We start from the raw sequence: 70,349 nt of genomic DNA on the forward strand, positions 1-70,349 counted from the left end.
AGGAAGGTCCCTGGTGTCATGGAACTCTAAGAAACAAACTTCCGTTGCCCTATCCACCGCTGAGGCCGAGTACGTTGCCGCAGGACAATGCTGCACGCAACTACTTTGGATGAGGCAAACCCTCAGGGACTTTGGCTACAATCTGAGCAAAGTCCCACTCCTATGTGATAATGAGAGTGCTATCCGCATGGCGGATAATCCTGTTGAGCACAGCCGCACAAAGCACATAGACATCCGGCATCACTTTTTGAGAGACCACCAGCAAAAGGGAGATATCGAAGTGTTTCATGTTAGCACCGAGAACCAGCTAGCCGATATCTTTACCAAGCCTTTAGATGAGAAGACCTTTTGCAGGCTGCGTAGTGAGCTAAATGTCCTAGATTCGTGGAACTTGGATTGATTTATAGCATACATGTGTTTATGCCTTTGATTATGTTCCTTATGCATTTTGCTGCTTATTTATGGTGCTCAAGTTGTACAAGCACTCTCCGGACCTCACAAGTCTGTTGCAAAGTGATGCACATATTTAGGGGGGAGATGTGTTACAACTTGACCCTTTGAGACTAACCATGTGCTTGAGTTTGCTTGATTTAGTCTCGAAGGAGGATTGAAAGGGAAAAGGTGGATTTGGACCATGCAAGACTTCCACTGCACTCCGATGAGAGGGTAACTTATTTCAAGTTTATCTTTATGATCTTATTGCCTTTTACTCTTAGTTGAAGATTTTGGTGAGGCAATGGGATTAAAGGGCCAAAATTGATCCCGTTTTGGTGCTTGATGCCAAAGGGGGAGAAAATAAGGCCAAAGCAATAAATGGATCAGCTACCACTTGTGAATTTTGAAAATAATAGAGTTAGAGTTTTTGTTTGTCAAAATACTCTTAATTGCTCTTATTGTCAAAAGCCGGCTTCTTGTGGGGAGAAGTGTTGATTATGGGAAAAAGGGGAGTTTTTGAAATCTTGAATCAATTTCTCTTGGAATGACTCTCTTTATGTCTTAACAATTATGTTTGACTTAGAGATAGAAATTTGAGTTTGATTTGCAAAAACAAACCAAGTGGTGGCAAAGAGTGATCCATATATGCCAAATATGATTCAAAACAACCTTGAGTCTTCATTTGCATTGATATTGCACTTGTTCTAGTTGCTTTATGTTGTGTTGGCATAAATCACCAAAAAGGGGGAGATTGAAACGGAAATGTGCCCTTGGGCCATTTCTAAGTATTTTGGTGATTGAGTGCCAACGCAAGTGCTTTTGTGTTAATCTATGCAAAGTGGTTGACAAAGTGCAAATCAAGTCAAAAGGTATGTTTCTCAGACTTAGTACATTGTTTTGAAGACTAATGTATGGTGTCTAAGTGCTGGAAACAGGAGAAAACAAATTGGAGAGAGATAGCTTTGTTTCAGCCAAAGCCAGCTCTGTCTGGGTGCACCGGACTGTCCGGTGGTGCACCGGACAGTGTCCGGTGCGCCAGAATGGCTCAGGTGAACTTGCTGCTCTCGGGAAGAAAATAACGGCGTACGGCTATAATTCACCGGATTGTCCGGTGTGCACCAGACAGTGTCCGGTGAGCCAACGGTCGGCCGCGCGATCCGCGCGAGACACGTGGCCGAGCCAACGGTCGGGAGGGGGCACCGGACTGTCCGGTGTGCACCGGACTGTGTCCGGTGCGCCAACGGCTCCCAGGCGCCAACGGTCGGCTTCGCCAAATAAGGAAGGAGATCCGCACCGGACTGTGTCCGGTGGTGCACCGGACTGTCCGGTGCGCCAGGCGACAGAAGGCAAGAATTGCCTTCCCGGATTGCTCTCAACGGCTCCTAGCTGCCTTGGGGCTATATAAGGGACCCCTAGGCGCATGAAGGAGTATACCAAGAATTCCTTGAGCACTCTTGATCACTCACACTCCATTCTTGCGCACTTGTTCAACATTCTAGTGATTTAAGCTCCGTTCTAGTGTGCTAGTCTTTTGAGCTTAAGTCTGGGTCTTGTGTGTGCGTATTTGCTGTGATCTTTGTGTCTTGTGTGAGTTGCTAATCCCTCCCTTACTCCGTGCTTCTTTGTGAACTTCAAGTGTAAGGGCGAGAGACTCCAAGTTGTGGAGATTCCTCGCGAACGGGATTAAGAAAAGCAAAGCAAAACATCGTGGTATTCAAGTGGGTCTTTGGACCGCTTGAGAGGGGTTGATTGCAACCCTCGTCCGTTGGGACGCCACAACGTGGAGTAGGCAAGCGTTGGTCTTGGCCGAACCACGAGATAAACCACTGTGCCATCTTTGTGATTGATCTCTTGTGGTTATTGTGTTTTGTTGAGACTCCTCTCTAGCCACTTGGCGATTATTGTGCTAACACTTAACCAAGTTTTTGTGGCTTAAGTTTCAAGTTTCGCAGGATCACCTATTCACCCCCCCTCTAGGTGCTCTCAAGGCGGCGTTGTCTTCTTGTCAGGTCGGTCAGTGGAGCGGCGAAGTGACTGCGGTCACTTCGGCTCTGTCGACTGAAGAGCGCGCGTCAGGATAAGGTGTCAGATGATCCTTGCATTAAATGCTCCTGCGATACGGTCGGTCGGCGTGGCGATCTGGCCAAGGTTGCTTCTCGGCGAAGACTGGGCCTCGGGCGAGCCGAAGGTGTGTCCGTTGCTTGAGGGGGCCCTCGGGCGAGACGTGAATCCTCCGGGGTCGACTGCCCTTGCCCGAGGCTAGGCTCGGGCGAGGCGAGATCGTGTCCCTTGAGTGAACCGAGCCTTGACCTAAATCGCGCCCATCAGGCCTTTGCAGCTTTGTGCTGATGGGGGTTACCAGCTGAGATTAGGAATCTTGGGGGTACCCCTAATTATGGTCCCCGACACCCTGCTACGAGCATTGATCAGCAATAGTGCCGGTAGCGTAAGCCACCAAATACTAGATGTAGAGGGACGTTATGTCCGAACTAGTATAGATCTTGCGCCCACTACGTACACTGTCTGGAGCTCAGAACACGCACACAAATTTACTTGTCAGAGCAAGGTTCGAAACACCGACAATCCGTGCAGTACGCACCTATATCCGTCTACCCTGACAAGTAGAGGTTCTTACCTCTTGGCGTATCCGTGGGTAAATAAATAATTCCATACTCGCATTTATATTAGGTAAAACATGTCCAGTAATCGGGTTTCTAGTATCCATTTTGTCACTCTTTCTGAGGATCCTAAAGGTCCGATTGGCCTCGATGTCCCGAGGGCCACAGGGTCCCGAACGTATATAGGGCCTTTGGCCACCCAACGACCATATGGGAACTCGGATGTCCTAATAAAACCTATCCACTATGCGTCTCAAGTGGCCCTAGCCTCCCAACAGCCACAACCCTCCTTCGAATGTCCAATGGACATGAGGGCAAGGCGTTCTCAGGCATATTGAGAACTACATGGGCCATGGACGACATGTTAAAAGACACAGGCTCCTTGAGGTTGTGTGTAATAGATTGAGCATATGATTATGCAAAATACTATTTTGCGTTATAGATTAAACTGTTTGTAGAGTGTTGTTTAAAATAATAGGTAAAAATATGAAATGTGATAGATGAGCTACTGGAGATAGCACGGCGTTTCGAAAAGCCATGGGCCCTCGAACGTCCAAGAACCACTCCCACCAAATATTTCGAGAGTAATAGGGCTTTGGGGTGTCCCAAGGAGGCAAAAGGACCATAGCATTCGACCTTCTTTAATATGTTTTTTGATTATTTTTATTTAATTAAATTAAATATACTTGTATAAATCTAAAATTAGGTCTTCTTGTTTACTATATGGACATTAAGATAATTTTTATAAACAAAGAGTTCGAGAAGAATATCTCTATGAATTGGTCAGATAAGGTTGTAGCAAACAATAAAAATGCATGCTGTGTAAACTATTAAAGGATTTGTAAGATATAAAACAATCACCTAAGCAATGGCACTAAAGATTCGGCCAAACTTTAACATCTGCCGAATATGTGAATTTTTTTGTTTCAAACTTTATAACACGCTCATAAAAGATCAAGATATCGATATTTATGGAAAGAACTAGAGTAAAATCCTTCTTATACATATTTTCATTATTAACAAAAAAAACTTTCCTAAAAAATTTAAATTAGGTCTTATTTTCAGGCCTTTTGGCTTTTTCCCATAGGATCGTCACAAGTCTCTACTATATTGAAGCACCATTTTTTTCTGGTTTCATGGTTTTCACTGTCGTTGTGCCCCTCATTTAAATTATAAAAATGCTAAAATTATGAACAAATGAGGATTCAAAACATGGTTATTGACTTTAAATCCACATTGACACTCAACTAGCCAATAAAACACATTTGTATTTGTGTTTTATATTCTATACTTAAGTGTACGAGTACTTTGCTAGTAAGACTTATATTATCAACTAGTACAATGCATGTGTGTTGCGACGACACACAATCATATTCGACATTTATAAAAAAATAATATCAAAGTAAATGTATGATTCACATATTAGATATTAAACATATAAGAACAAATATTAAATTTTAACTTAGCCAAAAGACCGAAAACATATGAGTTAAAAAGACTAGTGAGGTGATAATATGCGAGAGCGCTATGTTGTGTGTAGCTTCTTATCATGTTGAGCTTAAATGATTTCTCATAACATATTTATAGTATAACATGATATTAATAGCCGAAGAACGAGGAAAAGGAAGAGATCTACACGCACCATACATGAAACATGTGCTTTTAAAGGAGTAGAGAAATACTCCCTCTCTCCCAAAATACAGTTCTTTCAAGCTATTTTTTTCCACCGTATTCGAATGAATGATAATAAATATAGACATACATACAAACTATACTCATATGTTAATTAATGAATATATATTTAGTTTAAAATAAATTATATTTAGAGGCGAAGTGAGTATAAAAAACTATTATTAAGTTTTATTAACTCTTAACGTACTTACTAACCATGATCATAACACCCGCGTGTTACATCAAATGGTTTCCAACGTAACAAATTCACGTTAGGAATGTCCTTGTACAAATAAATTAAATAAAACGATTGAAAAAAAGGAAAATACGGATAGTTAGACACATCTACACACTGCTGCTTAGATACGATTCTTATCTGCCGCATGCTAATATTCGCACTAGTTCTAGAGAACACGCAAAGCCATATTCAAATTCGCTAACAAAATTTAAAAAAAAAACGAATATACTTTGAGTCTTTGACCACCGTTCACGTTCACCTCGATCGTTTATCCCTTGAACATGCCAAATTTGCGGCAGACGCGCACCCAAAACCCCACAAACACCATTGGCCTTCGCCTTCGCCCATCCTTTCCTACTCCAATCTCCACAGACCACAGTCCACACCCTCCGGGCGCCGGCCTCCACATCTCCATTCTTGTCCCGGAACCATGTCGATGCTTCTCTCGCGAAGGTTCTCCTGCGCCCTCGCCCGCGCCCGCGCCCCGTCGCTCGTACGGGGCCGGCCCCTTCCTCCCTGCGCCGCCCGCACCACCCCTCCGGCTCCCAGCTCCCCGCCCCGCCGCCTCATGTCGTCCTCCTCCGCCGGGTGGCAGCACTCCTCGCACCGCCCCCCGCCGCCGCCGCCTCCTCCTCATCCCGGTGCTGACAAGGTATTGGGTCACATGCTTATATTATTGACAATTTTGCCCCTTGGATGGCCTAAGGCTGAATGCCTGAATCGCTATTTGAACTTTTTATTCATATTTAAATACCGGCAACGACTGCTGTGTAAGCAGCAGTGTTTTCTGATCGTCCGATTAATCGCGATTAATCGGCGATTAATCGACTGATCGTCATCACGCATCCGATAAGGAGTACCGACGCGATCAGGGCGATCAGAAACCTGATCGTCCGATTAGTCGACGACTAATCGCGATTAGTCGTCCGACTAGATCGCGGACGATCAGTTTGGCCTGCTTCGTTTTTCACTGTTCGTTACTTCATTTCGGCCCACTCACTGCCACTACAGCCCAGCGCCCCAGCCCACTGCAGCAGTACAGCCCAAGCCCACTCAGTCACTCACTGTCACATGAAAGATGAAAGCGAGCAGAGGCCAGGCCACGCACGCAGGCAGCACGGTCCCATTTCTTTCGTGCTACTTTTTCATTTTGGTTCTTTATATAACATGTATAATGTGTGGCTGTGGCATGGTAAGAGAGCAGGCTACATTGAGCCAATGAGCCTTGTCAGTTTAGTAGCATAACAGTAGCAGACTATTTTATTTCTAGGGTCTTTGCCTTTAAGCCTATACCCATTATTTCTAGTGTTTAGCTGAAGTGCTGAACTGCTGAATCTGAATGCTGAATGCTGAATTTCTGATGTCTGGACCTCTGGTCGGTTTTCCCAGCCCTGGACGATCAGGAGCTCTGATCAACCGATCAGAAGCCGATTAATCGGACTGATCGTTCGATTAATCGCTCTAATCGTTCTGATCGGTCCTCTGGCGATCAGAAGCTGATCGCCGATCTGAAAACATTGGTAAGCAGTCCTTAGCTGCAAAGAAGCTTCCTGATCCAGCCAAAGATGTAACTGTGGTTTGTTAAGGGTTTTTAAATGAAGTTACACAAGCATGTGGTAGAAGGGTTTTAGTGTTAAATGTGACATATGGTTGAATAATGATCTAACGGATGGAAAAGCTCGCTTGCACATAAGGTTTGCTTGCACAACCGTCGTAGTGTTAAATACCTCCTCTAAAAGATTGTTCCATCTGTGTCACCTCTAAATACACATAGTTATCAGATAATTAAACTTAAAAAGGTTAATTCGCAGTTAAAAGACTAATTAGTATTCCCTCCGTTCTTTTTTATTTGTCGCGTTTTAGTTCAAAAATGAACTAGCCGACGATAAATATTCGAGAACGGAGGTAGTAAAAGAGAAGATATTAGATCTCGAGGGGGAGGAGCCCCTCTCCCCCATGCAGAGGTCCCCCGAGGAGGAGGCGTTGGACGCCCTCAGGGCCTTGTCGTACACGCCAAAGGGGTCAGGGGGCACGGGGTGTGCCATTGGAATGGGTCTAAGTGCCTTCCGTCCTGTCTGTGCCACTGCAGGACCAGCTGTTCAGGGGGCTGGAGGCGGCGCTGGGCACCGCGTTCAGCTCCGAGCCGCTGGCGCCGCCACCGCAGCCTATGATCCTCGTCATCAGCGGGCCCAGCGGTGTCGGCAAGGACGCCGTCATCAAGGTGACACATCATCGGTCATCACAATCCCTAATCCCACTTACCTTTGCTGCAGGACATTGGTTTCTGATTGGCTTCACAATGCCGGGTGTGGGTTGTTCTGCAGAGGCTGCAGGAGGAGAGGGAAGGGATCCATTTCGTTGTCACCGCGACAAGCAGGGCGATGAGGCCAGGTGAAGTTGAAGGGAAAGACTATTACTTTGTCAGTAAGGAGGAATTTCTGACGATGATTGAGAGGGAGGAGTTGCTCGAGTATGCTCTTGTTTATGGGGAGTACAAGGGGATCCCCAAACAGCAGGTATTCTATCATGGTTATATCATTACCTATTTGCGTCAGAACAGTTTCTTACCTGCAGATTGGTGTGCATACACATGCTGGATAAGTTAAAATTTCAGAAAAAGCAATACCTAACAGTTAACGATTACCATATGCACTAACAATGGTTTACTTATGCGCTTACGATGTTATATGACTATTCAGCAGGAACAACTCAGTCTGCTGTAGTGCTGTATCATCGGGGAAAAAATGTGTTATGGCCTTGTGGGTATGAGTGGTGTGACTGGAATTTGGCCAATGGGATTTCAGGCCTTGTTGGAGTATAAGTGAATTGCCCACCTCTCCTTATTAAATTAAGCTTTGGTGTTGAACTGATCGGTACATGCAACTCAGAGTTCGAATCCTGGTTAGCTTAATTAAGTAAAAATAATTATTGCTTGCTCCTATTTCATGTTTGAGTCCTGAGGGAGCATACACGTGAGGGGGACTGTTGGAATATAAGTGAATTGTCTATCCCTCCCCATTAGTTTAAGCTTTTGGTTTGAACTGATTGGTGCATGCAACTCAATACTAAGTGATGTAAAGTACCATAGAAGTTACAAATCCAGTGGAGGAAACCATCATATCACTACTGTTTTTTTTTACTCCAAAAATTTATGCGCATGAATTTGTACTGTCGACCTAATGCCTGGTTAAAATGCAACTTATATAACACAATAAGTAAAGATCATAAACATTGCCTGGTCAAAACTTGTTCAATTATCTGGTTGGTGTGTTGCCTTTATATACAGGGATATTTCAGAGTTGTCTACATTAAAATCTTCCTATGGCTTACCAAGCTCATCTCATAAAAAGCCAAGAAAAGGGCACACTCCACTTATATGTGAAGCAGGGCAGGGTAGTTCAAACCATTCATGTCACAAATATCACTTCAGTAGCATATGTTTGCAAATGCGAGCTGCCATATTTGCTACATATTTCAAATCGAGTTATGGGGTACAGTAGGGAATACGAATACCATACCATGAGTTGAGCATGCTGGTGACTAGTGCATGTGTGTTGTGTTTTAATCTGCTGTTTGATTTTTTTTCCCACTATAAACTGCTCATTTGAACCTTCTCTACGATGCTTGATTGAAGGTCAAAGGAAAAGTGAATGAATTTTGAAGGATGAAATCCTATAGAAAATTTTCCTATGTAACCTTTTGGAACAAAGGATTGATGTCCTACAATTCCTATAAAATTCCTATGGAATGGACCATTGTTGTGAAATTTTGTAGGATTTCTAGCATGAGGTCCAACCTCTTGAAAAATTCCTATAAAATTGCAAGTGACATGCAACTTTATTCCTACATTTTTACTATCCCTATGTTTTACCTTTCCTGTAATCCAAAGGAGGCCAGTATTGCTTTAGTTCTATTAGTTTCTGCAAAAATATTGCTTACTGGCTTCTATTTTCACTCTCTAGCATTCTGTAGTGTTGTGTGTCGTTTACTCAGTTTCAGTTACATTAACTTGATTGAAAGAACCTGCTAACGTGTATCTACACTAATTTCATAGGACTCCCTATAAATGAAATGAAAATTCTGTATTCTGGGTTAAAAAACACAATGGACCGAATGCAGTCCACCTACATAGTAGAGCGTAAGAAATTATATCTGTATTTTGGGGTAAAATTCTAGACATGTCTGAAGAAGTGGACCTTTTTGCGTGAAAACTGAAGACGTGGTTTACCTACATAAAGCTCTCAATACATGTTCCTTTTTTTCATCTAGATTCGTGACTACATGGCTAAAGGCTGTGACATTGTTCTGAGAGTGGACATTCAAGGAGCAGCGACGTTAAGACAGATACTTGGTGAATCTGCGGTTTTCATATTTTTAGTTGCTGAGAGTGAAGAGGCACTTGTTAAAAGGCTAATCCACCGTAAAACAGAAACATCAGATATGCTTCTTGTCAGAGTCGCAACAGCCAGGGAGGAGGTGAAACACATGAAGAATTTCGACTATGTGGTTGTAAACGCTCAAGGGAAACTTGAGGAGGCTGTTAAACAAGTGGAATCTATCATTGATGCTGAGAAGTCTAAAATTCACAAGCGGCATGTCAATATCTAAGCCAAGGATCATGTGATTTATGCCTATTGTCTTCATCTCTATAAAGGAAAATTATCTGTCCAAGTCTACTGAAGCGTGATGAAATGACTCAGGTTTCAGTAGCCAGAAAGTTCAATGGATTGCTGAGTTACAAGAATATGGCATGTTCTGTTTAAGAAATTTCCCTCACCACAACCGGGCCAGCACAATCTCTGGGATATATACACGACTCTCTTGTTGTTATTTGTCTCTTTTTTCCCCTTTGATTTTTTAGCTCTGCCTGGAGGAATCTGGAAGGCTGTACCAAACTAGTTCTGGGTGAATCTTAAGTGATGTTCTATCCTTCTCAATTTCGTACTGACCAGTGTTGCTGGGCATGCACAAGCAATCGGTGCCCCCAAATAGCAAAATTGCCAGTTTGGCTGCAAAATATAAATTGCATTGTTTTTTTCCAGTGGCAGAATAGATGTTACTGGAATTCTTCCTCTTGCTCAGTGTGCCCTTACTGAAGTCCATATCTGTTCTGAGCTTTTGTTCTTGTGTGCTGGTGCTTGTGATTTGCAACGTTAATATATTAAAATACTGTAGACCAATTTTGAATGTAGACAACGTTAGTTTGGAAGATGTGATTTTGGCACTATACATGATAAAGATCAAGTAGTACCTAAAAAAGTAGTACCTACCTTATCCATATGGTCACTCAAAACATTGTTTTTGTGTTGCAGACTCACTGTTTTCATAGAGTGGAGATTGACATATTGTATTGGATTTGTGGTCATATAAGGCCATGTCTAGCAGGTTATCCATAATATGGTTAAAACATTGTTTTTACTGTAGACTGCACTATTCGTAGAGTTGAGATTGAAATAAGAGATAAGATGAGAGATAGGTTGGGTGAGCTACTTGAGGTAGTCTAAAAAGAGGTCAAGTTCGAAATGATGATCAGGCGTGGACCCAGAATAAAATAGGAGCGAGGGCACCCTTAAAAAACGAGCACCAAAACATAAGAGCGATGCCATCTAAATTGGGTCGAGCAGGGAATTTATAGTGAAAATCTAGACACTACCATATGCAACACATAAATGAGCGGGGGCTTGGGCCCTCACCACTATGTAGATTCACTCTGATGATGATATACATGATAGGCCAGGGGTAGCACCAATTAAAGAAAAGTTTGTCCAATATAGATTGAGATGGTTTCAACATGTCTAAAGATATCTCTAAAGGGAGGCCACTATAGTGGAATACTAAGACTCTAAGAGGTGTTTGGTATAGCTTTAGAGCAAAACTCTAAGACCAGCCAAACATCTTCTAAAGTTGAGTTTACAACGTTTTGGAGTTTTGAGAGATGTAGATCATTTTTTAGAGTATCTCTTTTGCTGCTCTAAAATCCTTAACAAGTAACCTATAAATGGAGTTTAAATGTATTTACCTATCACTAAAATCCTTAATAAGTAACATAGACACGGAGCTTAGGGGGGGTGTTTTAATGCACTAGAGCTAATATTTAGTTGGCTAAAAAAATGCTAGTATAATTAGCTAGCTAACAAATAACTAGCTAAATATTAACTAATTTACTAAAAAAAAGCTAATAGTTGCTAGGGTGTTTGGATGTCTCCAACTAATATTAGCCACTAACTATTAGCTTTAGTGTATTCAAACACCTCCTAAATTTGTTTGTCACTGTTATTGAAGTGTTATTGGAGTTTGAAGCGCGGGTGAGGACAAGTAAAATGAGGACTCAACCTCTTCATACCCTAAATACACGATTTTTCTCTCCTTTACAAGTCTATAAATAATGTATCCGTCTGAAAACGATATATAGTGTACGCGATCACATTCAGTCTGTAGTAGATTTAAATGTGCATTCGCGTTCATTTTCTATTCGAGATAGTCTAAGATTGTCTGCAACAGTCTATCTAAAGTTTACCCATAAACACTGTTTTATACTCTGTAGACTGCACAAGCGTATTTAAGATCAGTTTTGTGGCCTTTTCACGATACACATAATTCCCACGATACAAACAGGACCGACAAGTTCCGCGTGCGGTAGCGGTAGAGATGGCAATAGGTAAAAAATCGTTAGGTATTACTTGTCCAAACTCATACATATAAAGAAAAAATATACCCGCTAAAAAATATATTCCCATGACGGATATAAATTTTTGTCCAAACCTATGCTTATGCGGGTTTCGGTTACCCAACGAGTTTCCCATATCCACTAACATCAACATAAAAAATAATTCATCATGTAAATGAGAGTCAATACATTAATAAGCCAGAATAAAAGGAACAAGTGATAACTAATTTTAGCTTAAACATTGTTACAAGAAATTTATTTCAATTAGAACATATTCAATTAATAATATTATGAGACATATTTATAAGAAATATCGATTTTAAGGCATGTTAACGTTAACCCATGGGTTTGCGGGTATAGTCAGTGGAAGAACAAACTCATACTCACGTACCCGTTGGATTTTCATTTGAACCCATTAACAAATCCATGAATAGAGAAATTGACCTAAGGGCCCGTTTGTTTCAGCTTATAGATTATATAATCTGGATTATAATCTAAATTATATAATCTAGATATATTATAATCTACATGTAGTTGTTTGGTAGTTTAGATTATACAAATGTAGATTATTCACAAAGACAACAATACCCTTATTTGTTTATTTGAGATGAAAAAAGAAGGATGACATATATTGTAATTTCTATTTACATAATCATGGGTAGTGGGTCTTTTGCCAAAATAATCTCAAATAAGCTACTCTTGAGAAGATTATGAGATTATCATAATTTAGAGTTTAGATTATATAATCTTAACCTATAATCTAGGTGTTTGTTTACCTACTAGATTATTTACGCTGGATTATATAATCTAGAGAGATTATAATCTAAAACAAACAGGGCCTAAAACTACATTCTAATAGAGCAAAAAGTTTCGAATAACAGGTACCTATTACGATCTCTAGGTAAGGGCGCACCAGGTCCGGTTTCCCCAGAGGCTGCGTATAAACCCAATAGACGGGCCCGGCACCACAAATCGCACAGCACTAGCGTGACAAAGGAAGGAATGATAACGCGGCACGGGCCCAATCTGATCCAACCCAACAACGCTGCCGGGCCCGGTGCCAGTTGCGGCTGGTTTACGCGCAGGTGCAGCGTGCCACTTTTTTCGCCGTCCTCCGCTTTTGCGCTGCCACTCTTCTGCCGCTCGGCTTGGCCGCGCCCGTCTGCCGCTTTCCTTTCTATTGAGAACTACGTTACCACGGATCACCAGATCCGCTCCCTTCCCTCCCGTCAGCAGTAGAGACGCAAGAAGCTGTAGAGTACCCGTCTCCCTTCCCATAAGCACGACAGAGTAAACACACGAGACACAGGATATAGGGTTGGGCCTCTGGCCTCTTTCTCTTCTCTGTTCCATATGAGGGGTACAGGTTCTATATATAGAGACGTGATTGCCCTTAGGGCATATTCGGTATTTGCCCACATAACCCTTTATTAGGGTTTCTCAACACTCCCCCTTGGGCGAATACCGCGACCAACACATGCCTCATTAAAACTCCCAAAAAACCCAGTGGGAAAATATGGAGAAAGAGCGCATGGTGACGCATATTACATTTGCACTTTGTTGCCTCGTTAAAAACCTCATGTGAGAAACTTCAGAAAAACTCACTAAGGAAAAAAGAGTACAACAGCTGTCATCAGGACAGATTTCGATCTTCTGGATTTGGATTCCATCGAATCTTCTAAAATGAATAACTTTTGAAATGTGCTCCCCCTGATCTTTGCAAAATTGTCTCAACATAACAAAACACCTTCTTCTGGAAGTATATGTATAAAGAGACTTAGCAAACGAATTGCATACTATTGCAATGATTATATCAGGAATTTCACCTCTACTCACTTCTAGGATATAAGAGGTAAGTGCACGTATCAATATAAATAAGTCACTTTGATTGATGGTGTTCGATCGACTGGATCTTTATATTTGATAGAAACTTCCATAAAGGCTCACATATTGATCACCAAGCTGACGCCTTCAGGGTAGAATATGACATTTATTGTCTCACGATTGTGATCAATATAAGCATTCGCTCCCCCTGACGAAGACATCTGTCAAAGTCGTTATCCCTCATAACTCAAGCATATTCTTCAAGATATATGTCTCATTGTTCATCTAGAATAACGAGAATGGATGAGGTTGGGGTGCTATCATTTTCTATCTTACACCACAATTTATACATAGTTGTGCAAAGCAAGTAACATGTCCTTCAATAGGACTTAGGGGATAATATAGTTGCAATAGTACATATTCTAAATATGACACATCGCTCCAGGCGTTCATCCATTGCAACATCTATGATGGTATAACAAAAGTCCATCAAAAATCGTAATCCATCAGAGATTTTTCATCGATCAGATATATCGTTATAGTCTGTCATTCTAGCACAATGGGGATATTTTGCCAGTAACACCTAAGCCTTATAGGTTTCTGCCATCGGGCTTTAGAGGATACCGTAATTCCACATCTAGTGAAAATTACCATGAGTAAAACTCGTGGAATGCACATGTGCTTATTCGGTGAACTTCAAGTCCTTTGGTACCTCATCTTATTCCTTTTCGGGTCTGTATGGGTCTTTATCCCTTTATCGGGATTAACAAATTTTGGTGTTCAACTCAGACTTTATTTCTTCTAGAAAGGTTCCATCAGGGAACAGTAATCTCAACTAGTAGATATTCTCTCTACATAGGAGAGTGTTCATTCATCAGGAATGTATTATTCGGTAAGAGATTTATATGTTGCATATTTATAATTCAAAGATACGAGTCCTTCTAGGATCTCATGACGGATCTTCAGAATCCTATTAACTGCATATTTTAATTCATGCCATTTGCCAGATATATTACATAGCGGAACAGTGTTTATTCAACACGCATGTGGGATGGGTCTCTTACAAGACCACTTGAACCATCGCATTCACCACATATTATTTCAACAGTGCCCATAAATGTCCGAACTTCAAGCTCGTGACTTTCATTTTACGATTATTGGTTCAGCCTCGATTGCATTTATCAATGACCCGATAAGAGAGCTGCAAGCACTCATGCCTAGGACTTTGTTTTGGATCCCTTTGCAATCTAGAGAGGCAAGATAGGTGTCGACACATTTGTCTCCCACATTTAATAATGATCTTCGTCATTTCCCAAAAACAAAAGATTCATTGTTCCGTATTCCTAGCACAATGATATTGCGCGCATTGCTAAGAATTTCATCATCAAGATGAACCTCTTCATGAGGCAAATCACCATCAGGGTGAATTAATCAGAGGAGAGTTATCACAGACCACGTGAATCTGCAATCAGAACATATGCTTTGATTAAGGCCGATGGATCCTATCCGCAGGCGTCCCCGCAGAATAGATCAAATGCCAATAAGTCAAATGTGGATATGATATTAATCCCGGGTATATCCACATCTACATCAGGTAGAAGCATTCAAACCAATATGGTTAATCCTCAACGATTTCTGGCAAACTCCATATACACAGGAGTACACACCGAACGACAGGTTCAGTTTGGCTTGTGTGCGTTTAATAGAATATTGAGGCATTACACTATATGGGCATTCCTCCCCCTAATGCCGAGATGTTCTAAAAGCATACATATAAAATCCCCAACCACAATCATCCAGTTGTGGGCAATGTATGCTATTGTGGTGATTTATTTGGGAAATCTTACGCACATTACAGATAGGGGTTTTATGCAGTGAGCTTTGGACTTAGATTAATGTAGTGGCATGAATACTACATATTTGTCCTTCAACATGAAGGGTTAGTCTCAACATCCAGCGAGACACGCAACAACAAGTTGCTTCATGGTTACAATTCTGCAAACTTATTGTTATTACTACCAAATGCATAGTCAATCATTAAGATTTAGACCGATATGTGCAACACTATTTTATCCATAAGGGTCCTTCAGGGGCTCATGCATACCATTCGTCGTTTGGAGTCATTAGTTGACTTCAGATCAACAAGTAAAATGACCATCAGGGTCTAACACTCACAAAGACATTCACTGGTTGCATTGTGCTTTTAAGCACATAGGAAAAATGTGTGTGTTTATATTGGTAGTGAAGTGCACGACATCAGACCAATGCTGCCAAGCAAATATTTTTATATGCAGAGATGTATAGTCCAACTCGTTTTTATCACTGCCCATGGTTTACCCAATTACTCATACTGCTACGAAATTGGGTATCGATTTATGCAACTTTTTTAGGTATAATAATTTTGAGAGAGAACTTATAACAATAGTTAATTATTTGTGGTGTTGCCAGCAGGGCAAACATTTCTCCTCATATTATATACCAAATTGTTCTATATAGCATTATTTCGATCTCTTCATTGTTCAGCAAAAAGAGAAGCTTTGGAATAGAACAGACAAGGCCAAGAATTCATTTTATCTGGAAAAAAAATCACCATATAACTAGCTTTTGATGAAGTAAATGATGATAATTGCTTGGCAAGAACGAAACAATATTGGTATCTGCCTAGGATCCATCTTCAACACCAGATAGTACTGCTCTCGTACGAAGAAATCATTAGGAGTAGAGAGGATACAACAGGTCTCTACAAGATCTTCATATTTCTATCACAAATTATCATCACTAGTAGTCTAGTGGTCAAGACATATGACTCTTCTGGCTCCGAGGACCAAGAATATGTTAATGTCTAATTTAGCTTCAAGCTCTGTGGTGATGTGGGATTTCATAGTTATTTATCTACTCTTCTCACTTTTGGTAGATCGAAGGTAGATAATGGTAAGCATGCCAAAGGGTGGAATTCAGTGTAGTTCGGCTACATAAATCCCAGGTATGTGTCCATTCAGGACCGACCTTTACCATTTAGCTTACAATGTATACCAAACTTGTTAAAGGACCATCCCGAGTCAATTCAGTGACTATAAGTATTTACAATTCTGAGAGATGTATGCGACACAAGCATAGAGGTTCTAGATAGAACGAGTAAAGTGGTTCGACGGGAACACACTATGGTTTTCACATCAACATAGTGAAATTTTTCTCAAAATAACCTCTCGGTATACTCGCAACTTCGTGTTGCTTGCGGTTACATGTCCTTTTATCTCATAGTTTGCTTCATGTCATCCAGCAACAAAGAGAGCAATGTGCTAACATCTGGTTGAGCAATGTATGACTGAGATTTCTGATCTTAAATCATTTGGTAAGGTCTTTTTGCTTACTAATATAATCCCAATTTATGATATCTTCTATGCCAAAAAGGCTTTCATGCATTATGTTATATATCTTCGGGTTACTTCGGGTAAAACTTTATGCATGAGGAGAGAGGAGAGAATTAACTTATCCATGTTCTGTTGTATTTCAATTTAATTTCCCAGATTTTTTCAAGCACTATAGAGCTTGATACAGCTGTTATGGCCACTTGGCGATATATATAAATATATGATGCCACACAACACAAGCAAATAAAATATAGAGCTAAACAAAATTGTTTACGAAGGTTGCGCGTAATGTGACTTTAGGGGCTTGAACAACCCACCACAATCCACGCGGGTATAAGCTCTAGCGTATCTGGCGTCAACGCGTGAGCGGCCATCAGGGCCGCGACAACACAACAAGCCTTCGTAATAAGCGCAACAGGCACAATTATAGCTCGGTAATCGGGATACACGATAAGTCCACGCAACGTGCGCAACAGGCGCAATTGTGGCTCAATGATCACGGCAGACAGACAGTGCCTACAGGGCATGCGAAAAATACGCGACTCAGTGATGGCGGGTCGACTCAACGGAAGCTGTCCGAATGAACGAGAGTAATCACATGACGCAGCCAAGTTCGTACGACACAAATACTGTGTCGTGTTGCCAGGGCGCAGCCAATGCATAGCTGATGCCATAACTCAGCCGATTAATAACGTAGCCTGATCGGCGTGTCCGAGTACCCACTATACAATTTAATCGCTCATCGTGAGTTTAAAAGCTCAACACAATATAAATATTTAGAGCGATTTAAGAATGCATAATATAGCCTTCATATCTTTCTGCTAATTATTTACTACGGAAAATAAAAGCAGAAAAATAATACCAGATTTAATCCATAAACATAACACATCTGGTGTAAAAAAATGTTTTCATATTTAAGCATACATTTTTTTCTATTAACTATTTGTGACTAGAAATAATTAATTAAAGTATAAATCGCACACAAACCATGCTTGATTCTATTTATTATTTTTATTAGGAAAATAAGATAAAATAGCATAAAGCATGCATACAAACTAAAACATGTATAATGGAGAGATATTTTTTTTTCTTTCTCAGTCACCCGCAACCGCTTTGACAAAAAAAAACACTAGTGGCTTGCATGCCGTAATCCTCAACCCCTTTGACCAAAAAAAACGCTAGTGGCTTGCATGTGGTAATAGCACGTGCATGCCGTAACAGCCATGCAAGGAAACGTCAAAGCCCACAAGCAATCACGATCCCCTATTCTGGAGGAGGTGCCGGCATGCACGGCTCCCGGCCCTTGATTTTGGTAAGGCAACGGTGTGGCTCTAGGCCTTCAGGCGTTCTCGTGAACTGCAGCGCGGCATGTCGGCGCAAGAACTGAGACCAGTCGACCACCGAATGGTGCTCTGCTCCGACCAACAGCATGCACACGGGCTCGTAGGCGATATATGCGATGAACACTAAATTGCAGATCCACTCAAGATTTCATACCATGATTCCTGGTTCGATAAACGGGAACGAAGCCTGTCGCGTAGGACAGTTCGGCAAGGCCAAGAGACCTGCCGGCTTGACGAAGAGTTGATGCAGATCTGATTCGGTAGCAACGTCGAGGTAGAGCGTGCTGATAACGTATTGAGAACTACGTTACCACGGATCACCAGATCCGCTCCCTTCCCTCCCGTCAGCAGTAGAGACGCAAGAAGCTGTAGAGTACCCGTCTCCCTTCCCATAAGCATGACAGAGTAAACACACGAGACACAGGATATAGGGTTGGGCCTCTGGCCTCTTTCTCTTCTCTGTTCCATATGAGGGGTACAGGTTCTATATATAGAGACGTGATTGCCCTTAGGGCATATTCGGTATTTGCCCACATAACCCTTTATTAGGGTTTCTCAACACCTTCCACTTTCGTCGCCGGTTCTACGCGTGCGAAGTCACCGGGTCAACAGCAGCACCTACCCCGCGTCCCCGCCTCCTTCTACCTCCAAAACCCAAGTAGGCTTGCCCTCGCGGTCGCAGCTAGCGAACCCTAATGGAGATCGCTGAGGCCCTGCAGGCCTACACGGGCCTCACACCCGCGGCCGCCGCCACCATCCTCGCCCTCATGGTGGCCACCTACCTCCTCGTCTCCTCCCTCTTCGTCGCCCCCGCCCCCGCCCCCGCCCCACTTTCCAAGCCGCCCCAGCAGCAGCGCGAGGGGGAGAAGGCACAGGAGGAGGAGGAGGAAGAACCGATGCCTTTCGTGTATCCGGACCCCGTGGAGGTGGGCGAGCTCACGCTCGAGCAGCTCAGTGCGTATGACGGCAAGGACCCAGCCAAGCAGATCCTCATTGCCATCCGGGGCCAGGTCTACGACGTCTCCCGCGGGAGGTGAGGATTGCACTCCATTTTGCATCCCCCGATTTGTTAGATACGCTGCCCATCGAACAGAATCTGCTACTGTAACGTCATTTTGTTTCAAGCTGAAAATGTTTATAAGAATCGAATATGTAGTGCTAATTGCACAAACTAGTTATGAGGTGGCAATAGCTGATCTACGTAGTACGGTGAGATGGTCTGCATTGAAGTGAAGGTGAAGAGCTTGAGCGGTTGAGGCGCTGCGTCTAGTTAGTTGGTAGATTGTGATTTGCCAAACTAGTGACGCGGATGTTTCATTTGATCCAGACAAGGCTTTAGTTTGATATAAAAAGAACCATGAGGCCTGAGCTTATTAATTCAAATGTGGAGATGGTGCAGCCATACAACGATATTGGGTGTTACTTATACATCGTGTGCCAGAACACATGCTCAAATTGATAACTTGAAAAATGAGGTGCATATATTGTGTCAACGGTCAGTATTGTAGACTGTAGCTCTATTGTTGTTATGGAGTGACATACAGAGATGCACCAGTATCTAGGATTCTAGGTTAGATGTTTTATGTTTGGTGATAAATATGCACATGTATCTAGGTTAGATCCTTCATGTTTGATGTAAAATATTTTATCAGGTTCAGTATAGATATATTCTAAAATTAGCCAAGTTTTAAATCTGTTTCGTTAGTTTCCTTGATTGTAATACTCATAGTGGATAGATATTCCTAGCATCTCTCATGGAAGCTATCAGTTTAGAATCTAACCTAGAATGCAATGTTAGGGAGGGCAACACCTTGTTTACCTTCATTATAGAGAAATCGGAATTGTAAAACAAAAATAAGTTTTATGCTTACCTTGTCTGACTGAACTATTTCTGGTGGCTTTGTTGTCGTATAATGTTTTGATGAAATTTTCCTTTGAACTCTCATTGAAGCTTTCTTTTGGAATTACTGTGTCCAAACACCATCATATTTGGCTTACACTGCATTTCAATTCTGCTATGGTATCCCGGTGTGAAACTACCTTTCTTGTTTTCCCTCTTTATCTTCTGCAATACCAATATTTACACATCTGACTGCTCTATGCGTCTTGTTTCTTCAGTTCCATTTGTTTGCCCGTTGCTGTGTGGATGATATAATTTATCATGTGCCATCTCACCCCTTTCAGCTCCACATTTGTCTCGAAAGTAGTATTGTATTAATTTGTGGAATCATATATTACTATAAAAAAACTCGGCCGGTAGGGGAAAGCCCCACTCCACGGTATTATATTAAGAAGAAATTCAAGGTAGCCTCGCCCCCTATAGGCCAGATCTTTACTCGTGCTTAGAGCCATCTCGTGTGCACACAAACCTGGGGAACCAACGAGTGACCTTTTTTAACCTCGGTCTGAAATTCACTCCCACTGGGATTCGAACTCAGGACCTGAGGAGTGCTACTCAGCCCAGCTAAACCAACTCAGCTAGAGGTCCTTTTGCATCATATATCACTGTAGTTTGGTCACTATTGTTTATCCTGCAGCCTGCACTGAGTAGTGTATATAGCTACTGTCGGGTACCCTTGATTCCTTGCTTTGTTTAACTAGGCTGCTGTTTCAACAGGCAACAAGAATATTTGTATTTGTTGAGACTGTCTAGATTCTAGAACTGTTACTGTAGTTTTTCAAGTGGGGTGTTGCTTTGGCCCATATACTGCCAAGGAATTAGGTATATAGGACTGTGTCCTTCAAATAATATTCCACAAAATGCTTCTATTTGTATTCTAGTTCTCAGATTCGACCTTGACACTTGTGCAATGTGTTCTCACTTCTATTGATGATCATACGAAACATGCTTCATACTTAGGGGTGGTAATGGATCGTGATCCAAATAGTTCTTCACAAAATGTTAAGACTCTAAATAAATTATAGTTCAAAAATGACTAGAAATAAAGCCCGATCCTAACCCGCTTCGATCCTTAAATCTTATAGTGCAAAAATTATAGCCCATTATCAGCCTTATTCATACTTGCAGATGACATATTGAACTAAGGTCTGTTCATCACTTTATGCACAAGCAGAATGCATGCATTTTACCAGATGCTGCAATTTTCTCTGATAAGTGATAACTATCATACATAGTACATGCCGTGCCCTTGGGCTAGGCCTCTGTTGCAATAACATCTTTCATCATTACCGGATATATAAAATTTGGTTTTCCCCTCTTGTTCACAGAGTAATGATTGTGTTCCCTGATATTTTTTTCCCTCAGGCTCTTTTATGGCCCTCAGGGACCATATTCCTTGTTTGCCGGGAGGGATGCAACCCGGGCCCTGGCATTGATGTCATTTGACCCAAACGACCTCACCGGGGATCTGGACGGCCTAAGCGCCGATGAGCTGGAGGTGTTGCAAGATTGGGAGGAAAAATTCAAGGAGAGGTATCCGAGGGTGGGCCACCTTGCCTGTCAAGACGCGACAGACAGTGGTCAGACCACCGCTGGGCTTCATCACGAGGAAGGGGACGCCTAAAACTCCACTGGTTTGCCTCGTCGTCCTCTCCTCTGTTTTTTTTTTTTTACTTGCTGGATTTCACCCTGTAGATCTGATGTGCGCACTTGTGGGTGACGCAGCTGTCGTCGTCGTTTGCTGTATATGTATGTACGTGTGCGGTGTGCCTACTGACTAATGCACGCACCTGCTGTCCCATTTCTTTTGGATCTGTAGCGGCTATAAGGAAATTTTGAGCCTAAAAAAAACTGGAGGCTTTAGGAACAGCCCATGTTCGACTCTTGGTTGTATACGCGTGATTTGTGTCATGATTTGTGGCTTTGTTGTTCATCATATACAACAACGATCCTGCTGTCAGCTAAAGCAAACATATAATTTGCGGCCCGTGCATAGCTTGATTACTTTTTTGGCCCTGTCGGAGAACAGCAGCATCATGGCGTCCATTCTTTTGCCAGATTCCCTCACTTTTGCACACATGATAATGCGTCTGCGGTTGATGGTTGTTTGCGTCGGCTTCTTTCTTTCGTCCCCAGGCTCAGGCTGCGGCATTGCACACCAAGCTTTGTCTGGCCGGTTTCTCTTGTGGCTGGAGCCTTGGGGGCTCGTTGGATTCTCTTCATCCTACGGAGTACTACCAATCTTGAGCCCCGTGGTAAATGCAGTGTGGTGACCGGCACGACGCAGGGTCGGGGTCGTGGCTACCTCCTGCCTCCGGGGCTGGGAAGGGGTGGAGGCGTGGAGCAGAGCGGCAGGCAGGGGAGCGCACGTTTGCTCACATGGCGTGTCCCGGGGAGCACTGGCTTGGCAGCGGGCGGGCAGGCAGGCAGCAGCGCTATCCGCCGCCGAGTTGCGTCATGTGGCGGCAGGGCTCGGTCCAGTACAATCTGGAGCCCCCTCGCGCCACAAGCCACGCTGCGTTGCCGATGGATGATGGCACGGGCGCTACCACTCGCTCGACCGGCTCAACCACCCCTCTCGTCCTCTTCTTCACAGCTGTGTTGTGCCCTCGCGCCAGAATCCAAGGCGGTCGCGAGCCAGAGGCCTCTCCTGATTACCCAACAACCGGAGGATTATTATCACGCACCATCCGCCCGTGCCTTCCAGTGGCCGACCTACCGGAGGTACTTTCTGGGCATCCCCTCGCCTTCTGGACCCGCGAATTTTCTGGAGAACTCGCTCCTCCCTCCCAGCGCCACCAGCCTGGTAGGACCTCGCTCATTTGGCAGATCGTGTTGAATCCGGAGGGACCGGGTTCCCACTGTTGCTGCAAAACGACGTGGTAGGCGTCGGATGGATGGCATCAATGCCCGCTGCGGCGCTGCCCTGCGTCTACTCTAGGCTAGGGTATCAGGATCGGACGGTATGGCTCTGACATGGACGTCTTTGTAATAGATGCATGGATATACGCAGGTGACGACGATTCACGGACAAGAGGTATGTATAGTTTCACCGCACGCACGACGATTTACGTGGTGGTAGTATCATTGCTCTTGTATTGCTATTATTGCGGCCGGCCTTCTGCTCGTCACATATTAGCAGACATTTCTCATTTGCATCGCTAGATTCAAAGCCTGGTTGGCCACCTTCCACGGACAGCTTGATTGCCTGCGTGGTAGTTGTCGACGTAGTGCATCAGAGTGCACTCTGGGACAGCGCTGGAATGGAACCGCTATCTCCATATCGTCCGAATCGGAATAATCTACGGTCTCAGGGAAGAAGCAATAGTGCCGGCGCCACTGCCTAGCAATGAATGGTCTATACAAGAACTTCTACTCCAGCTCCGTCAATGAATGGTCTATTGTAGGAGTACGCTAAGGAGATCAGAGGACGTGATTGGCTTGGATTCCCGTCCATGATGGACTGGAGACGCGCGCCCTTCGCTGCCGGCTTTGCGAGACCGGACATGCTAGATCAGTTGTTTACGTATCTTAATGATTAAACCAATTCTTAAAACAACGGTTAAATGAACTAGGAATAGATCATATATATCAAAAAAAAATCATTATATCTGTATAGCAGATGTTGGGACCTGGTACAGTGGGGATCCAAGCAGCAATGGAGATGACAACAATACGTAACCAAGCAGCAAGGGAGATGACAACAATACGTAACACTGTTCATAAAATGTCTTATCAACCGTTTCGTCACCCCGTTCGACCGGGGTATTTATAAGCTATACCAAGGGACTTAACCTAGGTCACCTACTACATCTCTGGGATATTTTGTACAACAATTCCTTTTTGGCTGTTTATAATTCCGCGTTACAAATACTCGGTTGTGTACCTGCATCAACACAGCCGGTGCGCGCGCATAGCCCTAACTGACTAACCCTCCTTGATGCGGGGACCATTGCTGTCTCGAAGGCCTCGATGTCCCCCTTTAACACCGAACGAATGCCGAGGGAGGGGGGATCCTCGAGACATACGGTGGAGCGGTGTGTCCTCCTTGGAGCAAAGGGGTTGAAGTCCTCGAGGCCACCTGTCGGGGACCATAATTAGGGGTACCCTCAAGGCTCCTAATTCTCAGCTGATAACCCCCATCAGCATAAAGCTGTAAAGGCCTGATGAGTACGATTAAGTTAGGGATCAGTCCATTCGACGGACTCGATCACGCCTCGCCCGAGCCTAGCCTCGGACAAGGGCAGCCGACCCCGGAGGATCTCCGTCTCGCCCGAGGCCCTGACCAAATCGCCGCACCGACCGACCAAATCGCAGGAGCATTTAATGCAAAGGTGGCCTGACACCTTTATCCTGACGCGCGCCCCCAGCCGACAGAGCCGAAGTGACCGCCGTCACTTCGCCGCTCCACTGACCGGCCTGACAGAAAGACAGCGTCGCCTGCGCCGCTCCGACTGCGGTGCCACTTGACAGAGTGAGGCTGACAGGCAGTCAGGCCCGGCCGCAGGCACCATAGGAAGCTCCGCTTCGCCCGACCCAGGGCTCGGACTCGGGCTAAGCCCCGGAAGACGGCGAACTCCGCTCCGCCCGACCCAGGGCTCGGACTCGGGCTAAGCCCCGAAAGACGGCGAACTCCGCTCCGCCCGACCCAGGGCTCGGACTCGGGCTAAGCCCCGGAAGACGGCGAACTCCGCTCCGCCCGACCCAGGGCTCGGACTCGGGCTAAGCCCCGGAAGACGGCGAACTCCGCTCCGCCCGACCCAGGGCTCGGACTCGGGCTCAGCCCCAGAAGACGGCGAACTCCGCTCCGCCCGACCCAGGGCTCGGACTCGGGCTAAGCCCCGGAAGACGGCGAACTCTGCTCCGCCCGACCCAGGGCTCGGACTCGGACTAAGCCCCGGAAGACGGCGAACTCCGCTCCGCCCGACCCAGGGCTCGGACTTGGGCTCAGCCCCAGAAGACGACGAACTCCGCTCCGCCTGACCCCAGGGCTCGGACTCCGCCCTGGCCTCAGCCGACGGTCTTCGCCTCGCCCAAACCAGGGGCTCGGACTCGACCTCGGCCACGGAAGACAGACTCGACCTCAGCTTCGGAGGAGCTTCCACATCGCGCAACCTAGGGCGCAGACCAGCCACGTCAACAGGAGGCGCCATCATCACCCTACCCCGAGCTGGCTCGGGCCACGGGGAACAAGACCGGCGTCCCATCTGGCTCGCTCCGCCAGATAGGCAATGATGGCGCCCCACATACTCTGTGACGACGATGGCTCTCAGCCCCCTTACGGAAGCAAGAGGACGTCAGCAAGGACTCAACAGCTCCGACAGTTGTCCCTCCGCCAGGCTCCAGCACTCCTCCGACGGCCACGACATCACACCAGCTGGGTGCCAAGATCTCTCTGGCTGCCACGGCGGCATGTACTTAGGGCGCTAGCTCTCCTCCGCTAGACACGTAGCACTCTGCTATACCCCCCATTGTACACATGGATCCTCTCCTTACGCCTATAAAAGGAAGGACCAGGGCCCTCTTAGAGAGGGTTGGCCGCGCGGGGACGAGGACGAGACAGGCGCTCGCGTGAGGCCGCTCGCTCACTCTCCCGCGTGGACGCTTGTAACCCCCTACTGCAAGCGCACCCGACCTGGGCGCGGGACGAACACGAAGGCCGCGGGATTTCCACCTCTCTCACGCCCATCTCCGGCCACCTCACTTCCCCCCTTCGCGCTCGGCCTCGCGTCGACCCATCTGGGCTGGGGCACGCGGCGACATTCACTCGTCGGCTTAGGGACCCCCCGGTCTCGAAACGCCGACACCACCCTTGGGCTAGCAAAGTCCTTGACGGCGTCTCTATGACCTTCAACATGCTCTACATGTTCAAGTTAGTCGGTGAAGTTTGATGTCGTCGATGTATCCTAGGAAGTTTCGCTAAGGAGCAACATCCTCGACAACGCCTTCACGGCCTTCAGTGGATTCGGTAATCGAGGTCATATTCGGCCTTCTCCCCAATAGTAGCCCATAAGGACGAGGCTCAACTTGATGAGTTAATCTCGAAGACTAGAGAATGGTACGAACGATGCCCTTGATCATTGAATGAGTAGTTGGGGGGTGCGACATCTTTGCGACTGCTGATTGGTTGATTTGTTTAGGTTCTTTTTGGCTATATAAGGTGTCACTTGGTTAGGGTTGAATACACGTCGTTGCTATCTCCTGTTTTGTCTTCCTCATTCTCTCCGCTCGGTTCATGCTTTTAGATACATGCTTTGCCTCCTGTGGTTTATAGTGGTTGCAAAATCCCTCCATGATGGAGGTAACTTTGTAATAATGTCCATGCCATGAACTAATCAGGCAATGTATGTCCAAGTCGTTGGAGCTCTGCAAGAATAAGTTGTAGCTAATGGAATCGATCAATCACATCGTGGTTGTTAGACATCCTATAGTCATAATAACATTCAATGACATATAACTCATGTGTGGCATCAAAAGTATCAAACTTATGATCGATATCCTCCTAGAGCTCCTTAGCACTCTTAATGTACATGTACACATCACATAGCTTATGAGACAACATGTTTAAGATGAAACTACTGCTATTACATTATCCTTGCTGACTTTGCCTAATCTTCAACAATTAAAAGGACCTTCACGATCCAAGACATGTTCATAGCAGTGATCCACAAATCAAGTTTCATGGACCATCTTATAAAGTTTGATCCACTAAACTTCTCAGGTTTCATCGCATCAACAAAGCTATTACCCATCTTAAAGTGTTTTTAGATTTTTGGATTGATAGATAATTCCACACTTTAAAGATTAAATTAATCCCTAAAGCAACTGCTAAATGAACTAGGGATAGCCACATATGTGAAAACTGTCATGTCCATATAACGAATTAGATATAATGTCAAGAATGACCTCGTCGTGACTTGCAACGGAGTTTGCTCCAGTTTGATCGACGAAGAGGACATGGAGTCGATAAAGTTCATAGAACATTGTAGATCAGATTAGGAAGCAACCACGCTAAGAAAAAAATGATTCACTCTAATTAACACATGCAAGTTCTTCACCAGAGAGAGGTTTCGAATATATAGTTTTTTGTTGTTGTCGTCCTAGTCAGGCTGGTATTAAGGATGGAGATGCTGGAGGTCGTACAACATTGAGAACTCTCTTGCCTAAATAGTACTACTTCTGTTGTCGAATATTTATCGTCTGCTAGTTTATTTTTTAACTAAGTCGTGACAAATAAAAAAGAATAGAGGAAGTACTAAGGATAAGGGCCTCGTGGTCGGGAATAACTTCTCAACACTTTACAATCATCGTTTATGCGATGCATAACAGCATAAGGGCCTCGTCGTCGGCAACAACATGGCATCGTCACAACCATGCATGCGATTCTTTTTTTTAAAAAAATAAGCCAAGCACTGTCCAGATCAGTTGTTGCATTGGCTCGTATTAGCACGAGTACGGACAGTTCGCGGCTAATCATACAGCCCATCCATACATACCATGAATGATTGATACACATATGTGTGTTGTAGTATACATGCATGATGTGCATCTCCCAATCATACGATACGAGTGACTGGACCACCCCTGGTACACATGTACAACTCACCGAGCTACCGCGTTATTGGCGGTTGAGTTGTTCTCGATCGGGCCCTGCGGCGTGCAAAGCTGGCCACGGGAGCACGCCGGCGGCACGACATTGCTCGTGTGCAGTTGCACGCAGCACAACGCGATGCTGCTAGTATATGTATATTACTATCATGGGCGGATAGGCCGGTTTTTTGTCCGTTTTATCTGTATATATCAGAGTATAATACGCGCGCGCGCGCACACACACACAAATGGAAAGGGTGGGTTGGCCTAGAAGTTTTCTGGTCTGTACCAGTGTTTTCACCAAAGAATTGGATTGTGCAATCTGAACCCACTTTTCTAAACAATCTAGGGCTTGTTCGGTTATTTTCAATCCATATGGATTGAAGGGGATTGATACGGATTGAGGGGGATTTTGACTTACTAGGGATTAAAACCCCCTCAATCCCTCTCAATCCATATGGATTGGGGTATAACCGAACAAGCCCCTAAGGGGAAAGATTTCTAGGTGGAGTTCTAGATTGCAGGTTTACTTTTCGTTCGGTCATCTTTTTAGGGTCGTAGGTTGGCTGCATTAGCGGCTGTTTTTTTTACCCTCACCAGTCACCGGTCACCATCTACATGATTGGTTGCCTGCATAGAGATAATCCGGCTCTCCGCGTGCTTTGACCAAGCACGAGATTCTGATTGGTTGCTTGGATACGAGGATGCTGGCCTGCATGCGGGCTAGGCCTTTTTTTTTTCACTACCAGCCCGCGTGTGAAGATGGCGCTAATAAGGATCGCTTTGGAGCCAGGCTCGCGGGAGGCCTGCGCGCCTGCGCGCGGGAGGCACCCAACCAATCAGCCGGCATAGTCTTCTTCTCGTCGCTGCACTGGGCCCGCTCCTTATTAATGAAATACGAGCCCGACATGCCTAAAAGAAACCGAGGAAGACGAAGCGTATAATTCAGCATCACACACCTCTTTTTGAAAGGAAAAAAAATACACAGAAGCTGGTGGCAGCCAAACGCTGCAGTGCACGCTGGACTGGAGTGCAGCCGTCCCGTCCCGTCCTCCTCTGGACCGCGCGCGATGCACGGCACCGGCCGCCGGCCGCACTTCCTTCATTCGCAGGACAAAGGACGAAGCACTACGCATGCCACCACACCATGTGGCGACCGAGATTTCCCCGGCGTATCGGTTTGGTAGGCTCGTTGGGTTTAGGGTTTGTTGCGGTGGAGTCGTTGAGACGTGCAGTCGTATTAGTTACTACTACCTCCTCCGGTCCTCCCTAGTACTAGCTGTTTGCAACTGAAAGCGTCTCTTATTGTTTGCGCTTTTGGTTGCTCCGCTGCTCTGCTCTAAATCAGAAATGCTTCTGCGTCCGTACCGGCTCGGAGGCTGCTGAGTGCTGACTACTGATACTGATAGAGAGTACCGTTGCACAGATTCTGGAGGCATAGGATCGGGCGAGACGAGCGGAAGAATGGAAGATTAAAGTAATCTCCTAGGAGCAGCAGGGCCAGCTGAGCTGAGACTGAGAGGGCAGAGGGAACGGTAGAAAAATACGTAACGGTATGATTAGGTAGGGGGGGCGTCCCGACCCCGACAGCGAGCCATGTGTGGGTGGAACGGTCGCTCTCCTCCCCCGCCTTTATAAGCTCCTCCGCCGAGCCTTCACTCGCCACCACCACCCTCCCTCTCTGCCTCATCACCTACTCCGCCTGCGCCTGCGAGCTGTGCTGTGCTGTGCTGTGCTGCGCAACGGGGAGATCCAATCCACAGAACAGGATGCAGTCCAAGCACCGGGTCTTCGCGGAGGACCTGCTCCTGGCGGCGGCGGCGGAGGGCGAGGACCACTTCGACCGGGTGCCCGACTCCCTGGTGCTCCTCATCTTCAACAAGCTGGCCGACGCGCGGTCGCTGGGCCGCTGCTCCGCGGTGTCGCGCCGCTTCAGCGCGCTGGTCCCGCTCGTGGACGACGCCTGCCTGCGCATCGACCGCGTCATCCCCGCCGACGCCGCCGACGCGGGGGCGCCGCGCCCGCGCGCCGCGCTCTCGCACCTCCTCAAGTCCGTGCTGCTCGCCGTGCTCAAGCCCTTCGCGCACTGCGACGCCAAGTCCGCGTCGCCGCAAAAGCACGCGCAGCAGCAGCAGCAGCACCACTCGCCCGCCCAGGTGCTCAGGAACTTCAGCAGCATCCGCAGCCTCCGGATGGAGCTCCCGGTCTCCGACGTGGGCACCGACGACGGCGTCGTGCTCAGGTGGAAGGCCGTCTTCGGCAGCACGCTGCAGAGCTGCGTCATCCTCGGCGGCACCAGGGTGGACCGCGCCGCGGCCGCGGCCGCGGGACCGCCGCACGCCCCTTCCTCCGCTCCCCCCGCGGGCGACGACGACGGCGGCAGCATCCCGGAGTCCCTGTACACCAACGGCGGCCTCAAGCTGCGCGTGGTCTGGACCATCAGCTCCCTCATCGCCGCGGCCACCAGGCACTACCTCCTCCGCGAGATCGTCAAGGAGCACCCCACCCTGGAGCGGGTGGCGCTGACGGACGCCGGCGGGCAGGGCACGCTCAGCATGGGGCGCGACCAGCTCAGGGAGTTCAGAGACAGGCCGCTCGCCGCCGCGCCCGCCGCCGCCGCCAACCGCACGCAGGTGCCCGCCTGCAACATGAAGCTGCGCTACGCGCCGCTGCTGGAGCTCTCGGACGGCACCAGGATCCACGGCGCCACGCTCGTGGTCATCAAGCCCGTCGGCGACGCCGGCGGGAAGGACCTCGACGAGCTCGGCGCCGGCGCCTTCGACGGGCCCCTGAGGGAGGCCGTGGCCGCGCTCGGCAAGCGCCGCGCCTACCTGCTCGAGATGAACGGCTTCTAGTCTGTGCGCCTCTCTGCTCCATGGCAATGGGCATTGTTAATTGGCCAATGGGCAACGGCAACTAGCTAGATTGCTCCTCCGCTCGCTTCACCTCAGCTGTCAGTCAGCTCCTGTCCTGACGATATCCTTGTGGAAAAAAAACAGTAGTATAGAATGGAGTGGGCAGCGCCAGCCGGCCAGCTTCACAGTGCATTCTGATGCTATCATGAACGGAAATGAAGCAGTCAGTCACATTTTGAATCAACTCTTGTCTGTAAAGGGCTAAAGGCTCTGAGACGACGAAACCACAGAGTTGCAGCATGGCAATTCGAAGTCTATTCATGCCTTTTTTTTGCGAAACGGGAAAATCACACGAGATTTGCCCTTATCCACTCCTGCTCGAAGGCAGCAGTGACGCTTGTTTGAGCGATCATTTTAGACCGTATCTCGCAAGAGTAACTTTTAACAATGCGTGCGCTCTTGTCCCTCCTACTGTATTGCCAAGAGTGGTAAATACATGCAGTCTCGTCGGCCTCCTCGGGTCATTTACAGATATAGATGGCCAAACAGACCGTCCGATACGGTACTGCACGTCAATATTAAACACTATTAATAATCGTGTTATTCGGTGCTAGTGTCTAACCAGCGGCTCATTACACTATAGTGTCTAATCGTGCTATATCGGCATTATACGACACTAACATCTAATAGTGTCTATGTCAGCCCAGACACTATTTCATTTTGAAAGCTCAAAAGATATAGAAGATCTTTAAGATTATACATATAGTTTTAAAACTTAAATATTTATAACATTATAAAGTGAATTCATTATGTTTAAAATCATAACAAATAACAATTTACAATCACGTGCACATATCACAATCACATCTATATACCACTAGCCGGTGTAAGTAGTGTCTAACCGTGCCGGACATTTAATCGTGTCGTGCTCGTGCCAGCCCATCGTGTCGGGGTGGCGGTCCGAGCACGACACTAGACTCGTGTCGTGCTGGCACTGTCGGGGTGGCGGCCCGAGCACGGCACTAGACTCGTGTCGTGTTGGCACTGGCACTATATGAATCGTGTCCGTGTCGTGCCGAAGCACTACGGGTCGTGTCGTGCTTAGTGCCAGCCTATTTAGCGCGACTTATTTGACCATCTATATCTACAGGTACAACGCCAACTTGCAACTAGAGCATCTCCAACAGCTTCCCAGAATTATCTCATAAATCAAGTTTTTTCGGAAAAAACACAAAAACATGTCTCCAACAGTTCCGCTAAAACGTATCCAACTTTTTCATAGCCTTTAAAACTCCCGCATTTGTAGCTACAAATGAGGGGTTTTTTGGGCTCCCTAGAAATAATATGCCGCTTTAAGGGATCTGTTGGAGAAAAGATTAAAATGTACCCCACTAATTTTTAGATGTCCCTTAAAACTGATTTTGAGGAATCATTTTCTAGAGAGCACTGGTAGATGCTCTAGCGTTAGGGATTAGGAGAAGCTTTGTGAGTCGTCCATGCTTGAATACTAGTACAGTGTAAGCCGACATCATCATCTGGGTCAGCTTTCTTAATCTATACAGCGCAAACATACTGGACATGTATTATTGTTGATCGATCGACGTACGATCCTCATGAAGATGAGGGCGACGTCAAAATGCTGGCGAGGCGGTTGGAGATGCGGCCCTATCTGGACCGTGTCTCTCGCTAATGCTGGAGACATGTGGGATTCTCGCTCCCAGCTCTACCACCGGCTACCGGCTGGGCAGCATTGAGATTGACTTATGGATAACAAGAGATTATGAAACATGCGCTGCCGAGTCTGCCTGCTTGGGTCGTTTTGAACTAGAGATTGCATGTGTTGGTAGCGGTTAGAGAGAGGGGGGGGGGGGGGGGGGGGGGGGGGGTTAGCAGCACGAACACATGTGTCTCCAGCTATTTGATTCCGTTGCTTACTGGCCTGTCTGTGCACACGCTACGCTAGCTAGGTTTTCGTCCACGGTTACCAACTTCTGCTGTTGGTCTCCGTGTCCCGTTTTCGCGTTAGGTGAAGGATGTATGGCCGGGTGGACTGTTAGTGGTAGATAGAAGAAGTTGTCTCTTGATTTAGTCGACATTATATTTTCGGTTTTCCTTGGTGTAATTGGATATATTCTAGTGTGCGTTCAGTAGGAGCGAGCTGGTGAAGGACGGCGACAAGCGAGTTCATATAAATGTAGGGTAAAAGAGAGAGAGAGAGTACACTCTTTCTTTCCTTCTTTCTTTCTTTCTTAATTAATTAATTAAAAAAAGCTGTTTCGTAGGAGTATATATACGGAGTACGTACTACTAGCACATTTCGTTTTCGTTTGGCCATTAATTAATGTGCTAACGGATGTGCTGTTTCTCGGCTGGTATGGATTAGTTTTGCAGCTGGCACACGAAAAAAAAAGAGGCGGCTCTCTTGGGAGTTGGGACGGTGGTTGGGTTAAGACTGTCCGCAACCGTTCCCCCTAAATTTTCCCCCCTAAATGTTACTATGCAGCCACGTCAGCAAGATTCCATCCCCTATATTCACTCGTCCCGCAACCGTTCCCTCTATACTTTCCCCTATATATCCCTCTACTCATTAAAAAACCATTTCCATATAACTAACTTTAACCAACTTCAATTTTGATTTTCTTTCATTATTTTGCACACGTCCGACATGTTACGCATGTATTCAGAAATCAAATTTATAAAAAATAATTACTTTACAATTACTTCCACAAAAAATATATAACAACTATTATTTTACAATACATTCGAATTTGCATATTTTCGTGATGACGTTTGATCCGTCCTGGGATACGAAATCAAATTTCGTGCAAACCAAATTGCACTAGTCTTATGCGGCAAGCCGCACTTGTCTTGCAACGAAAGCCATGTGCGGCTTTCGTCGGAAGCCACTAGCTTGCACCTGAAGCCGCATTCCTCTCCCCTATATATATGCAATCCATCTCTTCACAAATGCAACAACAAACTTTACTACATCAACAATTCAAACATTTCACAGTATGTCTCACAGCCATAGCGATGAAGACTCTTACTCGAGTGATAGTGACGACGAAACACTTATGCTTGTCAATCTTCTTGTCCTCAACATAGAGGCCAGACGCCACCTCCAACGACGGTCCCGTTTGGCTCGGCGGGTTATTCATAGAGATCATTTTCGTGGAGAAAATCTTATCCATCATCACTACTTCGCCGAGAACCCTGTGTATCCACCCCACGTCTTTCGTAGAAGGTACCCACTACTTATTATTCGAATACGGTTTAATATTTGCAATTTCATTACAAATATTCTTTATTATAAACTTAGGTTCCGCATGAGTAGGCCTCTTTTCCTGAGAATCTTGCAAGGTCTTCAACAACATGATTCGTACTTTACACAACGGGTAGACGCAACTGGTATGCCTGGTCTAGGTCCACTACAAAAAGTATGTGCGGCAATGCGGGTACTAGCATATGGGTTACCTTCAGATGCTGTAGACGAGTACATTCAAATAGGGGAGTCCACAACTAGGGAATGCCTTCATCATTTCTGTCGAGGTATCATTGCATACTTCAGTGGCTGGTATTTACGAACTCCTAACGAAGCTGACATAACACGCATCATGCACCATAGCGAATCAAGAGGTTTCCCAGGGATGTTGGGTTCTATAGATTGCATGCATTGGGAGTGGCGGAACTGTCCTACCGCATGGCGTGGTCAGTTTTGTGGCAGAAATGGACGAGCATCTATGATCCTAGAAGCTGTGGCAACCTATGACCTTTGGATTTGGCATGCTTTCTTTGGCATGCCCGGGACAAACAACGACGTGAACGTGCTCCACCGATCACCAGTTTTCGACCCCATGACATCTGGCCGAATGCCACCTGTGCATTACACAATAAATGGTAATGCATATAACTTCGGATATTACCTTGCTGATGGTATTTACCCGAACTGGCCAACATTCGTAAAAGCTATAAGGCACCCATATGAGGAAAAGAAAGTGTATTTCACACAAATGCAGGAAAGTTGTCGAAAGGATATTGAGCGTGCATTTGGAGTTCTTCAAGCTAGGTGGGCGGTGTTACGAGGTCCAGCATATGGTTGGGATCGAAATCGTTTAACTGAAATTATAACAGCTTGCATCATAATGCACAACATGATTGTTGAAGACGAAGGGCCGTTTGCAGCTAATACTGATTTTGGAGATAACACTTCAACCAGCCAAGCACCACAACTAATTGCTGAAGGAAGGGCAGAATGGGTGATTAACCACTTCGATCTTCGTCGCCAAGAAAGATCATGCTCCCTCCAAAATGATCTTGTCGAGCATTTGTGGGCTCGGCGTGGAAGCATGTAAACTTCACCAGTCGTATGCTAAAGTTTATTGAAACTTGATTCTACTATGTGTAATTTCCATTCGCAAGTCGTACGTATCGGTTGTGAAATAAAGAAGTTCGTCATTGCAAACCTGTACTTGTTCGTCCAACACAATAACATGAACACTTGTAACGATTTGTACACATCACAAGCGATTCCAAGCTCAACACGCAGCCAATATATGAAAATTAAAGCAAACATGTTCACAGCAACTGGAAATAATTATTGTCGATTACAACACCTTAGAACAAACACAACTGCACGACTGTCCTTCACGACTTATGGTTCGAACAAATAATATAATGGTCTGCCAAACAAATGTAACGTTCTCACATAACCAAATAATACAAACAGGTTCGGTAAAACAAGCTCAAGTTACTAGTAACCGAATATATCTTTCACTCGTAACCAAATATGAATTCTTGCAACTTCTGTTTTTGTTTTTGCATCATAATCCAAACTTGGGGTTGGACATCTTCTTCATTCGTTGCCTCCAGCCTTTGTAATCTTTTTTCAGCAGATTCTAGTTCTTGAAGTTTCAATTCCCTTTTTCGTATGATGACCTTTTCGGCTTCCAATTCTAACCGCTTTTTCTCCATTTCCCTGTCTTCTTCTGTGCACTTCTCTTTTTTTGCACCCTTTTCTATGGACCTCTGAATTTGTTTTCCAGTTAATTCTTGCAAACGGCTGAGGTACTCTGGAGATGAAGATGATGCAGGTTTGTTTCTCTCTGATTTACTGAAATCACGACCACGCGGCCGTTTTCCTGTCAACCCTGCTGATGAACTATCATTTTCAGTTGTCGGAGCAGACGGAGTACCTGTGGACCCAACTGGATTTGCATTCAATCCGCGGAACGATTGTCCACTACAAATGCTCTCCCATTTCGGTTCTCCCTTAAGTTGGTGCCAGCAATGCATGTACTGAAAATTTTTGTTCTCCTCGTGTGCAAATAATGTTGTCGCCTTCGAAGTCTGTACAAATTAAGGTTTCATTTTACAAATGTGTTAACATGTATATAGATTCATTTGTAAATGATTTAAAGTCGGGAAAATTTGGGTTACCTTGTCGTCATCAGTTAACCCACTTTGTTTCTCTCTAAGAACTCTTGCATAGTACCCAGCAAACTTACTTACATCTGCTCTTATCTTGTCCCATCTGCTGCTAAGCGCTCTGTTCACTCGACAAGGAAAGTTCCCCCTCTGTTCGTTGTATCTTTTTTCAATTCTAGCCCAAAGGCCCTCCCTACGTTGCCCAGTGTGCACAACAGGGTCACTGCTAATTTGCAACCAGGTTGTGCAAAGTAGAAGATCTTCAGGGCCAGTAAAGTTTTGTTCCTTAGCCTTTTTGGGTTTTTGTATAGGAGGTGCATTCTTTTCAGGACTATTGATGTCTTGAACACTATGTTCTGCATCTGAGTCCAAATTCACAGGTATGGAAGGTATAGTATTGGAACCCTGCAATGGTGTACTGGTATTTGATGGTGGAATGCAATCAGGAAATGGGTTAACTTCAGGTGGCCCAAGAGGATTCCTGACAAAATTCAAGTAATGATTCCAGTACATAGCTGATTGAGAGGCCAGAATCATGGAAGATTGGGAAGAAGTATTCCCTGTATGCATGGGTGCCCACATTGTTGTCGGACCTTGAGCAGGGTTTGGAAAATTCAGGTTTCCCACGAGGTTACAATCCATAGCACTCTGCTGCATGTAAGCCGTGGGCCACATAGGGGGTGGAGGAACAAACTGCTGGCCAATAGATGAGTTTGACATGGGCTGAGAAGAAGTCGCATTGTTTGATGGGTCCATTCTAGTAAGGGTGGACAGGGGACAGATTAAGTCAGATGGTAATAAGAGTTAAATTTGACCATAAGCATTTCAACTAATGATTTAGAAATCAAACATAAAAAGCAGTAACAATTATAATAAAAGGTTCGCATTAACGGTTACAGTACTAAACCAAACACATGAGAGTTGCAACTTAGCAAAGTTCACAGACTACAATTATTCCTTACATCGAACTAAGTACTTCTTCGGACACTGTACTGCTTAGACATAGACATACATGACATATGGGTGTTCAAAAGGATGTCATGTACCTATCAGTGCCAACATAACCCTAAAACATATTCCAGTAGCTATTACGGGTAGACCTATCTGAATCACTGAAATACCATTCGTCACTCACGTCGGGGCAGTAGAACTCCTCTTCGTCAACAGAAGGATCAGTAACTGTTGGAGGGGGTGACGGAGAGGGAGGATCAACACTGATGTCATCCCACTCGTACTTAGCTACTTCTGGAAAGGCTTGGACTTTTGCCTCTAAGGCATCCTGCTGAAGCAACTCTAGTTTATCTTTGATAGCAAACAATGTCCTAGCTAGGATTTCTTCATCATGCATGTGGTCTAATGCATGATCAACTAAACCCCCCAGGGATTTTGTGGCATCCTCTGTACAGTCGACAAGGACTTTCATCAAAGTCTTCATCTTATCTTCTTTGGAGGATGCCATTAACAAATGGGCTGCAAACATTTAATTTATGAAGTAACATGTTCAAACCCTTTTAAAAGCATATGCATTCTTGTAATGACAAAAGTTTACATATAAAATTACATACAAATTTTGTTTCAACCACAATGGTGTCATAAAAACATGCAATAACATTACAAACATGTACCAAATATAAGGGATGTAAAAACTAGAGATTCCAAATTCATAACTGATATGTACAATCACTTTCCTAAGATCTATCATATTGATGATCAAATGTAACAGATAAATTGTATCGTTACCCATATGAAAAAAATGAACATGTCCAAATGCAACATAGGATATTACTGAAGATGAGGTAACACATGTACACTTCGAATCATAAAAAAACAGACAGATGCAAACTTGGCAGTTCTACTTATCAGTAAAATATTTGTTGGCAGGTACATGGGAATGAACCTGCCAAGAACATTGTATACACATTTCAAGCTTACGAAAATAATTGCCACAGAAATATAAAGGAAACATGTAAGTGCAGAGACAAATGGTAGAGGTAATGTCCCTAGAGGAAGACAAGTTTAAGTTTGAAACATTACATATCCTGGCACAGTAAACAAGTGATTTAGTATTGTCGGTTATATTGGTGGATACTCATATAGTGCCAAAGGGTAACATTGCACATAAAAGGCACAAAAACAATGTCTCAGTTCAAATACATGAAGGACAGTCGAATCAACAGCACTGGATGGCATGGAACATAAAGTATGGTATACCAGGCCCATAAATCACCGGATGCAAAACTACCTAACTTCATACCTACAACAGTTCTGTGCTTGTGCTAAATCCTATGGGCTTGGCAACAAAAAATACGAATTTGTAACACCGCAGCAGTGGTAATGTTAATTTGTCGTCACTGAACTTTTCGTTTGAAGAGGAACAAGAACGTATACCTCTAGTAGGTATGGATCTGGGCCGCAAGACGGCGAATGAAGCACAATACGACTTCAGTTGTAAATCTATCGGAACATAAACAATGATTTGCCGTGGATTTGTAAAGCAAATTACCTTAAGAACGGGAGATTTAGTGCCCACCAAGTCGAATCGAAGGGGATGCGTCTGGATCTGATGGCGCCGTTGAGGGTCTGAGACGAAAGCCAACGGATCGGACGCGACGAACCTCGGCGGAAGCGGATGTGACCCCTCTTCGTCTTCGCTCGCGAACGTAAGTGCGTGCTCACGACGTCGACTTCGTCTTCTGCGCACCCGAGCGGGGCCGGTGCCGAGTCCACCGGCCGACGGGAGATCCGCCGCCGCGTCGCCTCCAAAAATCGCCCTTCCGTGGACGGGTGGAGACGGAGCGAGGTGGAGCGAGAACTTTCCAGTGTCTGGCGCGGGCGGCTCCTTCCGCGCGAAGAAGCCGAGGGGGCGGCTACAGTGAACCGCTGCATCTGGCGTGAGAGAGAAGAGTGTCGCGAGGAAGGGGAGAGGCGAGCGCTCACCGCTGCGCGAGGTAGGAGGAAACTGTAGCCCCTATACGGTGAACAGTATTAGCGTAGGGGAGGTGAAGAGGCAAGCGTTGCAGTCAGTCTAACGGGCCAGTCCCTTTGCGCTGATGCTTGTGTGCATCGTCCCCAGTCCTTTGGGGGTCTTTGTTTCCGTTCGTTGTTGCCGCAAGAGTACGTACGTGCCTTTTTCGAGGGCAGGGCACAGGAAAAAAAAAAGGTTTCGCTGAAGAGTGAAGGCATGAGCAATGCAGCGCACAAGATACCGGCAGCGAGGCGCACGAGCAGCAGCAGCAGCTTGCTTGCTTGTGGTCACAGGAAGTGCGTCGCTGTTGAAAAAAAGCTTTATCCAGGGGAAACGCTAACTGATTTCGTCCCCGTTTCCCAGTGCACTACTAGTAAAAATGGAAGTCCTTGAAATCCAGCGACACCGCACTACTAGCCCCTACTAGTCTAAAGAGAAATGGATGAACCCTACTCTACTCTACTCTACTATACATAACACTAGTACTACTTGTCCGTTAACCTGTCCTGGCATCAACTTCACAAACTTGTCCTCTACTAAAGGGGCAACAACATCATGTCAGCACAGGCAGGGGATATTATCAAAATGGAAGCCATCTTGTCCACTACCGGGGACAAGGCCACTGGTCCACAACCGCCATTCATGGGCCTTGTTGGATTGTTGCGCCCCTCTTAATTTTCCCCCCCTCAAACATTTAGTGTTTATTTACAGATAAAAGAGACCCCGGCCGTCTCTAACGTATCCTCTTGTTGGTGTACTACCAGAGATGCTGCTTATGTAGACACGGCACCAGAGGGCAGAGGTCGCTGTCAAGGGAAATTAAAGGGACTTTCTGTCAGCGTCCAAACCCCGGCCCAGCCCACACTCGACAGCTTCGGGCGTTCATGCGCTCGTGGGCCGGCCCAGCCAAGAGAGCCCACCACTCACATCCCAAAAGCCAGGCTGATGGGAGGAGGGGGACTCTCCCTTTTAAGCTGCCCACGGCCCCCTTGGCTAGCCGATGTGGGACTAAAGCCGGGGCGCTGACTACCAGCCCCTGACATCCCACCCCCCTTGGGAAGCCCCCCAAGGCAGACATGGGCCAAACCGGGCTCTGATACCAGATGTCAGCGTCCAACCCCCGGCCCAGCCCACACTCGACAGCTTCGGGCGTTCATGCGCTCGTGGGCCGGCCCAGCCAAGAGAGCCCACCACTCACATCCCAAAAGCCAGGCTGATGGGAGGAGGGGGACTCTCCCTTTTAAGCTGCCCACGGCCCCCTTGGCTAGCCGATGTGGGACTAAAGCCGGGGCGCTGACTACCAGCCCGCTTCCCAAGGGGGCTGGTAGTCAGCGCCCCGGCTTTAGTCCCACATCGGCTAGCCAAGGGGGCCGTGGGCAGCTTAAAAGGGAGAGTCCCCCTCCTCCCATCAGCCTGGCTTTTGGGATGTGAGTGGTGGGCTCTCTTGGCTGGGCCGGCCCACGAGCGCATGAACGCCCGAAGCTGTCGAGTGTGGGCTGAGCCGGGGGTTGGACGCTGACATCTGGTATCAGAGCCCGGTTTGGCCCATGCCTGCCTTGGGGGCTTCCCAAGGGGGGTGGGATGTCAGGGGCTGGTAGTCAGCGCCCCGGCTTTAGTCCCACATCGGCTAGCCAAGGGGGCCGTGGGCAGCTTAAAAGGGAGAGTCCCACTCCTTCCATCAGCCTGGCTTTTGGGATGTGAGTGGTGGGCTCTCTTGGCTGGGCCGACCCACGAGCGCATGAACGCCCGAAGCTGTCGAGTGTGGGCTGAGCCGGGGGTTGGACGCTGACACTTTCTTGCCTTCTCTTTTTTTACACCCACCAGTGTGCTGTATTTGTATGCTTGAGCTGGCTAGAAATTAGAAAACGTGGGAACGCGAAACACCTCCGAGGCCCTGTGTCCCATGCTTCGCCTCTGTTTTGCCACGTACCCGGATTCAGCCGTAAGAGACAGTCAAATGGCACCGGGCCATAGATTGGTTAAAAAAAAAACCCTGCTAGTGATGTCTCATTTAGTACATCGGAGTCACTGACGACGGACGGATGGAAACGGAAGTATACGCATGACGGTCTTAATGCCTTTTACGAAGCAGCACTTTCAGAGGACGGGACGTAGCAGTACGCGTACCACCACAAGCGCCGGCGATCTCGTATCTGCAGAGCCGATCGCCATTTCCTCCATCGTACGTTTATACAAGGAGGAAGCGGCCGACACGTCACTTTGCCTTTCTTCTCATTTAATACAAACTCTTGCACGGGACATACATTGAACTGATGAATAACCCCCAATTGAGACATCCGTTTGCACTGCCCGTCCGGTTCGTTGCTAGTGCTACGCCGCGGGAGCAGTCCGTTCGTTGCTGGTCGCTCTGCCGTCTGGCATCAATGATGGCCGGGCAGACCAACCAGCCTTTGGCGATATATTCCCTCTGTCCAGGCCTTCCTCGGCCGGGCACATCAGCACATTCATTCCCCCCCAATCACCACTCGCTGCGACGGAGGAGATCCTCTCCCCTTTTGCGTTGGGGCAATCGATCGCCCATCATCTGCCAGGACGCGTCGATGCATGGAGAAAAAGACCATCGGCGTCGGTCTAGAGCCCACATGGCACCTCCTTTTCGGCGCTTCGCCACCCCTGGGAGTGGCGACGTCGACGCGCCGGGAGACAAGCGCCCGCCCTGGCCGCGCGCTTGCCTCGCCAGCCTCCCCTCCCGCTGGTCTCCTTCCGACACGCCGGACCGCGCGCGCGGCAGCTGGGACGGCAACGTGGGCAGCCGCACGGCCGCTGGCGCGCGTGCACTTGCGTTGCGTGCCGGGGAAATTGTTCCGGCTCCCGGCCTCATCCAGATCCCAAGAGTTAAATGCGAGGAGACGGCGACCGACGCACAAGCAAGCGATACGCGCGGCATGGAGCAGAATCACAAATTTTAACAGCGAGTTTGAGTTGCCCATTGCAATATACTTTTGCAAAAAATAACACAAACGTTGCCTTGGCAGGCAATTCTGAATGACTACAGATGCATCACAGCGAATCAAAATCCCTCCGCTTTTGGGGGCCAGTGCAACACAAGTTCAACTCGTTTCCGCTATGGTCCTAACTGCTATATGCCGAAAACTGCGGTTACCCAAGCTTCCCGAGCTCCATTTTTTTCTTGATGGCGCGGTGACCATGGTACACGAAAGAATCTATGATGCCAGCAACCGTGAAGATACCTGCCAGAAGCACACAGCGATGGGTTAGAAATTTAGACTCTTGCTTGTTATCGATTTTACATAGCACCAAAAAACATTTCCTTTTTTTTTGGAGGAAGCTCAAAATAGTCGCAGGTACAGAGTTGTGACAGACCTCCAACAATAGCACATATGTTCGTCAGGAAGTGAAGGAGCGACGTATTTTCCTCAGTAAAATCAACCTGTCAAGGAACAGTCATACAAACCAGTGACTTTAACATAAGAGGATGACCAATACCTGTACAGATGGAGAGCTTCGCATTTTATCGAAAAGAGACCAACATGATAAGAAAACTCAAGTGTCGATTCCAAGTAATAAATGCAGTGCCTGCTCTGCGCTTTTAGAGCAACAGGTTGATTCAATATCAAAAGTTGCATGCTATCAATGGTCACAGTGGATGACTCAGGCTGGATACAAAAGGAATGCTTGCCAGCCCTTCTGACTGATACTGATACAGAATGATCACAGGGATATCGTTCATCACCTTGATTGGTGAAAATTCGTAGAAGAAATATACACCAGGTGGAGGCCTAGGATAGCCAATTGCCTCTCTGAAGTGCTCTGTCACAGAAAACTTCAAAAGAAAACAGAGAATTATTCAGACTTAGGCTTCAGAAGTAGAACTAGGCAAGAAGCTGAGGCTATTTACCTGATTTGAGTGAATCTTGCGCCCCCTGATATCTGTGTAGATTGTTGGAACAACCTGTGCAAAAGATATAATCAGCAAACTGAAGCCATGGAAATCTGTATTGATATATTTTCATGTTCATGTCACAGATTAAACATAACGAATCATATTGAAGAATATGACTAGTATTTTTTTAAAAAATTACCTTTACAAAATACTGGTACATCCCCGTTAATCCATTGGAGTTATCCTGTATCCACTCAACTCTGGAATGCTTAGAAAAATTAGGCCATGGAAAGTTATAGAGCAAAGTGCAATGCAAATTATGATCTGAAATTTAGTTCAAGTTCCAAAGAATACCCATCAAGAGGATTGACTACACCTGGGAACTCTTCCCCAAAGGACAGCTTATTTATCTTGTGGCTTATCTGTTTCCAGTGAAGTGGGGAATGGACAATTATCAGTTTACGGTTTTGAACAATACTGTAAGTGCTCCGGTAAGGATAAAGAGAATTTAATTTAGCTCTACTTGCATTGTAAGTTTCTGGTTGGAGGTTCAACAGGTCTTGCAGGAAGTTGAATGACTGGTCCAAGCTTTTCCCGGGGGCAAAGTGAAAGTTGCCAGCTACTTTATTCACATTTACAAATCCATGGATGGTACAACCTTCCCCTTGTTCATCTTTTAACCTTTGTACATAGCCCTCCCTCTTGCACTGCAAGTTTGAGTGAACTTGATTAAGCAAACATAAGAACAAAGTAAAACTAAAGAACGAAAACCTTCTACATGAATTAGTTGCATACAGCAGAAAACATTAGCAAAGTAATAGGAAGCAACATGCACAAACAAATTAAGGTGGCTTACACACTGTTTGTAGGTTTAAAATTTAAAGAAATGGACACAGGTACATGTTAAGAAAAAGGTGTCTGGTCATTAGCCAATAGGGATATGAATCATAACTCCTATTATTCAGTATCCTTGCCAATAGTACAAACATATAATGACTATGTCACCAGGACTCCAGGAGGTGGTTGCCTCACAATAATTTGTTAGATGATATAGAAACACTGCTCTTCATGAAACATGTGCCCATGCATGTTCTTGGAAAAAACGATAAAGAAACACTCACCTAGAAAGCATAATTAGTGTAAGCATAAGTCAGCTCAAGCTCTAACACAGACCTATTGAATATTTCTAATCATGGTAGAGACTATCTATTTAGCAAAAAAAAATAATGCTCCCAATGTACCAGATAACCTGACTAAGGACCTAAGGACCAATCATGCATCACAAATTCATGATAGTGGGTTAGTTAAAAGTTAAGACCCATTTGAATGTACATGATTGTGCTACATTGAAAGACAGGCCAAAAATAATAGAGCACACAAATACACAATACCTGATCAATTAATTCTACGTTGTTGACAGCCCACCCTTTCTTTCGATACGCATCACGAACTTCTTCACAGGAGTTGCAACACTGATCATCCGACTGGCGATGTTGCAGGCACAAATATTAGGACTTATTAGATATTGCAATAAAATACTTAAGGAGAAATCTACTGGTGTTTGACTGGAGTAACAGAGAAACCATGAGTAGGGCTGGTAATGGATCACGATCCAAATGTTTCTTCACGGTTCGTTTGAGCCCTTAATTAATTTTAGTTCAAAAATGAATAGAAATAGAGCCCGATCCTAATATGATCTGATCCTTACATTTTATAGTGCAAAATTTAGAGTCCGTTACCACCCTAACCATGGGACAAATATGATCAGTGTGAAAATATTGCATGTACAAGTAACATCAATGTAACAATGTCAGAAATGTATACCTCCTCAGCACCATAACAAGATCCGCAGTAAACCTCGTTGTGGTCAAGCCTACCGCCATGCTTCTGTAATGGTCTTTCAATCTATAGAAGAGAAACCAGGATGGGGAGACAAAGTTAGTTCAAGGAAGGACATCTTGCAATAGAAATATGTCTTTATTCCACATTTGACAATTAGTGAAGGAAGATGGCCGCCTCTTAATGCCACCACCAAGCTTGAAATCGACATTATACATATTGGTCCCTGTCATCTTTACATTGGTCTCCAACATGTTATATGCCCATGGAGCATCAATTTTGATCCAAGCTGGTCCTCAGTGAGATGCAGCCCTTAGGCAGTCCGTTGTGCTGCATTGAGTACCAGAACAAAGCAGATATTGCATCCAGGGGGGCTGGCACCCTCCTTATCTGGCCATTCATTTCAGTTGCTGGATCGGAGATGGAGACCAATGGCAACTGATGTTTCAGCACCCAGTAAAAACCTCAGACAAGCAACTCAATGTTTTTTGAGATGCAGAATAAACTGTCTACTCAATGGTCTATACTATTGCAGCATAAGTATTCAGTTTTATACAGCATGGCTTCCATTTTTAACTGGTGAATATTCCATCTTCTATAAGTTGCAAACCTCAATGGCCTATACTATTGTGCAGCATAAGTTTTCAGTCTTCTATAAAGCATGGCTTCCATTTTTATCTGGTGAAGGTTCCATCTTCTGTAAGTTGCAAACATAAGCTAGTAGATATTCTATAAACGAACACACAAACTAATGCAGGCACGTTTGAAAAGTCTGATGTAGATATGGGAGTTTCAGAGCTAAATATCATCACCGGTTTCCGATACATGTCCATAAAATGGGAACCATGCAGAATAGAATTATCATAAAACCATCACAGGTACTGAACAAAAGGAAAGCTCTGGTTCCCATCAGAAATTGCATTCCAACAAACAACGGTATAACGAAACCTTAGCAAATCTGTGGAATCCATCTGAGGCAGATTTCCAACAAAATCAGGTATGCATCTAACGGGTGGTAGGAGATTAACCTTTGCGCAGTAGAAAAATTTCACCTTAGCACTGTGAAGCCAACTTCCATTAGGTAATCACATGCAATGGTCCAGACAAGGATGACACCAGCCCCCCTGAGTGCCATATTATTTTTGTGTGATGGTCTGGCAGAATTATGGTTCAGGCACTCTGTTCATGCATACAAACAGTAGCTATCATCTTCTATTGGCTCCACTGTGAAATTTTTCTGAAACTGCAAGTGTATTGTAGACTGCCACATGTATTTGTGGGTTATCTTGCCTCCAAGTCTTGCACTCTATATAAACTGTCTAAGGGTAAGGGCTCAATGCAATACATCCATCCAATTATCCTTCATAGTATGAACCGTCTGGGTTCAGTTTAGATCCACCTAGCTACCGATATTCCCCCCCCCCCCCCCCCCCCCCCCCCCCCGAGATCAATCTCAGCCAGGGGAAGCACCACTGTTTAGGCGCGGTTGCATGTAAATCATCATTCCCCGTGCATCGACGCTTGTGTTACGCGCTCTTTGTTGTCCCATCTGTTTCCTGATGGTCAGGTCTTTACTACGACTTGGAGCGCTACCTATGAGCCTGAGGCCGGCGCGGCCCTTGCGCACGAAGCATTGTTTTCAAGTCGTTTGATTAATTGTCCAAGTCGGTTTGGATCAATCGCGATTAATCTGCGGTATTGTGTATCATAGGCTACCATATGTATCTGTGGGTTGTCTTGTCTCCCAAATCTTGTACTCTATATGAACTGTTAAGGGCTCAATGCAATACATCCATCCAATTATACTAATTCTATTCTCCTTCAGTAAGTTCTATGCAATGTGCATAAGCTCAGCATGAACAACCCTGATAGTCTAAAACATGACCAATAAAATACGCCCAAATGGCTATATTATAGAGTAAGAACTAAAAAACCATCACATTGGCTAAAAGCAAGTCCAATTTGGTAAACTAAACATCATTGCAAAACCAGGACAACACTCATATGCCAGTTCAAGCTAGAAGTGGAACAATATACCTTAGGGGCACCAACTCCGTCTTTTCTTGATTCAATTACATTACCAAGATGATCAATTCTTTTCTTTATTATGTCATGCCTCTGCAAAATGAATGCTTAGCCCATCAGGAAATAGTTTATGTGGTAGAGCTTTGGAAACAACTTACATGATGTAAAACAAAGCACAAAAGCGGAAAGTGGCAAAAATTGTTGCACTGACTATATCATAATGTTGCTCTCCACTAACATCCATCGTATCAACAGCAACTAGAGAACAAGGAAGGGCCGGGAACGTAACATCAAACTGCAAAAACAATTAGGTACATTAACAATCCAAAAATAAAGCAGCATCTTCACATACAGAAAAAAAAATGGCATATTCTGGACCTGGGCTTCGCCAAATTAGTAATTTGTGAATATTCTCAACTAGCTGCTTGCTTATTGTTATTTCATATTTGGTTGTGTAAACACTACAAATAGCTTGTTCACTACCTGCCAAGTTCTAACTGCCAAGAACATAACATGAAGACAATCTGAGGTCAAATCTTTGAGCAAAATAATCCAAATTTGACACAACTAATAGACCATAGACTAAGTTGAAGTGGATGAAAGATGACAAAGAACTTAAGTTTTGATAGCCTGCTTTCTAAATACGCAAGAGCTGCTAGAAAATACAAGTTAGAAGGTTTGCAATGGGGAGATAACATTGGTACTAACATTGATATGTAGTCTTTCCCCTCTCGAGGTATCAACAGTGAGCTTACTTTCCGTGGCAGAATATAGATAAAGTCCTACAGGAAAGTTATCAGAATATTAAGTTAGTATACAGTTAATGGACTATTATTCGAGATAAGGAGGCATGGAGCAATCTACATTGTGAGAGAAGTTACTTGCAGCATCTAACAACTTAATTTGTTCCTTGTGATTTTAGCATGAAAAAAGTATCCCATAGTGTGGGTAAAGGTTATCACACAAATAGCAACCATACTTGCAAAAATAAAGGGAACAGGAACCTAGCATCAAAGACAAACGCTAAAACGATGGAGCAATTCCAAAAACTAGATGGAACCTGGGGAAGTTACACAAAAAACTAACTCGTTGCAAGTGGTCACCTAAGGTTGTCTTCAGTGGACCGTGTAGAATAGGGAATTTGCACTGGGGATGAGACAGAGGAGTTGCTCACCAAAAAACAAGCTACAAAACCAACTCCTATCCAGTCTTCTGATGACACCAATTATCATACATCAACAAAACCGTCACGAGATCACACACGCTGCACAAATTAATACACGTACTGCCTACACCTCCTATATTATACCAAGCGGCTTCTGTCGTACCCGACTTCCGGTGTAGGTTAACCGGGCCGCGAATTTTAACAAATTATTACTTCCAATTCACACCATAGCATGAAAAGACGCACAATTCATTCCACCACAATCAACTCTCGTTCCGCACCGAACAAAAAAAAAGGCACCCGATGGTGCGGCGAGATCAAGCTCTTCCGCAGATATGCAAGCGAAATCGAGGGGGAAATCTGAGGTCAAGAGGGGATGATACATACGGATCTCGGAGAAGAAGAGGAGGAGGATGGCGAGGGAGGAGAGGATGGTGATGAGGCCGCCGGAGAGGGTGCGGCTGTAGAAGTCCTCGTTCACTTTCGGGTAGGCATCCAGGTTTCGCAGCTTGCTCCAGAGCTCCATCGCTTCAGCTCACCGCCGGCGAGACCGCCGGAGCCCTGCGACGAGGAGGAGATCTACGGCGTGGCCGTGGCCCGTGGGCGCCACGAGAAATGGGAAGGGTATATCTGGACTTTGTCGGAGCGAAGGGGACTAATCGGCGATTTTGTTTGGGTCTGCTATCATTGTTGGGCTGCAAGGCCCACTAGAAGGTGTAATGGCCTAATGGGACAAGAGGGAAGAATTGCTCGCATCTTAGGAATTTGAGGCGTATTATAACCAAGACTAGTGGAGTATGAACTAGTGAAAGGAAAGATCTTCATCAGATCACATGTTTTTTATATAGAATTGGAAAAGCGTAGAATGAATGTAGTGGGTTCCAAAATTAGTATGTTGTTTGGTTCAAGAAATGTAACGCAAATGGTAATAGTAATGGTGTCGGCGTTCCGAGACCGGGGGTCCCTGAGCCGACGAGTGAATGTCGCCGCGTGCCCCAGCCCAGATGGGTCGAGCGCGAGGGCGAGCGCGAAGGAGGGAAAGCGAGGCGGCCGGAGACCGGCGTGAGAGAGGTGGGAATCCCGCGGCCTTCGTGTTCGTCCCGCGCCCAGGTCGGGTGCGCTTGCAGTAGGGGGTTACAAGCGTCCACGCGGGAGAGGGAGCGAGCGGCTTCAAGCGAGCGCCTGTCTCGTCCTCGTCCCCGCGCGGCCAACCCTCTCTAAGAGGGCCCTGGTCTTTCCTTTTATAGGCGTAAGGAGAGGATCCAGATGTACAATGGGGGGTGTAGCAGAGTGCTACGTGTCTAGCGGAGGAGAGCTAGCGCCCTAAGTACATGCCGTTGTGGCAGCCGGAGAGATTTTGGCACCCAGCTGGTGTGATGTCGTGGCCGTCGGAGGAGCGATGGAGCCTGGCGGAGGGACAGCTGTCGGAGCGGTTGAGTCCTTGCTGACGTCCTCTTGCTTCCGTAAGGGGGCTGAGAGCCGCCGTCGTCACAGAGTATGCGGGGCGCCATCATTGCCTATCTGGCGGAGCGAGCCAGATGGGACGCCGGTCTTGTTCCCTGCGGCCCGAGTCAGCTCGAGGTAGGGTGATGATGGCGCCTCCTATTGACGTGGCTGGTCTGCGCCCTAGGTTGGGCGATGTGGAAGCTCCTCCGAAGCCGAGGTCGAGTCTGTCTTCCGTGGTCGAGGTCGAGTCCGAGCCCCTGGGTCGGGCGAGGCGGAGTTCGTCGTCTTCTAGGGCTGAGCCCAAGTCCGAGCTCTGGGTCGGGCGGAGCGGAGTTCGTCGTCTTCTGGGGCTGAGCCCGAGTCCGAGCCCTGGGTCGGGCGGAGCGGAGTTCGCCGTCTTCCGGGACTTAGCCCAAGTCCGAGCCCTGGGTCGAGCGGAGCGGAGTTCGTCGTCTTCTAGGGCTGAGCCCAAGTCCGAGCCCTGGGTCGGGCGGAGCGGAGTTCGTCGTCTTCTGGGGCTGAGCCCAAATCCGAGCCCTGGGTCGGGCGGAGCGGAGTTCGCCGTCTTCCGGGACTTAGCCCGAGTCCGAGCACTGGGTCGGGCGAAGCGGAGCTTCCTATGGTGCCTTCAGCAGGGCCTGACTGCCTGTCAGTCTCACTCTGTCAAGTGGCACCGCAGTCGGAGTGGCGCAGGCGGCGGTGTCCTTCTGTCAGGTCGGTCAGTGGAGCGGCGAAGTGACGGCGGTCACTTCGGCTCGGCCGGCTGGGGGGCGCGCGTCAGGATAAAGGTGTCAGGCCACCTTTGCATTAAATGCTCCTGCGATTTGGTCGGTCGGTGTGGCGATTTGGTCAGGGTTGCTTCTTGGCGAAGGCAGAGCCTCGGGCGAGCCGGAAATATGTTCGCCGCTGGAGGGGGGCCTCGGGCGAGACGGAAATCCTCCGGGGTCGGCTGCCCTTGTCCGAGGCTAGGCTCGGGCGAGGCGTGATCGAGTCCCTCGAATGGACTGATCCCTGACTTAATCGCACCCATCAGGCCTTTACAGCTTTATGCTGATGGGGGTTACCAGCTGAGAATTAGGAGCCTTGAGGGTACCCCTAATTATGGTCCCCGGCAGTAGCCCCCGAGCCTCGAAGGGAGTGTTAGCACTCGCTTGGAGGCTTTCGTCGCACTTTTTTGCAAGGGGACCAGCCTTTCTCGGTTGTATTTTGTTCCGGTGGGTGCGCGCGAGTGTACCCGCCGGGTGTAGCCCCCGAGGCCTCGGAGGAGTGGTTTCACTCCTTCGAGGTCTTAATGCCTCGCGTAATGCTTCGGCTGGTCTGGTCGTTCCCTCATGCGAGCTGGCCGTAGCCCGGGTGTACGGTCGGGTCCCAAGTTCTCGGGCTGGTATGTTGACGCTGTCAACGGTTCGGCCGGAGCCGGGTTTGCGAGAGCAGTGTAAGGGAATTAGGCTTACACCTACTTCCTAATTGATTTTGGTGGTTGAATTGCCCAACACAAATAATTGGACTAACTAGTTTGCTCTAGATTATATGTTCTATAGGTGTCAAAGGTTCATCTACAACTATACTAAATCGACTGTCCGGAATACCGTAGATTATTCCGGACAGGAGAAGCTTTTTGGAAAAACAGGCCAAGCGCGGACCGTCCGGGCCCTTGTGGCGGACCGTCCGCGACACAAGGATGACCCTCGGACAGAACCAATGCAAAAATCCGTGTCTGCACTATGGACCGTCCGGAGGATAAGCGCGAACCGTCTGAGACCTCGCTCGGACCGTCCGGCCTCAGGCGCGGACCGTCCGGTAGGCAAGGATCCAAAAAACCCAAAGGTGACGGGTTCGGAAGAATGAATTATAGCGAAGTTGCGGACCGTCCGGGGTGCTCGACCAGACCGTCCGCGACTGGGTCTGTCTGACATCTGACGACACATTAAATGCAATATAGCCGTTGATATAGCCGTTACTGCTGACCGTTGCATTTTCAGCCGTTGATCTACAGGGGTGGACCGTCCGGACCTGGCGGGCGGACCGTCCGCGCTCAGCAGAATGGAGTAACGGCTAGGAAGTGGTTGGTGGCTATAAATACAACCCCAACCACCTCCATTCAACACACCCAAGCATTCCAACCTTCAACATTCAATACAAGAGCTAGCAATCCATTCCAAGACACATTCAAAGCCTCCATCTCTCCAAGTTTCACAATTGAGTAAAGAGATCATTAGTGATTAGTGACTTGAGAGAGAAAGTGATCCGTGTGTTATTTGTCGCTCTTGTCGCTTGGTTTTTGCAATCGTGCTTTCTTTCTTGATTCTTTCTTGCGATCAAAACTCACTTGTAATTGTGGCAAGAGACACCAATCTTGTGGTGGTCCTTGTAGGAACTTTGTGTTCCAAGTGATTGAGAAAAGAAAGCTCACTCGGTCCGAGGGACCGTTTGAGAGAGGGTAAGGGTTGAAAGAGACCCGACCTTTGTGGCCTCCTCAACGGGGAGTAGGTTTGAGAGAACCGAACCTCGGTAAAACAAATCCGCGTGTCTCACTTCATTATTCGCTTGCGATTTGTTTTGCACCCTCTCTCGCGGACTCTATTATACTTCTAACGCTAACCCGGCTTGTAGTTGTGATTATTTTTAAGAATTTCAGTTTCGCCCTATTCACCCCCCCTCTAGGCGACTTTCAATTGGTATCAGAGCCCGGTGCTTCATTAGAGCCTAACCGCTCGAAGTGATGTCGGGAGATCACACCAAGAGGGAGATGGAGACCGGCGACAAGCCCACTACGAGCCAAGGGGGAACTTCATCGGAAGAGTCCCGCACCAAGAGGAAGGAGAAGAAGAAGGACTCCTCCAAACGGAAGGAGAAAAGATCTTCTTCTTCTCACCACAAAGAGAAGAAGGAAAAATCTTCTTCCCACAAGTCGCATCGGAAAGGCGACAAGCACAAGAGGATGAGGAAAGTGGTCTACTACGAGACCGACACTTCATCAACATCAACCTCCGACTCCGATGCGCCGTCCGTAACTTCTAAGCGCCAAGAGCACAAGAAGTTTAGTAAGATCCCCTTACACTATCCTCGTACATCTAGACATACTCCATTACTTTCCGTTCCATTAGGCAAACCGCCGACCTTTGATGGCGAAGACTATGCTAGGTGGAGTGATTTAATGAAATTTCATCTAACCTCACTCCACAAAAGTATATGGAATGTTGTTGAGTTTGGAGCACAGGTACCATCCATAGGGGATGAAGATTATGACACGGACGAAGTGGCCCAAATCGAGCACTTCAACTCTCAAGCTACAACCATACTCCTCGCCTCTCTAAGTAAGGAGGAATACAACAAGGTGCAAGGGTTGAAGAATGCAAAGGAGATTTGGGACCTTCTCAAGACCGCACACGAGGGTGATGAACTCACCAAGATCACCAGGCGGGAAACGATCGAGGGGGAGCTCGGTCGCTTCCGTCTTCGCCAAGGGGAGGAGCCACAAGATATGTACAACCGGCTCAAAACCTTGGTGAACCAAGTGCGCAACCTCGGGAGCAAGAAATGGGATGACCACGAGGTGGTTAAGGTTATTTTAAGATCACTTATTTTCCTTAACCCCACTCAAGTTCAATTAATTCGTGGTAATCCTAGATACACACTATTGACTCCCGAGGAAGTAATCGGGAATTTTGTGAGCTTTGAATGTATGATTAAAGGCTCAAAGAAGATCAACAAGCTTGATGAACCCTCCACGTCCGAAGCACAACCGGTGGCATTTAAGGCGACGGAGGAGAAGGAGGAGGAGTCTACGCCGAGTAGACAACCAATTGACGCCTCCAAGCTCGACAATGAGGAGATGGCTTTAATCATCAAAAGCTTTCGCCAAATCCTCAAGCAACGGAAGGGGAAGGACTACAAATCCCGTTCCAAGAAGGTTTGCTACAAATGTGGTAAGCCCGGTCACTTTATTGCTAAATGTCCATTATCAAGTGACAGTGACAGGGATAACGACAAGAAGGGCAAGAGGAGAGAAAAAAAGAGGTACCACAAGAAGAGGGGCGGCGATGCCCACGTGTGCCGCGAGTGGAACTCCGACGAGAGCTCCACCGACTCCTCCTCCTCCGACGAGGACGCCGCCAACATCGCCGTCACCAAGGGCCTCATCTTCCCCAACGTCGGCCACAAATGTCTCATGGCAAAGGACGGCAAAAAGAAGAAGGTTAAATCCAAATCCTCCACTAAATATGAGTCTTCTAGTGATGATAATGCTAGTGATGAAGAGGATAACTTGCGTACCCTTTTTGCCAACCTTAACATGGAACAAAAAGAAAAGTTAAATGAATTGATTAGTGCTATTCATGAAAAAGATGACCTTTTGGATTCCCAAGAGGATTTTCTAATTAAAGAAAACAAGAAACATGTTAAGGTTAAGAATGCTTATGCTCTAGAGGTAGAAAAATGTGACAAATTATCTAGTGAGCTAAGCACATGCCATGACACTATTGCCAACCTTAGAAATGAAAATGCTAAATTAATTGCTAAGGTTGATTCTCATGTTTGTATTGATTCAACTTCCAATCCTAGAAATGATAATGTTGATTTGCTTGCTAGGATCGATGAGTTGAATGTTTCTCTTGCTAGCCTTAGAGATGAGAATGAGAAATTGTTTGCTAAGGCTAAAGAATTAGATGCTTGCAATGTTACAATTTCCAATCTTAGAGATAACAATAATATTTTGCGTGCTAAGATTGTTGAACTTAATTCTTGCAAACCATCTACATCTACTATTGAGCATGTGTCTATTTGTGATAGATGTAGAGATATTGATATCAATGCTATTCATGATTACATGGTATTAATTAAACAACAAAATGATCATATAGCAAAATTAGATGCAAAAATTGCCGAGCATAACTTAGAAAATGAAAAGTTTAAATTTGCTAGAAGTATGCTCTATAGTGGGAGACGCCCGGGCATCAAGGATGGCATTGGCTACCAAAGGGGAGACAATGTCAAACTTAGTGCCCCTCCTAAAAGATTGTCTAATTTTGTTAAGGGCAAGGCTCCCATGCCTCAGGATAACGAGGGTTACATTTTGTACCCTGCCGGTTATCCCGATAGCAAAATTAGGAAAATTCATTCTAGGAAGTCTCACTCTGGCCCTAATCATGCTTTTATGTATAAGGGTGAGACATCTAGTTCTAGGCAACCAACCCATGCCAAGTTGCCTAAGAAGAAAACTCCTAATGCATCAAATGATCATGACATTTCATTCAAAACTTTTGATGCATCATATGTGCTTACTAACAAATCCGGCAAGGTAGTTGTCAAGTTTGTTGGGGGCAAACACAAGGGCTCCAAAACTTGTGTTTGGGTACCCAAAGTTCTTGTTTCTAATGCCAAAGGACCCAAAACCGTTTGGGTACCTAAAGTCAAGAACTAAAATTGTTTTGTAGGTTTATGCATCCGGGGGCTCAAGTTGGATCATCGACAGCGGGTGCACAAACCATATGACAGGGGAGAAGAAAATGTTCTCCTCCTATGAGAAAAACCAAGATCCCCAACGAGCTATTACATTCGGGGATGGAAATCAAGGTTTGGTCAAAGGATTGGGTAAAATTGCTATATCTCCTAACCATTCTATTTCCAATGTTTTTCTTGTAGACTCATTAGATTACAATTTGCTTTCCGTTTCTCAATTATGCAAAATGGGTTACAACTGTCTATTCACTGATGTAGGTGTCACTGTCTTTAGAAGAAGTGATGATTCAATAGCATTTAAGGGAGTGTTAGAGGGTCAGCTATACTTGGTAGATTTTGATAGAGCTGAACTCGACACTTGCTTAATTGCTAAGACTAACCTGGGTTGGCTCTGGAACCGCCGACTAGCCCATGTTGGAATGAAGAATCTTCATAAGCTTCTAAAGGGAGAACACATTTTAGGACTAACAAATGTTCATTTTGAGAAAGACAGGATTTGTAATGCATGCCAAGCCGGGAAGCAAGTTGGCACTCATCATCCACACAAGAACATCATGACTAGTGACAGGCCACTGGAACTCCTACACATGGATTTATTCGGTCCGATCGCTTACATAAGCATCGGCGGGAGTAAGTACTGTCTAGTCATTGTGGATGATTATTCTCGCTTCACTTGGGTGTTCTTTTTGCAGGAAAAATCTCATACCCAAGAGACCTTAAAGGGATTCTTGAGACGGGCTCAAAATGAGTTCGACTTAAGGATCAAGAAAATTAGAAGCGACAATGGGACGGAGTTCAAGAACTCACAAATAGAAGGCTTCCTTGAGGAGGAGGGCATCAAGCATGAGTTCTCTTCTCCCTACACGCCACAACAAAATGGTGTAGTGGAGAGGAAGAATCGAACTCTATTGGACATGGCAAGAACCATGCTTGATGAGTACAAGACACCGGATCGGTTTTGGGCCGAGGCGGTCAACACCGCTTGCTATGCCATCAACCGGTTATATCTACACCGAATCCTCAAGAAGACATCCTATGAACTCCTAACCGGTAAAAAGCCCAACATTTCATATTTTAGAGTTTTTGGTAGCAAATGCTTTATTCTTGTTAAGAGAGGTAGAAAATCTAAATTTGTTCCTAAAACTGTAGAAGGCTTTTTACTAGGATATGATTCAAACACAAGGGCATATAGAGTCTTTAACAAGTCCTCAGGACTAGTTGAAGTTTCTTGTGACGTTGTGTTTGATGAAACTAACGGCTCTCAAGTAGAGCAAGTTGATCTTGATGAGATAGGTGAAGAACAGGCTCCGTGCATCGCGCTAAGGAACATGTCCATTGGGGATGTGTGCCCTAAGGAATTCGAAGAGCCTCCAAATACACAAGATCAACCATCCTCCTCCACGCAAGCATCTCCACCAACTCAAAATGAGGACGAGGCTCAAGTTGATGAAGGAGAAGATCAAAGAGATGAGCCACCTCAAGATAACGGCAATAATCAAGGGGGAGATGCAAATGATCAAGACAAGGAGGATGAACAACCAAGGCCGCCACACCCAAGAGTCCACCAAGAATCCAACGAGATCACCCCGTCGACACCATCCTCGGCGACATTCATAAGGGGGTAACTACTAGATCTCGTGTTGCACATTTTTGTGAGCATTACTCTTTTGTTTCCTCTATTGAGCCACACAGGGTAGAGGAAGCACTCCAAGATTCGGATTGGGTGGTGGCGATGCAAGAGGAGCTCAACAACTTCACAAGGAACGAGGTATGGCATTTAGTTCCACGTCCTAACCAAAATGTTGTAGGAACCAAGTGGGTCTTCCGCAACAAGCAAGACGAGCATGGTGTGGTGACAAGGAACAAAGCTCGGCTCGTGGCCAAGGGGTATTCACAAGTTGAAGGTTTGGATTTTGGTGAAACCTATGCACCCGTAGCTAGGCTTGAGTCCATTCGCATATTATTGGCCTATGCTACTTACCATGGCTTCAAGCTTTACCAAATGGACGTGAAGAGTGCCTTCCTCAATGGACCAATCAAGGAGGAGGTCTATGTTGAGCAACCTCCCGGCTTTGAAGATAGTGAGTATCCTAATCATGTCTATAGGCTCTCTAAGGCGCTTTATGGGCTCAAGCAAGCTCCAAGAGCATGGTATGAATGCATTAGAGACTTCCTTATTGCAAATGGCTTCAAAGTCGGCAAGGCCGATCCTACTTTATTCACTAAAACTCTTGACAATGATTTGTTTGTATGCCAAATTTATGTTGATGATATCATATTTGGGTCTACTAACGAATCTACATGTGAAGAATTTAGTAGGATCATGACACAAAAATTCGAGATGTCTATGATGGGGGAGTTGAAGTATTTTCTAGGTTTCCAAGTCAAGCAACTCCAAGAGGGCACCTTCATTTGCCAAACAAAGTATACACAAGACATTTTAACCAAGTTTGGAATGAAGGATGCCAAGCCCATCAAGACACCCATGGGAACCAATGGACATCTCGACCTCGACACGGGAGGTAAGTCCGTGGATCAAAAGGTATACCGGTCGATGATTGGTTCATTGCTTTATTTATGTGCATCTCGACCGGACATTATGCTCTCCGTTTGCATGTGTGCAAGATTCCAATCCGACCCTAAGGAATCCCACCTTACGGCCGTAAAACGAATCTTGAGATATTTGGCTTATACTCCTAAGTTTGGGCTTTGGTACCCTCGGGGATCCACATTTGATTTGATTGGTTATTCGGATGCCGATTGGGCGGGGTGCAAAATCAATAGAAAGAGCACATCGGGGACTTGCCAGTTCTTGGGAAGATCCTTGGTGTCTTGGGCTTCAAAGAAGCAAAATTCAGTCGCTCTTTCTACCGCCGAAGCCGAGTACATTGCCGCAGGCCATTGTTGCGCGCAATTGCTTTGGATGAGGCAAACCCTGCGGGACTACGGTTACAAATTAACCAAAGTTCCTCTTCTATGTGATAATGAGAGTGCAATCCGCATGGCGGATAATCCCGTTGAGCATAGCCGCACTAAACACATAGCTATTCGGTATCATTTTCTTAGAGATCACCAACAAAAGGGGGATATCGAGATTTCATACATTAACACTAAAGATCAATTAGCCGATATCTTTACCAAGCCACTTGATGAACAAACTTTTACCAAACTTAGGCATGAGCTCAATATTCTTGATTCTAGGAATTTCTTTTGCTAATTTGCACACATAGCTTATAAATATACCTTTGATCATGTCATTTTTATATGCTATGACTAATGTGTTTTCAAGTATATTTCAAACCAAGTCATAGGTATATTGAAAGGGAATTGGAGTCTTCGGCGAAGACAAAAGGCTTCCACTCCACTCTACTACTCATCCTTCGCCGTCGCTCCGCATCACTCTTCATCTTTGGTATAATCTTCACTTATATGTTTTCCTTGCCAAAGGGGAGAAAGCAGCTAGAACGGGCCTATACTTCATTCCAAGTATCCGTTTTTGGCGATTCATGCCAAAGGGGGAGAAAGTATGCCCAAAGCAAAAGGACCACATCACCACCCTGATTTTTAAAATTAATGATTTTCAATTGGTAAATTTCAAATTGGTATCTCTTTATGTTCTAAAGGGGGAGCAAGTAGTATTTTCAAAACTTGATATCTCAAAACCCTCTTGAACACTAAGAGGAGGATTTCACTTAGGGGGAGTTTTGTTTAAGTCAAAGGAAAAACATTTGAAACAGGGGGAGAATTTCAAATCCTGAAAATGCTTCTCGAAATCTTATTCATCTATCTTTGACTAATTGCAAAAAGACTTTGAAAAAGATTTACAAAAGAATTTGCAAAAACAAAACGTGTGGTGCATGCGTGGTCCAAAATATTAAAAAAAACAATCCATGCAAGAATTCTTATTGGCTCAATTCCAAGCAACCTTTGCACTTACATTATGCAAACTAGTTCAAATATGCACTTTTATATTTGCTTTGGTTTGTGTTGGCATCAATCACCAAAAAGGGGGAGATTGTAAGGGAATTAGGCTTACACCTACTTCCTAATTGATTTTGGTGGTTGAATTGCCCAACACAAATAATTGGACTAACTAGTTTGCTCTAGATTATATGTTCTACAGGTGTCAAAGGTTCATCTACAACTATACTAAATCGACTGTCCGGAATACCGTAGATTATTCCGGACAGGAGAAGCTTTTTGGAAAAACAGGCCAAGCGCGGACCGTCCGGGCCCTTGTGGCGGACCGTCCGCGACACAAGGATGACCCTCGGACAGAACCAATGCAAAAATCCGTGTCTGCACTATGGACCGTCCGGAGGATAAGCGCGGACCGTCTGAGACCTCGCTCGACCGTCCGGCCTCAGGCGCGGACCGTCCGGTAGGCAAGGATCCGAAAAACCCGAAGGTGACGGGTTTGGAAGAATGAATTATAGCGAAGTTGCGGACCGTCCGGGGTGCTCGACTGGACCGTCCGCGACTGGGTCTGTCTGACATCTGACGATGCATTAAATGCAATATAGCCGTTGATATAGCCGTTACTGCTGACCGTTGCATTTTCAGCCGTTGATCTACAGGGGCGGACCGTCCGGACCTGGCGGGCGGACCGTCCGCGCTCAGCAGAATGGAGTAACGGCTAGGAAGTGGTTGGTGGCTATAAATACAACCCCAACCACCTCCATTCAACACACCCAAGCATTCCAACCTTCAACATTCAATACAAGAGCTAGCAATCCATTCCAAGACACATTCAAAGCCTCCATCTCTCCAAGTTTCACAATTGAGTAAAGAGATCATTAGTGATTAGTGACTTGAGAGAGAAAGTGATCCGTGTGTTATTTGTCGCTCTTGTCGCTTGGTTTTTGCAATCGTGCTTTATTTCTTGATTCTTTCTTGCGATCAAAACTCACTTGTAATTGTGGCAAGAGACACCAATCTTGTGGTGGTCCTTGTAGGAACTTTGTGTTCCAAGTGATTGAGAAAAGAAAGCTCACTCGGTCCGAGGGACCGTTTGAGAGAGGGTAAGGGTTGAAAGAGACCCGGCCTTTGTGGCCTCCTCAACGGGGAGTAGGTTTGAGAGAACCGAACCTCGGTAAAACAAATCCGCGTGTCTCACTTCATTATTCGCTTGCGATTTGTTTTGCACCCTCTCTCGCGGACTCTATTATACTTCTAACGCTAACCCGGCTTGTAGTTGTGATTATTTTTAAGAATTTCAGTTTCGCCCTATTCACCCCCCCTCTAGGCGACTTTCAAGCAGCCCCCGAGCCTCTGCACAGGGCGAGAGGGCGATCAGGGACAGACTCGGCTTTTTTACATACGCCCCTGCGTCGTCTTTCCACAAGGAGGAGGGGGGGGGGGGGGGAAAGCGCCATGTTGCCCTTGATGGGCGCCGAACATGGTGTCTCTGGTGAGCTGCAAGCGGGTAATCCGAGTGGACGTTCGTGCCCCGTTCGTTAGGGGTCGGCTAGGGGCCCAGAGGCACGCCCAAAAGTACCCGCGGGTGATCTGCCGGACCTGGTCCCCTGGCGACGGGGTCCGAGGGCTCGATGCCTCCCTCTGATGGGATTTCGTTACAAGATCGTTCCCACTGGTCTCAAAAATTTCCTAGGGTACCTCAGGAGCGCAGCCCGAGCCTTGGTTGTGTATCGAACGTACCCATGGTCATCCCTCGCTCTGTGTCTGAGGCGGCTGTGAACCCTTCGGGGGCCAGCCTTCGAACCCCTGATCAGTAGTGGGCGCGGAGCCCGAGTAGCCTGAGGCGGTCGTTGAACCCTTCCGAGGGGCCGGCCTTCGAACCTCTGACCAGTAGTGGGTGTAGGGCCCACGCGATCTGAGGCGGCTGTCGAACCCTTCCGGGGGGCCAGCCTTCGAACCTCTGATCAGTAGGGAGGCTCGGAGCCTGGTTCCTTCACGGGGAAGGATCCTTTTTGGGGTATCCCCTTTCCCGGTCCCTGTTGCAAGAGAGAGAAAGAGGAAAAAAAGGAAAAGGATACGAAATCGAACGACGCGGCGTACCTTTTTTGACGCGGTCATTATGGCGAAGGCGAAGCGTCGCCCGCTTCTCCTGCCAGAGGCGCCGCCTGTCCTGCCGCGGAGTCAATGCGACGGGGCGAGTGGTTGGCGGGGCGGCCGTTGCGCGTGCGCGAGCCATTCGAGGAACGGAGCACGGGCGTGTTGTCTTCACGCCGTGAGAGAGGGTTCTCTTGCTGCCCCGGGATGGGACGTGAGCTTGGCTGACGATGGGGCCGCTACTCCTGCCCGCCTGTCACCGCCATTACTGTCGGCCCATTTTTGGCCGCATTGACCGTCGTGCCAGGCTGGCGCTGCTGGGTCGCGCGCTGGGTCGCCTCGAGTTGCGGTATTGGTTCCGCAGTCGAGGAGGCGCGATGGTGGTGCAAGTGGCGGTGCAGTTGCATGCACGAAGCATTTGGCGCGCCGGTTGCATGACGCGTGGGCCTGGGCCCCCATGCCGGGCGTGTTGGGAGTCGGAGAAATGCGCCCACTTGGCGCGGTTGCATGCCGCCTGCATGGCTGCCCGCCCTTTCGCCCGCTGGTCTGGGCAAAAGTGGAGGGTTGCCTGTAACCGCTGGGCGGTTGTGCGCACCGCGCACGGCGGTTTGGCTTCTTCTGCTCTGTGCCGGTTTGCATGACGTGTGGGACCCAGCCCCCGCGCTGCAGGGGAGGACCTTGGAGTGTGTTGGAGAAGACTCAGCCCGCGACGGTTGGGGGTGCAAGTAGGGAGAGTCGCCTTTAAAAGGAGGGTGACCCCCTTTGGAAGGCGACCATGTCTTCGCGCTCCCTTATGCATCGTGTCTTTCCACCTTCCAAGCCCCCGAATGGGGGATACCCGCCGTCTTTCCGCCTCATCGTTGGAGGAACGCAACTCCGTGGGAGTTGGTACCTTTCAGCCATCGTTCGGCTTCAAGGATTTTCATCATGCAGCCCGGCTGCACCCCTCCGCCGGCGGTCACCCAAGATGGTGACCTCCAGTTTGATGGTGGGGGAAAGCGAGCCGGGCTGCGGCCTCTGCCCCTCCCTCAGCCTCAAGGATTTTCATCACCAGGGCTGGGGAGGGGAGTGTGCCGAGTTGGGGTCGGCCCCTGCGTGGGCGGTGGCCCGCTCCTTCCCTCAGTGATCAGAGGGAAGGGCGGTCGTCGTCCGTGGCGCCGGCAGCTGCAGCGTGCCTGGCTCTCGGACGCGAGTGGCTTCGGAGCCGCTCCCGGCGCCGGCGTCTGCCACGGCAGCTGGAAGAGGTTCTTCCGCCGTCGAGATAGCCAGGGCCGCCCACGGACCGACCTCCAACTCTACGGCCTTCTGCCCGTCCTTGCCTCACGAGTTTGGGCATGGGCGGGGGCCTCCTGGCAGCAGCATCCGCCCTGAGGTAATCGCTGCCGCTGTTCGGCCCCCCGGAGCAGAAGTCGTCGTCGTCGTCGCTGCTGGAGCGGGCGACGGCGCGCCGTTCGTCGGTCTTCTGTTGCTCCGCAGGCCCCCCCCCATCGAGTGGGGTTGTTCGTACCTGCGGATGTGGAACCGGAGTTTCGTTTGTAATGGCATTTTGAATGCCAGTGTTTTTGTTCATTGTGGCTGTCGAGGCCTGAACATGTATGTAATTTCGGCACGGAGCCGTGTTTTTTCCTCATTTTTGAGCACTAAGACTCGCCTGTTGGTTGTCTGAACTGCTTCACCAAGCGTGAGTCGCCCCGTGTAAAGGTGACGAGTGAGGTATCCGTATCCTGGAGGCGTAGGAGTCCCTCGGCTCGGTCGGCCTTGTTGTCCGAGGCTTCTCTAGCTTAGTTAAAGGAACCCCTCGACCGCTCTTCGATGAGCCGAGGCCAGGGGTAGCGGTGTCAGCATGAACAGAGGCAGAGTTGGCTCGAAAAGAAAACCTGGTTGGCCGGAGCCTGGCCGGGTCGTCCGTTAGCGGGACCGACGCCAGAGTTGACCAGCCGAGACCTCGGGTCGGGCTGGCGTCCTTGGAGGACAACTGGCCGAGGCCCCGGGGTGACCGGCCGAGCCGCCTTCTCGGGCCGGATCCCCGGAGAAGACCCTGGCAGCGATGGCCCGGGCGTGGCGATGACGTCGTCCTTCGGAGTGGAGATCTTCGGACCGCGTCGCCATCCGAGGCTTGGTCGGACCTCGCCGAAGGTGTCGTTGATGCCGAGGGTGCTGCTGCTCCCTTCCAGCGTCAAGACTCGAGCCTGCAGGATTGGATTGTCTTGTAGTGTGTGTTTCCTGCGGCCGCCGAGGCCAAAACACACCCTCGCCGTGTTGTAAAGCTGCGTCTATTTTCCTCCTGTTTCGAGTATCTAGACTTTTTTGTCGGTAACAGAGATGTTTGTGCGAGCGAGAGTTGCTTCTCGCGGAAGGTGATGAGTGAGGTATCCGTATCCCGGAGGCGTAGGAGTCCCTCGGCTCGGTCGGCCTTGCCGCTTACGCGCACTCTTACCCGTCCATGGGGCTCTGTCACCGACGCAGTCGAGAAGGCTCGAAGGATCGCTTCGGCAGAAGAGCTTCCGAACGTGAAGACTTGTTCGGTCCGCGGAATCACTTATCCGAACGTGAGTTACTTATCGCAGAAGGTGATGAGTGAGATATCCGTATCCCGGAGGCGTAGGAGTCCCTCGGCTCGGTCAGCCTTGGCTGCTTACGTGTACTCCATCGTTTTCAGGATCCACTTTCGAAGTAGTCAAAAAGCACGAAAGACATTCTGGCAGAAAAGATCTTTCTTCGAGGAAAATTTCGACGCAGAGGGGGTTCCCCCCCTTTTAGCCCCCGAGGGAGGGTCGGGCTTTGCCGAGGCGAGGCCGACCCTTCCTTGATGACTAAACTTTGCGTGGGTGCGAGGTATATGAACAACTTGAAAACATCTTAAGGGTAGAAGCGACGTAGCTGTTGGATGTTCCAAGCGTTGTTGTAGACCTTGCCTTGACTGTTGGCCAGCTTGTATGTTCCGGGCTTCAGAACTTTGGCGATGACGAACGGCCCCTCCCAGGGGGGCGTGAGCTTGTGCCGCCCTCGGGCGTCTTGTCACAGCCGAAGCACCAGGTCGCCCACCTGGAGGTCTCGGGACCGGACCCCTCGGGCGTGGTAGCGTCGCAGGGACTGCTGGTACCGCGCCGAGTGTAGTAAGGCCTTGTCCTGAGCCTCCTCCAGCTGGTCCAGCGAGTCTTCTCGGCTAGCTTGGTTGCTTTGGTCGCTGTAGGCCCTCGTCCTCGGGGAGCCGTATTCCAGGTCTGTGGGCAAGACGGCCTCGGCCCCGTAGACTAGGAAGAACGGCGTGAAGCCCGTGGCTCGGCTCGGCGTTGTCCTCAGGCTCCAGACCACCGAGGGGAGTTCCTTCATCCATCGCTTGCCGAACTTGTTGAGGTCGTTGTAGATCCGAGGCTTGAGCCCTTGCAGAATCATGCCGTTGACACGCTCTACTTGCCCATTTGACATGGGGTGAGCTATGGCGGCCCAGTCCACCCGGATATGGTGATCCTCGCAGAAGTCCAGGAACTTTCTGCCGGTGAACTGGGTGCCGTTGTCGGTGATAATGGAGTTCGGGACCCCGAAGCGATGGATGATGTTGGTGAAGAACGCCACCGCCTGCTCGGACCTGATGCTGTTCAGGGGTCGGACCTCGATCCACTTGGAGAATCTGTCGATGGCGACCAGCAGGTGCGTGTAGCCCCCGGGTGCCTTCTGCAAGGGGCCGACGAGGTCCAGACCCCACACAGCAAAAGGCCAGGTGACGGGTATCGTCTGCAGAGCCTGAGCGGGCAGGTGGGTCTGCCTTGCGTAGAACTGACACCCTTCGCAGGTGCAGACAACTCTAGTGGCGTCGGCCACCGCCGTCGGCCAGTAGAAGCCTTGTCGGAAAGCATTCCCGACAAGGGCTCGAGGCGCTGCGTGATGGCCGCAAGCCCCCGAGTGTATCTCTCGCAGGAGTTCCTGACCTTCGGCGATGGAGATGCATCGCTGGAGGATGCCAGAGGGGCTACGGTGGTAGAGCTCCTTCTCATCGCCCAGCAAGACGAACGACTTGGCGCGTCGCGCCAACCGCCGAGCCTCAGCTCGGTCGAGGGGTAGCTCTCCTCGGTGGAGATATTGCAGGTACGGGGTCTGCCAGTTTTGATTTGGCGTGACCCCGCTTCGCTCCTCCTCGACGCGCAGTGCCTCACCCTCGGGTGCCGAGGGTGCCTCGGGCTGAACCGAGGGTGGCTCGGGCCGGGCTGAGGGCGCCTCGGGCCGTGCCGAAGATACCTCGGACTGGGCCGAGGGTGCCTCGGGCTCGGGCGTGTCGTCGATCTTGATGGAGGGTTGATGCAGGTCTCGGGAGAAGACGTCCGGGGGAACCGTTGTTTGCCCAGAGCTATTTTAGCCAGCTCGTCCGCAGTCTCGTTGTAGCGCCGGGCGATGTGGTTGAGCTCGAGCCCGTAGAATTTGTCTTCCAGGCGCCGAACCTCATCGCAGTAGGCCTCCATCTTCGGGTCGCGGCAGTGGGAGTTCTTCATGACTTGGTCGATGACGAGCTGCGAGTCACCGCGAGCGTCGAGGCGTCGGACCCCTAGCCCGATGGCGATCCGCAACCCGTTGACCAGAGCCTCATACTCAGCCACATTGTTGGACGCCGAGAAATGGAGGCGTAGCACATAGCGTATGTGCTTCTCGAGGGGCGAGATGAAGAGTAGGCCTGCGCTGGCTCCCGTCTTCATCAACGACCCGTCGAAAAACATGGTCCAGAGCTCCGGTTGGATCGGAGCCGTCGGTAGCTGGGTGTCGACCCATTCGGCCATGAAGTCCGCCAAGACCTGGGACTTGATGGCCTTCCGAGGGGCGAACGAGATTGTCTCGCCCATGATTTCCACCGCCCACTTTGCAATCCTACCCGAGGCCTCTCGGCACTAGATGATCTCCCCCAGGGGGAAGGATGACACCACAGTTACCGGATGAGACTCGAAGTAGTGTCGCAACTTCCGCTGTGTCAGGATCACCACATACAGCAGCTTCTGAACTTGTGGGTAGCGGATCTTGGTTTCAGACAGTACCTCGATGACGAAGTAAACTGGCCTCTGAACGGGCAATGCATGCCCCTCTTCTTGCCTCTCGACCACAATCGCGGCGCTAACCACCTGAGTGGTCACGGCGACGTAGACCAAGAGGGCTTCTCCGGCAGCTGGGGGCACCAAGATAGGCGCCTTTGTGAGGAGCGCCTTCAGGTTCCCGAGGGCTTCCTCGGCCTCAGGGGTCCAAGTGAAGCACTCGGCCTTCCTCAAGAGGCGGTACAGAGGTAGACCTCTTTCGCCGAGGCGTGAGATGAAGCGGCTCAGAGCCGCGAGACATCCCATGACCCTCTGTACGCCTTTCAAGTCTTTGATGGGCCCCATGCTGGTGATGGCTGCGATCTTCTCCGGGTTGGCTTCGATGCCCCGCTCGGAGACGATGAACCCCAAGAGCATGCCTCGGGGCACCCCGAAGACACACTTCTCGGGATTGAGCTTGACGCCTTTCGCCTTGAGACATCGGAATGTCACTTCAAGGTCGGAAAGGAGGTCGGAGGCTTTCCTCGTCTTGAATACGATGTCGTCGACGTAGGCCTCGACCGTGCGGCCAATGTGTTCGCCAAACACATGGTTCATGCACCGTTGGTACGTCGCGCCCGCATTCCTCAAGCCGAACGGCATGGTGACATAGCAGTACATGCCGAAGGGCGTGATGAAAGAAGTCGCGAGCTGGTCAGACTCTTTCATCGTGATTTGATGATACCCTGAGTAGGCATCAAGGAAAGACAGGGTTTCGCACCCAGCAGTGGAATCCACGATTTGATCGATGTGAGGCAGAGGGTAGGGAACCTTCGGACATGCTTTGTTGAGACCAGTGTAGTCTACACACATCCGCCATTTCCCCCCTTTCTTTCTCACAAGCACAGGGTTGGCAAGCCATTCGGGATGGAATACCTCTTTGATGAACCCTGCCGCCATTAGCTTGTGGATCTCCTCGCCTATGGCTCTGCGCTTCTCCTCGTCGAATCGGCGCAGAGGCTGCTTGACGGGTCGGGCTCCGGCTCGGATGTCCAGCGAGTGCTCGGCGACATCCCTCGGTATGCCGGGCATGTCCGAGGGACTTCACGCGAAGACGTCGGCGTTCGCGCGGAGAAAGTCGACGAGCACTGCTTCCTATTTGGGATCGAGCCTGGAGCCGATCCGGATCTGTTTGGAGGCGTCGCCGCTGGGGTCGAGGGGGACGGACTTAACCGTCTCCGCTGGCTCAAAGCTGCCGGCATGACGCTTCACGTCTGGCACCTCCTTCGAGAGGCTCTCCAGGTCGGCGATGAGGGCCTCGGACTCGGCGAGGGCCTCAGCGTACTCCACGCACTCCACGTCGCATTCGAACGCGTGTTTGTACGTGGGGCCGACGGTGATGACCCCGTTGGGGCCCGACATCTTGAGCTTCAGGTAGGTGTAGTTGGGGACGGCCATGAACTTCACGTAGCACGGTCTTCCCAGCACCGCGTGGTAGGTTCCTCGGAACCCGACCACCTCGAACGTCAGGGTCTCCCTTCGGAAGTTGGAGGGTGTTCCGAAGCAGACGGGAAGGTCGAGTTGTCCGAGGGGCTGGACGCGCTTCCCGGGAATGATCCCATGGAAGGGCGCAGCGCCTGCTCGGATGGAGGACAGATCGACACGCAGGAGCCCGAGGGTCTCGGCGTAGATGATGTTGAGGCTGCTGCCTCCGTCCATGAGGACCTTGGTGAGCCTGACATCGCCGATGACGGGGTCGACGACGAGCGGGTATTTCCCCGGGCTCGGCACATGGTCGGGGTGATCGGCTCGGTCGAAGGTGATGGGCTTGTCGGACCAGTCTAGATAGACTGGCGCCGCCACCCTCACCGAGCAGACCTCCCGACGTTCTTGCTTGCGGTGCCGAGCCGAGGCATTCGCCGCTTGCCCACCATAGATCATGAAGCAGTCGCGGACCTCGGGGAACTCTCCTGCCTGGTGATCTTCCTTCTTATCGTCGTCGCGGGCCCTGCCACCCTCCGCGGGTGGCCCGACCCTGTGGAAGTGGCGCCAAAGCATGACGCACTCCTCAAGGGTGTGCTTGACGGGCCCCTGGCGATAGGGGCACGGCTCCTTGAGCATCTTGTCAAAGAGGTTGTCACCTCCTGGGGGTTTCCGAGGGTTCTTGTACTCGGCGGCGGCGACAAGGTCCGCGTCGGCGGCGTCGCGTTTCGCTTGCGACTTCTTCTTGCCCTTCTTCTTGGCGCCGCGCTGAGTTGACGCCTCGGGGGTATCCTCCGATGGGCGGCCCTGGGGCTGCTTGTCCTTTCGGAAGATAGCCTCGACCGCCTCCTGGCCGGAGGCGAACTTGGTGGCGATGTCCATCAGCTCGCTCGCCCTGGTGGGGGTCTTGCGACCCAGCTTGCTCACCAGGTCGCGGCAGGTGGTGCCGGCGAGGAACGCGCCGATGACATCCGAGTCGGTGATGTTGGGCAGCTCGGTGCGCTGCTTCGAGAATCGCCGGATGTAGTCCCGGAGAGACTCTCCCGACTGCTGCCGGCAGCTTCGGAGGTCCCAAGAATTCCCGGGGCGCACGTACGTGCCCTGGAAATTGCCGGCGAAAGCTTGGACTAGGTCGTCCCAGTTGGAGATCTGCCCCAGAGGCAGGTGCTCCAACCAGGCGCAAGCGGTGTCGGAGAGGAACAGGGGGAGGTTGCGGATGATGAGGTTGTCATCGTCCGTTCCACCCAGTTGGCAGGCCAGACGGTAGTCCGCGAGCCACAGTTCCGGTCTCGTTTCCCTCGAGTACTTTGTGATAGTAGTCGGGGGTCGGAACCGGGTCGGGAACGGCGCCCGTCGGATGGCCCGGCTGAAGGCCTGCGGACCGGGTGGTTCGGGCGAGGGACTCCGATCCTCCCCGCTGTCGTAGCGTCCCCCACGCCTGGGGTGGTAGCCTCGGCGCACCCTCTCGTCGAGGTGGGCCCGACGGTCGCGGTGATGGTGCTCGTTGTCGAGGCGACCCGGGGCCACAGGCGCGGTGTTGCGCGTACGCCCGGTGTAGACCGAGGCTTCCCGCATGAACCGGGAAGTCACGACATGAGGTTCCGAGGGGTACCCTTGCCTTCGGGAGGCAGAGCTCTCGGCCCGTCGGACTGCGGCGCCTTCCAGGAGATTCTTGAGCTCTCCCTGGATTCGCCGCCCCTCGGCGGTTGATGGCTCCGGCATCGCGCGGAGAAGCATCGCTGCTGCAGCCAGGTTCTGGCCGACCCCACTAGATGCGGGTGGTGGCCTGACCCTGACGTCGTCGGCGACGCGGTGCTGGAAGCCCTGGGGTAGATGACGTATTTCTCCGGCCAGAGGCTGGCCCGCCCATGCCTGCCCGACGTCCCGGCGGATCGGCTCAAGCGCTCCTGCTCCCTCGTCGAGCCTGGCCTGCACCCCGCGGATTTGCTCGAGCTGTGGGTCATGGCCCCCCGCCTGAACGGGAACCACAGCTAGCTCCCGTGGGATGTCAACGCGAGGCGCTGGCCTAGGGAGATCGCCGTCCTCCGGCATGCCGAGATGGTTGCCTTCGGAGGGACCCCTAGATCGACGTGGAAGCATTCGCGACTCGGGCCGCAGTCCTCGTCGCCGAGGCTACGGCTACCGTCGGAACAGTCGGAGAGGCAGTAGTCACATGCGGTCATGAAGTCCCGCATGGCACTGGGGTTGCCAAGTCTAGAGAAATCCCAACAGAAGCTGGGCTCGTCGTCTTCCTCGGACCCGGAGGGCCCGTAGGTCGAGACATCCGTCAGCCGGTCCCAAGGTGACCGCATACGAAACCCCAGAGGGTTTGGACTCGCCTCTACGAGAGCGCCCGCCAAAGCGAAGTCGCTAGGCGGGTTGAGGCTGAATCCAAATGACGTGGGATGGGAATCGGTCGGTACCTCTTGGTCGACGAGCGGCGATAAAGTCACGTCGGGGACTGACTGCACCGTCGTCTCAGGTACGAGGGTGACGTCCAGCAAGCTTTTCGCGAGCGTGCTGGCGTCGTCCGCTTGCTCGGGATTGGCGTGTCGCGGGGAGACGGCGCTCGTCTTCGTCTCAAGCACGAAGTCGATACCCGGTGCGCCCCCCGTTGGGGTGCCGGCGCTGTCGACTCGCTCGACAGCCGATGAGGCGCTGCCTCCTGCTTGGCCTTGGTTGCCCTGCCTTCCCCTCCGTCGGCGGGGAAGAGGGCGGGATGAGCTCGAAGGTTGTTCTTCCACCACGCGGGGAAGACGTCGTCGATTCTGCCGCCGGCGGGCGGGCTGTCGGCCGCCATTGTCGTTGTTGCGCGGCGGTGGAAGGAGTATCATGTCGTAGCTGCTGTCGAGGGACATGAACTCAAGACTCCCAAAACGGAGCACCGTCCCGGGTTGGAGAGGTTGCTGGAGACTGCCCATCTGGAGCTTGACGGGAAGCTGTTCGTCAACACGCAGCAGGCTCCTACCTGGCACGCCAACTGTCGGCGTTCCGAGACCGGGGGGTCCCTGAGCCGACGAGTGAATGTCGTCGCGTGCCCCAGCCCAGATGGGTCGAGCGCGAGGGCGAGCGCGAAGGGGGGAAAGCGAGGCGGCCGGAGACCAGCGTGAGAGAGGTGGGAATCCCGCGGCCTTCGTGTTCGTCCCGCGCCCAGGTCGGG

General features: G+C 48.3%; 5 protein-coding genes across 6 annotated transcripts; 4 read left to right on the forward strand and 1 right to left on the reverse strand.

The window, feature by feature from the left end:
• The first annotated feature begins 5,234 nt into the window (after positions 1–5,234).
• Positions 5,235–9,899, forward strand: LOC100283207 (guanylate kinase). The gene is made up of 4 exons (NM_001371900.1): positions 5,235–5,614; positions 7,052–7,183; positions 7,287–7,478; positions 9,232–9,899. Exons 1-4 carry the CDS (start codon positions 5,393–5,395, stop codon positions 9,568–9,570), a joined length of 885 nt encoding a protein of 294 aa, NP_001358829.1. The 5' UTR covers positions 5,235–5,392; the 3' UTR covers positions 9,571–9,899.
• An 8,832-nt stretch (positions 9,900–18,731) lies between these two features.
• On the forward strand, positions 18,732–22,071 carry LOC109943418 (membrane steroid-binding protein 1). Of its 2 annotated transcripts, XM_020546356.3 has the most exons (3): positions 18,734–19,200; positions 21,433–21,701; positions 21,793–22,071. In XM_020546356.3, the coding sequence occupies exons 1-2, from the start codon at positions 18,863–18,865 to the stop codon at positions 21,689–21,691; spliced, it is 597 nt and encodes a 198-aa protein (XP_020401945.1). In that variant the 5' UTR covers positions 18,734–18,862; the 3' UTR covers positions 21,692–21,701; positions 21,793–22,071. The 2 variants fall into 2 exon arrangements, with proteins under 2 accessions (XP_020401944.1, XP_020401945.1); XM_020546355.3 differs by having other exon boundaries at positions 18,732–19,200; positions 21,433–22,071.
• A 7,265-nt stretch (positions 22,072–29,336) lies between these two features.
• Positions 29,337–30,754, forward strand: LOC100193974 (uncharacterized). The gene has a single exon (NM_001367437.1). The coding sequence runs from the start codon at positions 29,427–29,429 to the stop codon at positions 30,510–30,512; it is 1,086 nt and encodes a 361-aa protein (NP_001354366.1). The 5' UTR covers positions 29,337–29,426; the 3' UTR covers positions 30,513–30,754.
• Positions 30,755–33,517: 2,763 nt separating this feature from the next.
• LOC103642818 (protein ALP1-like) lies at positions 33,518–34,973 on the forward strand. Its single transcript, XM_020547125.1, has 2 exons — positions 33,518–33,756; positions 33,832–34,973. Exons 1-2 carry the CDS (start codon positions 33,527–33,529, stop codon positions 34,862–34,864), a joined length of 1,263 nt encoding a protein of 420 aa, XP_020402714.1. The 5' UTR covers positions 33,518–33,526; the 3' UTR covers positions 34,865–34,973.
• A 6,835-nt stretch (positions 34,974–41,808) lies between these two features.
• On the reverse strand, positions 41,809–48,538 carry LOC103643067 (endoplasmic reticulum-Golgi intermediate compartment protein 3). The gene is made up of 13 exons (XM_020546357.2): positions 48,183–48,538; positions 47,339–47,412; positions 46,842–46,925; positions 46,643–46,723; positions 44,591–44,671; positions 44,158–44,250; positions 43,294–43,473; positions 43,121–43,188; positions 42,966–43,026; positions 42,782–42,835; positions 42,617–42,706; positions 42,247–42,313; positions 41,809–42,113 (listed from the first exon to the last, which is right to left on the reverse strand). Exons 1-13 carry the CDS (start codon positions 48,319–48,321, stop codon positions 42,022–42,024), a joined length of 1,164 nt encoding a protein of 387 aa, XP_020401946.1. The 5' UTR covers positions 48,322–48,538; the 3' UTR covers positions 41,809–42,021.
• Between the last annotated feature and the right edge of the window lie 21,811 nt (positions 48,539–70,349).

This window comes from Zea mays, chromosome 1 (genome assembly GCF_902167145.1).
Source record: "Zea mays cultivar B73 chromosome 1, Zm-B73-REFERENCE-NAM-5.0, whole genome shotgun sequence".
NCBI classification, from domain to species: domain Eukaryota; kingdom Viridiplantae; phylum Streptophyta; class Magnoliopsida; order Poales; family Poaceae; genus Zea; species Zea mays.

Excerpts from the sequence above, each read along its gene's own strand:
- LOC109943418 (XM_020546355.3), top strand. The coding sequence starts at position 18,863 with ATGGAGATCGCTGAGGCCCTGCAGGCCTACACGGGCCTCACACCCGCG. Across the intron at positions 19,201-21,432 it reads TACGACGTCTCCCGCGGGAG|GCTCTTTTATGGCCCTCAGG; the intron begins GTGAGGATTGCA and ends TTTTTCCCTCAG.
- LOC103642818 (XM_020547125.1), top strand. The coding sequence starts at position 33,527 with ATGTCTCACAGCCATAGCGATGAAGACTCTTACTCGAGTGATAGTGAC. Across the intron at positions 33,757-33,831 it reads CCCCACGTCTTTCGTAGAAG|GTTCCGCATGAGTAGGCCTC; the intron begins GTACCCACTACT and ends TTATAAACTTAG.
- LOC100283207 (NM_001371900.1), top strand. The coding sequence starts at position 5,393 with ATGTCGATGCTTCTCTCGCGAAGGTTCTCCTGCGCCCTCGCCCGCGCC. Across the intron at positions 5,615-7,051 it reads CTCATCCCGGTGCTGACAAG|GACCAGCTGTTCAGGGGGCT; the intron begins GTATTGGGTCAC and ends GTGCCACTGCAG. Across the intron at positions 7,184-7,286 it reads GCAAGGACGCCGTCATCAAG|AGGCTGCAGGAGGAGAGGGA; the intron begins GTGACACATCAT and ends GTTGTTCTGCAG.
- LOC100193974 (NM_001367437.1), top strand. The coding sequence starts at position 29,427 with ATGCAGTCCAAGCACCGGGTCTTCGCGGAGGACCTGCTCCTGGCGGCG.
- LOC103643067 (XM_020546357.2), bottom strand. The coding sequence starts at position 48,321 with ATGGAGCTCTGGAGCAAGCTGCGAAACCTGGATGCCTACCCGAAAGTG. Across the intron at positions 43,189-43,293 it reads TCCAACCAGAAACTTACAAT|ATAAGCCACAAGATAAATAA; the intron begins GCAAGTAGAGCT and ends CACTGGAAACAG. Across the intron at positions 42,707-42,781 it reads GCAAGATTCACTCAAATCAG|TTTTCTGTGACAGAGCACTT; the intron begins GTAAATAGCCTC and ends TTTCTTTTGAAG.